The sequence below is a fragment of the Crocuta crocuta genome, unplaced genomic scaffold (genome assembly GCF_008692635.1).
Source record: "Crocuta crocuta isolate KB4526 unplaced genomic scaffold, BGI_CrCroc_1.0 scaffold85, whole genome shotgun sequence".
NCBI lineage: Eukaryota > Metazoa > Chordata > Mammalia > Carnivora > Hyaenidae > Crocuta > Crocuta crocuta.
This window is the reverse complement of record NW_027530620.1, coordinates 2424301-2496389: the sequence shown is the minus strand read 5'-3', so window position 1 is coordinate 2496389 and position 72089 is coordinate 2424301.

The following is a 72089-nucleotide window of genomic DNA, read 5'->3' as shown; positions in this document are numbered from 1 at the left end:
CACATAATATTGGATCTAGAAGTTGCTTAAAAACTGAAACTTCCATCTACCCTTCCCCAACTTATTTTTCTTCTTCCTATATATTCTAAGATTTTTTTTGAGGAGTAGTCCCAGTCTTTGTAACTTATATTTAACAATGAATCTTTTGGAAATAATTTACTTCAAAATATTTGTTTTCTTTCCTAGTCTATGAGTTAAATAAGGATATTCCAATCAGGATACCTTTTTTACAGGAATATAACAGAATTATTAGTAACCTGACTCATTACCATATGTATCAACTACAATCTTGGCCTGCCAAATACAATCATTTAAAGTTGTATCTTCAGGGGCACCCGGGTGGCTCAGTAAGTTAAGCGTCCTACTTCGGCTCATGTCATGATCTTATGGTTCATGAGTTCAAGCCCCATGTTAGGCTCTATGCGAACAGCTCAGAGGCTGGAGCCTACTTCAGATTCTGTGTCTCCCTCTCTCTCTGCCCTCCCCCACTCATGCTCTGCCTCTCTCTCTCTCTCAAAAATAAACATTAAAAAAATTTTTTAAAGTTGTATCTTCAAATAATAAATAAAAGGAAAAAGCAAAAGTGGTAGTTATGAGACAGAGAAAGTGAAAATATCAACAAATTGCTTTAAACATGAAAGAAAAACTTTTAAAAAATTCGTAAAAGTTGTCAGATGTACTATCTGATCTATTTTTTAAAAAATCAGAATAGATAGGTTTATGTCCTAGTATCTGATTTATACGTTCTCCTGGGAAAAATGAAATTATTGGCCTGGGTGCTCTCTAAGTAATTACTTTACAAAAAAAGGAACAGATTTGCAGGCCCAGGGCTGTCGTGGCAATATGCTATAATGATATGTATATACTGACTCTTAAAAGCAGGAGTATAGAAGAAGCTGGAATGCATTATCTGGAGGTATTCAGGAATTTTAAATGTTAAGCACTAAGATTTTAACTCTTTAGTCTGCCTTTGGAGGTTAGATCCTTATGCCCATTTTTGTAATCCACATTTGGTCCTCAGGAGATTTGAGAAAATGACACTGTGGCTCGGTCCTCCATTTGCAACAGCCTGTTGAGTACCTCACTATAGATGTCTCGGAAGCATCTCAAACTAACTCTGCATAGCACAGAACTCATCTCTATCGGGAAATCTCTTCCTCCCCGTTTTCTGTGCCCCCACTTTTACTAGAGGGATTACTATACTCTCAATTATCCAGGCACAAAGTCTTGGGCTTACTTTTTGATCTTCTTTTTCCCTCATATACCACACTCCTTTCTAAATAGTAAATCTTGTTCATACTACCTCCAAAGGGCAAGAGTAGGATTTCTAACAGACTGTCAGACTGAAAGTTAGGACCCAGCTCTGTCACTTAATAAGTATGACTTTTTCAAGTAGGCCTTAGTTTTTGTTTGTTTTTTAACTTTTTAAAATGTTTATTTAGCATAAGCAGGGAAGGGGCAGAGTGAGAGGGAGACACAGAATCTGAAGCAGGCTCCAGGCTCTGAGCTGTCAGCACAGATCCTGATTCAGGGCTTGAACTCACAAACCATGGGATCATGACCTGAGCCGAAGTCAGACGGTTAACAGACTAAGCCACCCAGGCATTCCTCTAGGCCTTAGTTTTGGAATTTATAAAATGGAAAGAATACCCCATTGATTGGTTACTCAGGTTTTCAATGATTCATTGAATACAAAGCACTTGACACTATGCTTTTTATAAATCTCAATAAAACCTACACGCCACTGATAATTGCTAGTGTTATATATACTTCTATTAATACTACCACCACCACCCTTCCTGTCCCCTCTTTCCAAATAGCCACTTCTCTCAGCCAGGACTTCAGAACCTCTTACCTAAGATCTTGTACTCTGCTCCATTCTGATCTCCCTACCTCAAAGCTGTTGCTCCACTGTATCCTTTTGCATATTGCTTTTACTCTTATCTTGCTGGTGTTTAGCTCTGACAGTGTCATCTGCCATTCAAAAAGCATGTGTGCCTTTCCACTCTCATGTCTCGTATTAGCTTGCAAGAGTTTCCCAAGGGTAGGAAAGGACATTCCACAGAAAACTGCACTACTTTGTACTGGGTACTGCCTCAGCAATGCCCTTTAAGAGATAGCTCAAATATTTGTGAAAATTCCAGGTCAAAAATCTCAGCCCCTTGAAAGAAGTAGAGACATGGGATGAAGTAGATAAATAAAATCATGCCCTTTCTGGTAGAAACAGTGTGTGTTTGTGTGTGTATTGGGGAATGGTAATAAGACTTTGCCCATTAAAAACAGCCTCTTGCTTTGGGGTACATTTTCTATCCATTGTTCCTATGAGATCCCATGAATGAAGACAAAGCAAACCGGTTAAACCTTAGGCAAGAGCCAAAAATGTCTTCAAACCTCACATATTCAGTCTAAATTACAAGGACAGGTTTCATAGGCCAAAGCCGTATGGTAATTAACAATTTGAATTTCACTGGGGTATTCTGGACTTGCTACACTTTTTCAGGTGTTTTTAGTGCCGGTAGCAACTGGTTGGGGATTCATGGTTTTGGAGTCCTAGTCAAGTGGCTTCCTGATTAATCACAAGAAACAAATCAGATCAACTGGAATTTTTAATGTAAGACCATCGGATTGGGTAGATGAAGATAAGCTTGATGGAAAGGGCAGACACATAAGCAAAGTTTAGGAAGGAAGGTGATGGTTTTGTATATATGGAATTCGATGAATTTTGTGTATCTTGTTAGAACTATGGGCTGGGCAGCAGGGATTTGGAAGAATGGAAGAGGTGAGGACTCTGAATTGTAGGTTTAATGTAAATGTAGTCAGCATAAAGGAGGCCTTTGAAAGGATGGGGGTAATGAAGTTCAGCCAAGGGAGAGTGTGAAGCGAGAAGAGAAGCCAGTTTGGAGCAAAATTCTGAGAAACTCAGTCTTTTAAGGATGGGCATTGCTTCTCTTTTCCTTTTATAATCTCTTTCCTTGTCCTAGAATTCCATCCCTAGGTACTTGCGTCTTTCTGTTGACTTGGCATACATCTTGAACTTCATGCAGTATTTTTTCCACAAAAGGTTGTAACTGTTTTATAAAAATTCTGTGAAACGCCTTTTTCCCTGTCTCTTTTGAGAAGCTGGTAAACCCCTATGTGGTAGGTTTGGAACAGGACATGAATTGAGCCATGATTCCCACACAGGTACAGTTTAAATGGGCCGTATCCACAGGCAACACAGTTAAAAATATGCAAATGGTGCCAGGTACAAAGAAGCACATCCTGTGAACACACAAACAGTGATTCATTGGTTTGCTGTACATGAAATGCAGTCACCAGGCAGCACTGCCATCTGCTCAGAGGTAACTTTTCCACAAACCCGCCCAAGACTGGAGAACAATGGGAATGGATGCAGTTGCTGAGCTGATTTTCCCTTAGACCAAAGATTCATTCTTAGGACGTGGAAGGGAGAGGCTGCCCTCCAGCCAATGGCTGGGGTTTGAGCTGGCCCCCTTACCCAGTTCTCAGGAAACCCCATGTGCCTGAAGGGACCTTGAAGATACGGGAGCCTTCATAACTGGGAAGAGGCAGCCTCTTTAGGAGGGGAAGTAAGTTCTGAGAATTACAAGTTAAGTACCTTCTGAGTAAGTTCAGTAAAGGGGAAACACAGATCATACTGGTAATAAATCAAGATTTCATTACAAACATCTCTCAAAAGGCCAGAATACCCATGTCACTGTGGCACTGTGCCCTAGAGCTATACTCTAAAATGTTTTACCATTTGGGAGTCTGAAAGAACCTGGTGCTAATTTTAAATGGATGAGATATTATGAAAAGCAGCCAAACACCAAATCCAAAGCAAGTGAACATTTACCTCTTCCTAATGGCACTGGATGGGGGCACAGAGGTAGGAGAGTGATGCAGTGGTATTTCACATACCTCTTGCCAAAAGCCACAGGCTTTTCTTTCTCATTTATTTTAAACCATCCTCTCCAAACTCACCGCATAGTTCAGATTGCCAAAGCCCTTAAGTTCTAGCGGTCTGCTTTCCTTTTCTCACACCCTTCTGAAGCATATTGTGATGTTTGATCTAATGCCAAAGATTGACCACTGGGGAAATTTGGAAATGGAGCTACTCAGTATTTTGTAACCAGAAGGGAAGGGAGGAATGTCTGATTTCAACAGTGTTGCCTACCCAGACGATTTCATCTGGTTGTTGTGGAAATCTCTGTATTCTCAGAGAAATGCATAAAGTGTAAAGGAAAAAGAATAAAGTGACATCCAAAACTCCAACCCATAATCCTATCATTCTGAAACAATCATTGTTGCCATTTAGTCATGCTTTCTTACAGTCATTGTAATTTTTATATCTAATGTAGTACAGATATACTGCCTATTTCCATTATTTATATACATTTCCCCAAATATTTAAAATGACAGTGCTAATTATTTGTATTTTATCCTTACAACAGTTAGATTTCTGTTTCTATTTTATAAATGACTTTATAGATGGGATCCAGAGAGGTTAGAAGACTAACAGTGTCACACAGATAATGGATAATCAGGCTGGATTATGGACCGAGGTTCCTTGGCTTCATATCTATGATTCTTTTACTATAAACATAGCTGCAAAATTTTGTTGCTGGAATTGTTCGGAAGGTTAAACAGCTTGAATTTCAACTGCTGTGTTAATGGATAATGTAGCTTAAACAGATTAGTATCCAGGGGTGTTTAGCTTCAGTAATAAATCTCTGGCTTCCTTGACCCCTGACAACATTGTTATAGATTAGTGTCACAAGCTTAATTTTTAATAATACTGATAGTTTATTGAAGTATAGTTGACAATGGTACATTAGTTTCAGGTATATTACATAGTGATTTGACAATTCTATGCATTATGCTGTGGTTCTCACAAGTGTAGCTACTGTCTGTCAACATACAATGCTATTATGATACCATTGACTATATTCTCTGTGCTGTACCTTTCACATTTTTTAACTTACTCATGCCATAACTGGAGCCTGTACCTCCTATTCCTCTTTATCTGCTTTTCCTGTCATTTACTCTCTCCCTTCTGGTGACCATTGATTATCTGTATTTGTGGGTCTGTTTCTGCTTTTCTTTGTTGATTTGTTTGGTTTCTTAAGATTGCACATGTAAGTGAAACCATATGGTACTTGTCTTTCACTGACTTACTACACTTCATATAATATTCTCTAGGCCCAACAATGTCACAAAGGGCAAGATCTCATTCCTTTTTATGGCTGAGTAATATTCCATTGTATATATAAATAGCACGTCTTCTTTATCCATTCATCTTTCAATAGACCCTTGGGTTCCTTCAATGTCTTGGCTATTGTAAATACTGCTGCAATAAACATAGGGGTGTATATATCTTTTCAAATTAGTGTTTTTATTTTCTTTGGGTAAATAACCAGTAATGGAATTGCTGGATCATTTGGTTGTTCTATTTTTAAGTTTTTGAGGGAACTCCTATTTTCCACAGTGGCTACACCAATTGACATCCCCATTGACAGTGCAACGGGGTACCCTTTTCTCCACATCTCCACCAACATCTATTTCTTGTCTTTTTTCATTCTAGCCATTTTGATAGGCATTAGGTGCTATTCATTGTGGTTTTGATTTGCAGTTCCCTGATCACTGGTGATGTTGTGAATCTTGTCATGTGTATGTCATCTTTGGAAAAATGTATACTCAAGTCTTCTGCCATTTTTAGTTGGATTGTTATTACTATTATTGGTACTGATTAGTATAAGTTATTTTATATAATTTGGATATTAACCCCTTATTGGATATATCATTTGCAAATATCTTCTCCCATTCAGCAGTTTGTATTTTTGTTCTGTTGATTGTTTTATTCACTATACAAGACCTCTTTATTTTGTTGTAGTCCCAACAGTTTATTTTTGCCTTTGTTTCCCTTGCCTGAGGAAACAGGTAGAAAAGATTTGCTAAAGCTGATGTGCCAGAGTCATTGGCTGTTTCTTCTAGGAATTTTATGTTTCAGGTCTCACATTTAGGTCTTGAAACCATTTTGACTTTATTTTTATATATGGGGTAAGAAACTGGTTCCGTTTAATTCTTTTGCATAGAGCTGTCTAGTTTCCTTTGCACCATTTATTGAAGGGACTGTCTTTCCTCTGTTGTATATTCTTACCTCCTTGGTTATAGAGTAATGAACCATGTAAGTATGGGTTTACCTCTCAGGTCTCTATTTGGTACCTTTGATTTATATGTCCATTTTTTGTGTAGCAGTACCATGCTGTTTTAATCACTACAGATTTGTAGCGTATCTTGAAATATGGGATTTGATACCTCCAGATTTGTTCTTCTCTCTCAAGATTGCTTTGGTTATCAGGATCTTTTTGTGGTTCCATATACATTTTAGGATTATTCAGGTCTTATGAAAATACTATTAGTATTTTGAAAGGGATTGCATTGAATCTATAGATTGTTTTGAGTAGCATGGACATGTTAACAGTATTCTTCTAATCCATGAGCATGGTATAGCCTTCCATTTGTTTACATTGTTTCCAATTTCTTTCATCAGAATTTTATAATTTTCAGAGCACTGGTCTTTTGCTTCCTTGGTTAAGTTTTTCCTAGATATTTTATTCTTTTGGTACCATAGTAAATGAGATTGTTTCCTTAATTCCTCTTTTTGCTATTTCATTAGCATATAGAAATGCAACAGATTTCTATATATTAGTTTTCTATTCTGCAACTTTACTATATTTATATAGTAATAGCTTTTGTTTTTGTTTTTGTTTTGGTGGTGTCTTCAGTGTTTCTCCATATAGTATAATGTTATCTGCAAATAGTGAGAGTTTTACTTCTTTACCAATTTGATAGCTCCATCAACATCATTGCAAATAGCAAGATTTCATTCTTTTTGATGGCTGAGTAATATTCCATGGTATATATACCACATCTTCTTTATCTGTTCATCAGTCGATGGACATTTGGGCTCTTTCTATAACTTGGCTATTGTTGATAATGCTGATATAAACATCAGGATGCATGTGCCCCTTCATATCAGTATTTTTACACCCCAAATAGCCAAAGCGATCTTGAGAGAAGGAAAAAAAAAAAAAAAGCAAAGCTGGAGGCATCAGAATTCCAGACTTCAAGCTATATTATAAAGATATAGTCATTAAGATAGTATGGTAGTAGCACAAAAACAGGCACATAGATTAGTGGAAAAGAATAGAAAACCCAGAAGTTGACCCACAACTATATGGTTAACTAATCTTTGACAACACAGAAAAGAATATTTTGTAGTTTTAGATGAAGTATTCTGTATGTAACTGTTAAGTCTGTATGGCCTAAAGTCATTCAAAGACATTATTGATTTTTTTTGTCTGAAGTATCTATCCATTGATATAAGTGGGTTGTTAAAATCCCCTGCTATTATTGTATTACTATCAATATCTCCTTTTGTACCTGTTAATATTGGTGTTATGTATTTAGGCGTTCCACTGTTGGATGCATAGATGTTTACAATAGTTATATCTTGCTGTTGGATTCATCTCTTATCATTATGTAATCCTCTTTGACTCTTGCTGCAGTCTTTGTTTTCAAGCCTATTTTGTCTGAGATAAGTATTGCTACTGCAGCATTTGTTTCCATTTGCATGGAGTATGTTCCTCTATCCTTTCACTTTTTCTAAATGTGCCTGTAGGTCTGAAGTAAGTCTCCTGTAGGCATCATATAGATGTGTCTTTTTTTAATCCATTTTTTCACCCTATGTCTTTCCATTAGAGCATTTAGACCATATATTTAAAGTAATTATTGATAGATATGTACTGATTGCCATTTTATTAATTGTCTTTAGGTTGTTTTGTAGTTCTGTTCTTTTGCTCTCTTTCCTTGTGATTGATAATTTTCTTTAGTGTTATGCTTGTTTTTCTTATTTTGTGTGTGTGTATATCTATCAAAGTTTTATGGCTTGTGGTTACCCTGAAGTTCATAAATAATATTCTAATTATATAGCAGTCTATAATAAATTGATAGTCACTTAAGCTCAAACATATTGTTAAAGAACTTAATTTTATTATGCCCCCACATTTTATGTATGTGTTGTCATATTTTTACATCTTTTTGAGTCCCCTTAACAAATTTTTAAAATATGGTTGATTTTATTACTTTTGTCTTTTAACCTTCATGCTAGCTTTATAAGTAATTGGTCTAGTACTTTTACTGCATATTTGCTTTTACTCATGGGATTTTTTTCTTCCATAATTTTTTAATGTCTTTTTTTTTTTCAACTTAAGCCCCTTGAACTCTTTCCATAATTTGGCTATTGTTGATAATGCTCCTATAAACATCAGGGTGCATGTATCCCTTCGAATCAGTAATTTTGTATGTTTTGGGCCAATACCTAGTAGTGCAATTGCTGGGTGTAGAGTAGTTCTATTTTTTACTTTTTGAGGAAACTCCAAACTGTTTTCCAGAGTGGCTGACCAGTTTGCATCCCCACAAACAGTATAAGAGGATTCTGCTTTTCCATATCCTCACCAACACCTGTTTTATCCTGTATTGCTAATTTTAGCCATGCTGACAGATGTGAGAAGATATCTCATTGTAGTTTTGATTTGTATTTCCCTGAGGAAGAGTGATGCTGAGCATCTTTTCATGTGTCTGTTAGCCATCTGGGTGTCTTCTTTGGAAAAATGTCTATTCATGTCTTCTGTCCATTTCTTAACTGGATTATTTGTTTTTGGGTGTTGGGTTCTATAAGTTCCTTTTGTATTTGGGAAACTAACCCTTTATCTGAAATGTCATTTACAAATATGTTCTACCACTCTGAAGGGTGCCTTTTAGTTTTGTTGACTGTTTCTTTCACTGTGCAGAAGATTTTTATCTTGATGAAGTCTCAATAGTTTATTTTTGCTTTGGTTTCCCTTGCCTCAGGAGGCATATCTATGTAAGAAGTTGCTATGGATAATGCCAGAGAGGTTACTGTCTATGTTCTCCTCTAGGATTTTGATAGTTTCCTGTCTCACATTTAGGTGTTTGATCCATTTTGAATTTACTTTTGTGTATAATGTAAGAAAGTGGTCCAGTTTCATTCTTCTGCATGTTGCTATGCAGTTTTCCCAACATCATTTGTTAAAAGACTATCTTTTATACACTGAATATTCTTTCTTGTTTTGTCAAAGATTATTTGATTATATAATTGTGGATTCACCATTCCATTCCATTCCATTATATATGGAATATTACTCTGCCATCAAAAAGAATGAAATCTTGCCATTTGCAATGACGTAGATGGAGCTAGAAAGTATTATTCTAAGTAGAATAAGTCAATCAGAGAAAGACAAGTACTGTATGATTTCACTCTTATGTGGGATACAGAAAAGAAAATAGTTGAACATAAGGGGGAGAGGCAAACTGGAAAACACGCTCTTTTTTATTTTTTATTTTAGAAAAAAAGAGTGAGAGTGCCAAGCTGGCAAGAGGGGCAGAGGTGGGGAGAGAGAATCTTAAGCTGAGCATGGAGCCCAATGTGGGGCTTGCTCCCATGACTCTGGGATCATGACCTGAGCTGAAATCAAGAGTTGGACACTCAACTAACTGAGCCACCCAGTCACCCCAGAAATCAGACTCTTAACTATAGACAACAAACAGGGTTACTGGAGAGGAGATGGGGAGGGGGCTCAGTGGTATGGATTATGGGTATTAAAGAGGGCACTTGTTGGGATGAGTACTGGGTGTTGTATATAAGTGATGAATCACTAAATTCTACACCTGAAACTAATATCACACTGTATGTTAACTAACTGGCATTTAAGCAAAAACTTGAAGAAGGAAGAGGAGAAGAAGAAAGGAAGGAAGAGAAGAAAGGAAGGGAAGGAAAGAAAAAGAAAGGAGAAAGAATAAAGGTAGGAAGGAAAGAAAGGAAAGGAAGAAGGAAGCCATCCCTTTAACATTTCTTTAAGTCTGGTTTAAAGGTGATGAACTCCTTTAACTTTTGTTTGATTGGGAAACCCTTCACCTCTCCTTCAATTCTGAATGATAACCTTGCCAGGTAGAATATCCTTGGCTGCAGGTTTTTTTGTTTTTTTTTTCTTTTAGTACTTTGACTATATCATGCCACTTCCTTCTAGCTTACAAAGTTTCTACTGGAAAGTCAGGTGATAGCTTTATGAGGTTCCCCTTATATGTAGTTAATTGCTTCTCTCTCACTACCTTTAAAATTCTTTATCTTTAATCTTTGTCATTTTAGTCATTGTGCCTTGGTGTGGACCTCTTTGGGTTCATCCTGTTTGTAACTTTCTATGCTGGTTAAACCTGCTTGTCTGTTTCCTCCCTCAGGTTAGGGAAGTTTTCAGCTATTATTTCTTCAAATAAGTTTTCTGCTTTTTTCTCTCTGTCTTCCCCTTATGGAATCCTTATAATGTGAATGTTTGTTTCCTTGATGTTACCCAAGAGATCCCTTAACCTATCCTCATTTTTTAAAATTCTTTTTTGCTCTTCAGCGTGGGTGGTTTCCATCAACTTGTCTTCCAGATTTCTGATCTGTTCTTTTGTATCCTCTAATATACTATTGATTCTCACTAGTGTATTTTTCATTTTGGTTATTGGATTCTTCAACTCTGTTCTTCGTTATATTTGCTCTTTGTTCTTGTTCTTTTTAGGTTTATACACTCTTCTCTCCAGGCTGGCAGACATCTTTATGACCATTATTGTGAACTCTTTTTTTTTTTTTTTAAAGATGTTTAAAAACATTGTTTTTAATGTTTGGTTTTATTTTTGAGAGAGAGAGAATAAGCAGGGAGGAGCAGAGAGAGAGGGAGACACAGAATCTGAAGTAGGCTCCAGGCTCTGAGCTGTCAGTACATAGCCTGATGCAGGACTTGAACTACAAACACTGAGATCATGACCTGNTTGTTTATTATCATTTCATTTAGGGGTTTTTTTAGTTTTTTTTTTTTTTTTAGTTTTTTTCTTCTTTCATTTGGAGCATATTACTCTATCTCCTCCTTTTACTTGACTTTCTGTGTTTGTTTCTATGAATTAGGCAAAAGAGCTACTCCTGATCTTGAAAGAATGGTCCTGTGTATGGTCATTCCCTCTGTAGACTGTATGTGCCTGGTGTGTTTGGCTGGCTGACAAGCTGTGGATGGCATAAGCTGAAAGTCAAATGGCACTCCATGCTAGGGCTTCCCTGGTTGAATGCTCAGAGCTGAAGTGGGCACTGACTGGGGTGGTCCCTGCTCTCTTCAACCAGAGGGTGTCCAGTAGGAAAGCTAAAGCTGAAGTGGTTGCAAGCCAGTGTACCCCAGGGCACTCTGTGCAGGGGTACCCTGGGTGGTGCAGCTGGAGCTAAGATACAGTATGGGCTGGGTGTCCCAGGGCACTCCATGCAGGGGGCACCCCAGAGGCGGCCAGGTGTAGACTGTGGGGCACTTCATACAGGGTTGCCCTGGTTGGGATGGCTTGAGCCGAACCACCTCAGCTGAGCTGGTAGGTCACAGAGCACTGTGCACCAGGTGTGTTCTAGCAAGTAATCTGGAGCCAGAGTTATAAGGGCTTGGTTATAACTATAAGTGTTGTAGGGTTTGGACAACATATATAGAAAAGGGATATCAAGGTACTTTACCTTATTGTTTTCCTTTCATTATAAATTCATACACTAGGTTAGAAATTGTCCCAACATCATTCATTAAAATTCTGTTCCGGAGAAAACAATCAGGTGTATAGTTTACTTAGCTATTTTCTTCTGTTGGCTATGTAAGTTTGAACATTTAACTGTAAATGAGATTGTATTGATTTAGAACAAAATATAGGAACTACTGGACGTTTATAATCAAATTTATTGATGTCAGTGAAAAGTCATAGAACATTCACTAGTTTAGCAGAATGTAAGAAAACAAATGCTCAGTTAACAGAATCCTTTGTTTTATATTGGTTTTGATTATTGTCCCTATCAGGGACAGTGGTTTAAAAAAATGAATTTGAAGTCCAACTGCCTTGAATTCTGATCTTGGTTCAGATGTTGATTCTTAATATATTGGTTATGTGAACTCAGGTTATTAAAGTTCTCCAAGCTTCTAGAATCCTGTTCTACAGGATGGAGTTATTAATGCTGGTTTGATAGAGGAGTTGTATTGATTGATGAAATAATAAATGTAATGGGGCTTATAGTTAGGAGTGGTGTACAAAACAGATAAGCAATACAAAACAGTATCACAGGTGCTAGGGTGAGATGAGAACAGGGACTTGTGGGAGTAAAAAAGAGAGGTACTACTATGTGGGATCAGGGATCAAATCAGGAAGGGCTACCTGATGGATAAGTAAGAGGTAGCCAGGAGTAATAATGGAGTTAAGTGTTTTCTAAAGGGACAAATGAAATCAAAAACATTTTTGTAAGAAGAGGAATTAGGAAAACAGGCATAGGGTTAGAGTGTAGAAATGGGTGATTTAGAGCATGGGTTGAAGTGAGCAGCACCACAGGATTTAATAATCTGTAGGGATCAAGGCTCAAGAAGAAGAAATTAATAGCCATCCATGACCTACTTGATGGAACCATTCTGATCTCTTTTGTGGCTTTTGTAGAAAAATAGAAGACATTTTTTACTTATATTCCTAAGATCTGAATACAACTACTTTTGTATTTTAAAGTATATTAGGAATATTTAAAACGTATATATAGTAGGGATACTTTTGTATACATTATTGTTCTTAGATTATGTGATTATTCTGTGTCTATTTAGTGTTTATTTAGTGTCTATTTTCACAACTTCATATTGTACTAGAAACATCTTTTCATATTCTTAACTCTTTGGAAACATTGTGCTTTTTCATTTTCATCACTGTGTTAATGGGAAAGAAGTTTTTACTTAGTCCCTTGGGGCACTGCCTTGCCATTTTCTCTGCCAGATCTCTCAGTATATCTATGCTGAGATGGTCTGTTCTGAAAACACTTGAACTCAGTTGCAGTGATAGTATTTCATCACTAATGTATTGCACACCTTTGCTTTTCTTCCCCCAACATCAGTTTTTTTTTTGTTGTTGTTGTTATTTTTGGCCCTGTGCACATGTGAAGCTCAGTAGCATTGGGGAGTGAGGACCTCTGAGGGCACCCTGAACAAAGGTTTACTATAGTCTGATGGCATGATACATGCACCCATGACTTTTGGATAAACAATTTAGGGTGACATATTGTATGCCTCTTAGGAGAATATGACAGAATTGATGTCCCATTGCCCTCAGTGGTAACCTCGATACTGCATTCATCTGGCTTTTCCTCTTGCCCTATCTCACCCTGTCTGGTTCTTCATTCTTTTCTCTTGAATCACTTTCCTGTGCATGAATTCTTATCAAGCTCTGCTTTGGGGAGAAAACACAAGATAGGGCAAACATTTTTAAGGATCATGATACGTGCATGTTGTACACTTGATCTCAGCCAAGAGGTCAAAAAGTGATATGTGCATGTTGTAAAATTGCTTTTTAAAAAGTGCAGCATTTCTCATAGCTTTATTCTAATGAAGTCTGATTTAGTAGCTTTCCCTAAGAGTTCAGCTTCTAAAATAAGATTATACTTTGGATAATGGCTGACAAATAACTGCCTGTTTTACTCCAGTCAAGCATCAACAGTAACTATTTGTCCTTTTCAAGTTGAGTTTCACCTCAGCTCTAAAAAAAAAAAAAAAAAAAAAGTAAAACAAGAAAAGTAATACATTCAGAGTCCCTGTTCTACCAGTAAACAATGGCTGCAAAGAATTGGTTACCATATGCCCAGAGTCTAATGCCTGGAGGAAACAAAGCATAGTGTCATTGCAAGCATAGGGTCCCCAAAACCTGACCTGCCATCTGCTATGAATTTTTGAATCTTAAATTCTACTCCTGGCTCTGCTTTAGTTCTGGAGGCCAAAATCCCACAGCAGACCCAATACAATTCCTGAGGCCCTGGGCCTTTCGCCTTTTACACGTGGCCCAGATGGTTTCAGGGACTACCTCTGAGCAGTATTCTGCTTCTGAGATTTCCAGCATTATTTATCCATACCTCTCTAATCGAGGATTTCCACTTACTCCTAACTCAGGATCCCTTCTTTTATTGACCTCAATTGGAATTGTAGTCCTCTATAGGAAATACATTGTTTCTGCAAGCTGGATGACTATTTAAAAAGAAGTTTAGAATATGCCAAACAGACAAAGATGGAATAGAGCTAGGAACTGGGTGAAAAATTAATTTGAGGAAATCCATGAGTGAAGATTCTTGGAACCCAGGCATGGAGATCCAAGATTTGGCATTTACTTTTTCACTTAGATGTCAGGCTTTCTTCACCAAAGCCCACTTAAGTTTGACTGCCACAAGCACACACCCCATTTTTCTAGGGGCATCTGAAATACCTGGATGTAAAATAGTTCCTGGAGTACAGAATCAAGCTATACATCGTATGCTTTGTGTTTTACTGAATAAAAAGCCATATTTAGCTCATACCCAGTGATCATTGTGATTGCCAAGATAATTCTTTTACCTTTCCATCATTTATTCATTTAAGAGACGCTCAGGAGAATATACAGAGGCCATGTTCTTTATAGAGTTGTCTCTCAGTTGATAACACTTTATTTAACTGCAGGCATGTGTCTTTGCTGGGATCTGACTACACTGAATTATTCATCATCAGAACTGTTTCTTTATCTAGAAATCCAACTCTTGCCTTATACATACTATATAATCTGCTTGTGCACTATACAGACAACAGTATTATTTATTCTTCCAAAGTTACCTGGAGTCCATAATACTCATCACAGCTTGCAAATATATTTACTTTTTCCTTGATTGCTTTCATCTAATCTTTTTCCAGCTTCCTTTCCTCCAGCAAGTAATGAACTGGAAAAAGAGACGGTTTCAGTTGTCATTCTGTACTGGGTAATCCCAAACCTGTGATGTTCTCTGCTGCCAGCGGCATTCTCTATCCCATTAGTTCATTTATTCAGCAAGTATTTACTGAATGTTTTGTCAAGCAACATTCAGCAACAAAGAAAAGAAATGTGGTCCTTATTCTTACAGAACTTAGGATCAAGCTAGATAGTTTTATGGCACCAGATAGAAGCTGGGAGAGGAATTTGGAACCAGCACTGAAATGTGGGAACCCAAGAGGCCCTGGGTGATTCAGTTGGTCAAGTGACCAACTCTTCATTTTGGCTCAGGTGATGATCTCACAGGTATGACACTGAGCCCTGAATAAGGATCATGCTGGGCATGAAGACTGCTTAAGATTTTCTCTATCTCTGTCCCTCAGTCCCTTTTCCTTCCCTCCTCCCTCTCTCTGTGTTCTCAAAAATAAATAAATAAAACCTGGGAACCCAATAAGGGCTTCTCATCCTAAACGTATGTACAAACTACCAAGGCATTGTTAAAGTCCCATGAGTTCCACACAGAATATGAGGGTTTCTAGTCATGTCACGAAAGAACAGGTTTTCCCCCCCCCATCTCTATGACCTTGAGTAATCACTTCATCACCTTGTATGTCATTTTGTCTCAAGTGTAAAATGAGTGGGGTAATAAATCTTATTTCATAAAATTATAAATATTAAATGATTAAATACATGTAAAACACTCAGAACAGTGAATGGCCCTGAAATTCTCAGAAATATTAGCTATTAATGTTATTATTGACACAGCAAGGAGCCTAGAGAGATCCATATTTTAAATTTGGGATTCAGGTATGCAGTTATGATTCATGAATTTTCTTGAGAGGCAGCAGGGTATTGGCTCTGTAGTGTAGCAGAGTACTGATGAGATAGGATGAGAACTTGAAAAGAAGCAGTTCAGGGGTATGGGGAAGTTAAGTGCTAGAAAGGTGTTATAAGAGAAAGGAAATCTATCCCAGAGATGTTAAGTAAAACTTAACAGAAGAAGTGACAGATGAATAGAATTTCAGAGAATAATGAGGATTTAGTCCTGAAGAGAGGGGGTTATGACTTCTAGGGAAAGGAGTATAAGCTGTTGGGAGAATAGCAAATAATTTATTCTAGCTGTGGTGTAGGGTATATTTTGGGTAATGGTGAAAAAAGATACTAAAGAGAAAAAGTCTCCATATGTAAAGCCTTCTATAAAAATGGTTAGGGGAGGCAACTAATAACACCAATCCCATAGCATGAGTGGAATAACCCAATGGAAGTTTAATTCTTGATAATTTAATAGTTTTATCTAGATATTCCATGTGTAGTTTTCTATTCAGTAATCCAGGGACCCAGGATCCCTCAATTTTGTTGATCCATCCTCTCAGGTACCTTAAGTTTGGTAGTCTTCTGCTGAATCCTTGAATCTGGGCTAAAGACACAGAGAAGACAGATTATCAAGAGTCAGTGGGAGGTTCTTATACCTAGGTCTGTAAGTTGTAGTTGTCACTTCAGGTGACATGCCAAAGGCCAGAACTCAGTCATGTGACCACATCTGATTGCATGGGAGATTGAGAGATAGAGCCATCCTATGTGTCCAGGAGGACAAGAAACAGGTTTTGATAAGCACATAACAGTCTCAGTCACAACAATGTATTTTTCAATATTAAAATGACAGGGAGATTGAAATCTTTGTTGAGTAGGCATGTGGGCTGTGGAGTTGGGCAGAACTAGTCCTGAATTTTGCTTTAGCCATTTAACAAACCTTAAGTAAATTACTCAGTTACTCTGACTTTCAGTTTTTCCATCTATAAAGTTGAAATAGCAATAGTACCCATCTCGTAAACTTATAGAGTAAAAATGACTTAATAGAAGTACCAGTTTATTGAATGTTTTCCATGTTCCATGCTCTAAAAAGGCTCTTAAGGATATATTATTTCACCTTCTCTAGTAAAAAACCCAGAGTCAAAAGCTTTAGGGGCTCAAAGATAGGGCAATAAAATATTTCTGAAAGAGTTATAGGAAGGAAGGATTTACAAAGGAACTACTCGATTCTTGTATATGAAGCCTGATTGTGAATGGCCAGACCTGCAGCAGCAAAACCACCCTCCAGGAAGAGTGAAAGGCATATACATATGTGTTAATTTATTCATTCACTCAGTAAATATTAATGGATCATCAACTATGTGTTAGGCATGGTTCTAGACACTAGAGATTTGTCAGTAAACAGTATAGATATATTTGCTAACAACATGGAACTTCTAATGAAGACCAAAATATAAGCAAATAAGTATATCAACTATTTATCAGTATTAAAAAAAAGAGGGAATGATTTGGATTTGTAGAAACTGATATGGACAAATGTCCATGACAGTTTTTGAAGGAAAAGCAAGGCACAGAATATGAATAATATGGTCTTATTTTAAAATACAGTCCTATATGAAGGGTATGAGCATGGAAAAAACACACATCAGCTTGTTAACATTAGTTATCTCAGGGTGCTGGAGTTGACCAAGGGAGAAGGGACAAAGTATTACATTTTAAAATATATTCTTAAGTAATTTTAACATTGGTAAAGTCAATCCCATCATTGAAAAACTATGTCTGTGATATGTGAGGCTATAGGTGATCCATCTCCCACAAATTATGTCATCTATAGTCTTATAAGAACAAGTAGCAAAAGATGTGGACACAGTAGGGTTAAAGGTTAGAGCCCTAGACCTGGATGTATCCTTAGCATCCAACCCATCAGCAGCTGTACTGACCTGAGTTGAACCACTTGGACTAATAGTATCAGATGTTTTGGAAGGTGAAGGTGAATGGCTAGGGCCACTGTGGTCCTCCTAATGCCCTCAGTAAATCGGTTGGCTCTGTTAAGGGCCTGAAATCGGTAACATGCAAGTCAGTTGTCACTTTGTGACTTAATTCAGACTTGGATCTCTGCCCTAAATTTCAGAAATGTTATGTGGCACATAAAAATACTAAAGGCTTCAAGTCCATTTAAAATAATATATAGAAAACATCTCAGGTTTGAGACTTAATTCATAACTCTAGCAGCTTTGAGAAATTAAAATTCACTTAAAAATTTTTTTAATGTTGATTCATTTTTGAGAGACAGAGACGGAGTTAAAACAGAGGTAGGGCAGAGAGAGAGGGAGACAGAGAATCCAAAGCAGGCTCGAGGCTCTGAACTGTCAGCATAAAGCCTGACATGGGGCTCAAACTGACCAGTGGTGAGATCACAACCTGAGCCAAAATTGGACACTTAACTGACTTAGCCACCCAGGCGCCCCATGCTTTAAAGGAAACATAATAGTATGGACCACAAAATGTAATTGTGAGGGTAAAGTGAAATTATGTAAGGGCCAAGTGAGCATAAACATTAGCACAAACTAATGACAGCTAACATTTATTGAGTACTTACCATATGCCAGGTAATACGCTAAGTGCTTTACATGAGCCAGGATTCTCTATTCAATGAGACACAAATTGGTTAAGTAGCTAGGATTCTAACTTACCTAGGTGGCCAGACTACACTATGCTTACCATCTCCTAGAAAATTAGCAAGACACCACATACCTAGTTCTTAATCTTTTTTATATTGTAGCTATTGTTATTGGAGCATCATTCCAAACTTCAACCTTCTGTTCTGCCTTGACTCCACAGATATTAATCTCTTTGAGGACTGTACTTGTTCCATCAGGCATCCCTACCCTTCAGCTAATACAGTGCACCCACTTACAGAGAGAGCAAGGCACGGTGCTATAGGCATTTTACAAGTGTTCTCTCTTAACCAGCATTGTAACCTTATAGAGCAGGATTGGTTTCTCCATTTCCTATGAACCATGTGGTTCAATCACATGATCAGAGTCACAAAGCCAATAATTATATCTCCTCCTAATCCCCATGAGCTTTCCATGTAGTCATACATGTCTTTGTTTAGAATCCTGTTCCTAGGATTAAATATACTGTGCCTGCATTTCCCAAACTCTGTGCTGAGGCACCCCAGGGTGCTGCAGTTAACTCAAGATAGTTTTTAAAATTTCAAGACAACTCAGAGATACTCGATGTTTTTCAGAGCCCATGAACTGCTAGCTGCAGATAGTTCAGCGTTTCAACATTAGATCACACTACATTCCTTTTGATGAAGTCACATCTTTGCAAAGCTAGGATTTTTATTAAAAACAAGCACCAGGTGTGAAGGAGGAAGAGTTATATGAAAACACTCTGTACTTTCTACTTATTTTTGCTGTGATCTTATAACTGCTGTTAAATATAAAGCCCATTAAAAACAATACAAAACTAAGCACCATCTGGGAATCAATGAGGCAGGAAGTGAGAGTTGTGATGGTCAGTATCATCCCAGAGTCTGAGAAGAAGTTACACGTTAGTAAGTAATTTTGGTTATTGAAAAATGAAATAAAATATTTTTCTTTCAATGTATATGTATCACTTTTTTTTGAGCAACCGCTGCATAGTTAGCACATGAATACTTATTAGGCTATTTGTGTCCCACTACTTAATAAACAGGATTGTGTTATTTCTCTTGGCTCTGAAACAAATACTGTGACAGAGAGAATACCATGAAACCAAAAACATTTGGGAGACTTTCTACTTTGCTCTTTTAAACCCTCTCAGGATTAAAAGTCTGTAATACACTTTTTAAAGTCTGTCCTCTTTGAACTTTGTATTTTGAATATTTACTGCTATTTTGAAAGCAAAAGCCATTAGTGTCATTCACCCTGGTAATGACACACAGTCTCTGATATATCTCTCCTTTAGCTCGTATGGACAATTCAGCACTTAATTTTGTATTTTGTACTTATGACTGGTTTTGTATTTTTCCTATTTCCTACCTTATCTATATTACACAGCCCTTAAAGACAGGGGTGTCTTATGCTCTGGTATGTTATGCGTGTACATTATGCATATATTTGTTCTAAGCATAGGGAAAATCAGATGGATATACATTGCACTGTTAATCATATTTAACTCCAGAAGAGTTATTTTATATAAATTGTAACTGGTCAGATTATGAGTGAGTTTATTTTTCTGCATTTTTAAACAGTTTCCAAATAGACAATTTTTAAAAGACATTTTGATTGATAAATAGAGGTTGCACAAAGCATCCTATTGCCTATTGCTGCTTCTGAAATAAAGATTTGAAATGGCTTCCTTAGAGTTGTTCTTGGAAATCAAGCCAAGTGTCATTTAGCAACTTGTGTATGCCAGGCACTGTGCTCCCTGCTATCACATATTGTTTTATTTACTACTTACATCTACCTCAGGAGGTAGTATGGTGTTTGTTTTACAAATAAGGAAATGGAGGTTCAGTTTGAACTCTTGGATTCTTGCCTAATGGCATTAAACTTTAATTTTTTAAACATTTATTTATTTTTGAGAGAGAGAGAGTGAGAGTGTGAGTAGGGGAGGGGCATAGAGAGAGGGAGACACAGAATCTGAAACAGGCTCCAGGCTCCAAGCTGTCAGCACAGAGCCTGACACAGGGCTCCAACCCACGAACCCTGAAATCATGAGCCGAAGTCGGATGCTTAATAGACTGAGCCACCCAAGCACCCCATAAGGGCATTAAATTTTTAAAACTCAAACTCAGTCCAGTCACAAAAAACACATATTGCATGTTTCCACTTATATATGATGTCCAGAATAGAGACAGGAAAGTAGGTTAGTGCTTGCTTGGGGCTGTGCGTACATTTTGGAGTGGAAGTGGCTTAGCAACGAGTAGTGTCTGCTAGTAGGTATGGGTTTCTTTGGGTTTCTTTAGTATATATTTGTGAATATACTAGAATTCAGTGAATCATGCACTATAAAAAGTTGACTTTTATGGTATGTGGACTATATTTTAATAAGCCATTTAAAAGGAAAAAAACACAAGTTTTCCATCATTTAAGCCTCAAGGACAATTTTAACAGTCTTTGGTGGACCTTCATGTTACAACTTGATCCAAAGAATTCAGAAGGATCCCAGAAAATGCTGAAAGCCAGTGAACTCTACCAGGAGGAAATATTTCTTGTAGGATTATCTCTTCTTCTTTGAAACGCATCATAGCACTTAGCAAACACATAATTAGAAATTGGACTGAGTGCAGTAAGGTCAGGCTTCCCACATTTAGCAGGGGCCCTAACACGATGCCTGCTCAATAAATATTTGCACAATTTAAGGTGTATCAGTGACATTCAGAGTAACAGATAGTCTGGGGGAAAAATAATACTTTCATAGAAAGAATGGCATGTCTTCCTGAGAAAGCTTGAATGAGGCACATTACCTGTTGGTGTTTTTAACCCAGTCTTTGGATTCCAGATAAGTTACTGGGAATCTTCTTTGTCATTACTGTTTAATTACCATGGAACCTCTAATCCAGGCCAGAAATTCCTTGCTGCCCACATTTCACTCTACTTCAGAATGCGTATCTAATGGCAACCAATTACTTTTCCTATTTTCTCACTTGGAATCTGTTTGGGGAGCTGGGGATCACTATCTAACAAAATCGGGAACATCTGCAACAAAGGGCAGCTGAGTGGGGAGAGTTAGCTGGCTAGACAGATTTCCTGCATGGTAAGGCTCTTTTCCTCTGCAGAGGTTGCTCTGGGACAGTTACATGTAAGGCCTCCTCTGATTTTTTGAATGTCTTTCTACCCTTTCCTACCCAATCTTTTTCTGAGGGGAAAAAATAGGAGTTTTGTGTTTAAAAGGTCAATTGACTTAAAGGAACCATTCCAGCCTTTTGAAAGTTTCTGTTTCAAACACATGAAAAATAGTTCCAAAGAAACGACCCCAACTCAGCTTTGCTTCCAGGTATGGCTTTGATTTTCATGTTGGCGTGCAACTAACACTATTTAATTGGTCTTCCAAGAAACCAGGCTCAGTGCCTGAATGCTAGTCTTTTTTTCACATTTGGCTATAACAGAGCTGAAAGATTAGAAATGATATTCCTTTTTGTACTTATTCTTAAGCTACATGGATACAAGTCCTCTGTCATATTTAGAGACACAAATTTTACTTGGAAAACACATCCAAGATGGAATGATGTTGGATAATTTTAAGAAAACAAGGTAAAGGAAATGATCCTTTAAATTTATTACATGATTTGTTTTGTATCCCCTCCGTTTTTTTTAAACAAAAGTCTATTCTGCGTTCTTTGGCTCAGTTGTTGCCTTGATATGTCTGCAATTTTCAGAAAAGCCTAGTTCAAGGGTGAAAATGATGGCTTTGTTTTGGGGAACTAATTTTGTTGTTGTCGAACAGCTTCTCCAGCTCTTTAGAGGAGACAACAAAAGTGCCATTATCTGGTTTAGGGAGATACTGATAAATTATTCATACCACTAATGATGACTCTGAATCTTCCTGGGGAATGCTGTGACTTATTTTTCTTCCTTGTAAAAGATAAAACCATTTTTTTGTAGACATTTCTGGCACACCTGCATGCTTGAGGCAATCAGGTGTGATGTATTCCTGACACACATCCCTTTCCCCTCATTCTCCAGGCTGTGGTTTTAAAATAGAAACCTCTGGATATTTGGCTTTCTTTTATATGATAGACACAATTTCTGAAATGAATTCACCAGGCTGAGGCAGGGGGGACTCCCCGATAAGCTACTTATGATTAAGGAGCTGACACCATGGATCACATTAATATCTAAATTACCAGTTGCAGGTGCACATGCCTTTGAAACTACAGAAATGTTAAGAGCTCAGGCAGTGTTAATAAGGAGACTAAGCTATTAAGGTGGAATGCAAATGAATAGTCTTCATTGAGAGCGTCCTCTGTGCTAAGTACTTGGTGTACATTATCTCATTTAATCCTTATTTTGCTAAAGAGGAAACTGAGTCTTAAATAGGTTAAGTAATTTTTTCAGTGTTACTAACTGGTAAAACTAAAAATTAAATCATGAATATTACTCCAAGAGCACCTGGCTGTTTCAGTTGGAAAAGCATGCAACTCTTGATCTCAGGACTGTGAGTTCAACCCCCCGTTGGGTGTAGAGATTACTTAAATAAATAAAACTTTAAAAAAATTACTCCAAAGCCCATGCTGTTGACCATACAGCTATTGCTCCTCCCCTGAGGAGTTTACATTTTAAACTCATGTCTTTTGATTATACTATTCATTCACTGTAAGAACATTAATTGAGGGTCCATCCCATGTCAGCTTCTTTGCCATGCAGTGTCTGGTATAAAGAGTCTATTTTCAAACAAAATGGAGGACATGCCATCTGACATAGAATTGGGGTGATGAGTTAGAATATAATGGAAAGGAATATTTGAATCAGGATGTTTTGGCATTGCTTCTGAAGAGGAAGAGGGGATAAAAGAGGAGGTGGGGGAACCAGCTACCAAGAAAAGAGAAGCTACTAAAATGGATAACAAGAAGCTACTAAAAGGATAACTGTCTGGGGTTTTTATTTCAAAGAAGAGTAGACAATGTCCAGGTGAGGTGGATGTTGTTAGTCTCCAACATCCTCATGTACAAAATAAACTCTTCCTTTGAACTCAAGATTGGCAACTAAAGAAGCTGGAGAACAGCAGATGCCAAAACTCTGCCAATGACCTCTGTTGCTGAAAATCTGGTGGTTGGTAAGCAAGGAGCCAAGGGAGGGACAGGCACAAGAATTCCTTCTCTACTTGGACATGTGTTGAGGGGACCAACCCAGGAATGAAGCAGGTTGAGTTGTGAACATAGGCCTTATTACCACCTCCCACTCAGTTATGCCAAGTGGTTAGAAATAGGAATATCTATTTGAGTTTGTGTATGATTATTCTGACAGGCAACTTTTTTTTTTAAGGAAAACTGTTGGCAAATTAACTTTGCATGAATGTGAATTGTTTCTTCCCTTTAGTAGTAGGAAATGTCACTTTGCTTCATTGTTAAGAACAACTCTGAGGTTCCAATTTTCAACTCTGACTCTTCCATGCCTTTTCTTGAGAGAGGAGGCCANTTTTTATTTCAAAGAAGAGTAGACAATGTCCAGGTGAGGTGGATGTTGTTAGTCTCCAACATCCTCATGTACAAAATAAACTCTTCCTTTGAACTCAAGATTGGCAACTAAAGAAGCTGGAGAACAGCAGATGCCAAAACTCTGCCAATGACCTCTGTTGCTGAAAATCTGGTGGTTGGTAAGCAAGGAGCCAAGGGAGGGACAGGCACAAGAATTCCTTCTCTACTTGGACATGTGTTGAGGGGACCAACCCAGGAATGAAGCAGGTTGAGTTGTGAACATAGGCCTTATTACCACCTCCCACTCAGTTATGCCAAGTGGTTAGAAATAGGAATATCTATTTGAGCTTGTGTATGATTATTCTGACAGGCAACTTCTTTTTTTTTTTTAAGGAAAACTGTTGGCAAATTAACTTTGCATGAATGTGAATTGTTTCTTCCCTTTAGTAGTAGGAAATGTCACTTTGCTTCATTGTTAAGAACAACTCTGAGGTTCCAATTTTCAACTCTGACTCTTCCATGCCTTTTCTTGAGAGAGGAGGCCACAGCTGCTGTTTACCGAGTACTCTTTCTTCCTAGCTTCACTCTCTGCTGCATAGCACTTTTTCAACAGGATTTACAAAATTAGAAGGGAACTGTTTCCCTCTCTTCCCCAGGAAGGCAGAGAAAGTGGAGATTTAAAAAAAATTAGAAGCCTTGGTCTGAAGATACACAAAAGACAGTAGGAGGGGAGGTAGATTTGCTTTAACTCAAAGGTAGACAAATTCAGCCTGAAGTCTTCCTCATGAAGGTAGGTTTCCTTAAGGAAATTAGTTCATCTCATTAGACTTTGATCACTAACTCTGTGATTATATCCTATGCAAAGTAACACATGTGTCAATTGAGACAGACCAGGTTATGCTGCAGTAAGAAAGAATCCTCAAATCTCAATGGATAAAACTAAATGTTTATTTCACACTCAGAGTATGTGACAAACATAGGTTGACAGCAGAGCTATACTCATCATAGTTTTGCTCAGGGATCCATCTTGACCTGTGCTTCCACAGTTAAAAGAGGAAAAGAAGATAAGGTGAATCAGTGACAGTGGATCTTAAAGCTTCTGCCTACCACAGGTCATTTCTGTTCCTACTGCACAAAGGAAGCTGCCTATACATTCAAGGGGGTGGTAAAGTGAAATCCTACCATGTACTTGGAAGGAGACCCAGAAGTATTTGATGAAAAGTTTAGAGAATATCACCATAGGTGAGCCTCATAATGCACCACCCTCTCCCAAAATATAAAACCCAGTATCAGCTATAAGATGAAGAAAGGGAAGATATGCATTGTTCCAGATCATCTATAAAAGGAGAAAACTGAAGTTTGGGAGGGAGGAGTGTGTCCAAAAAATTGATAAATTTATTTCATTTTTCATTAGTTTTAGAAAAGCACTAATGAAATCTTTGAATTATCAGGTTCTTATTTAGCTACAGTGTAGACCAGAACTGTATTAGAGTATATACTTGTATTTCATTTAATCCTGTGGAAATCTTTATGTGCTCTGTAAATTTTATAGAACTCCGTGTCACTTTGGACTCATGGATTCCTTTTTAATTCAGTTATTCATTTATAATGACCCAATTGTCTCAGATTTAACCAGGGGGAAATCATGTCAGGCTACTCCTATTTTTCTTTTCAGTCAACTTTATTGAAACATAATTTACAAACAGTAAAATGTATTCAGTTGAAGTAATCCCAAGGACAGTTAACCAAATTGAGGACATAATATTAGAATGTAATAACATGGGAGAATTTGCATGCCTAGAAACGTTGGTCATAGTAAATGAAAAAAAATATTACAACAGGTTTCATGTATTCAGTCAAAAAAATTTATGAAGAGCAGAAGGAAACTTTGAGATTTTCCAAAATTGTCTTGTAATTCTCATCTGTTCTTCTCTAGTGTCATCTTCTGCTTGATTTTCACTATACTCTAGCTATTTTGTATACTTTTCATACCTCTGGGTCTATGCACATACTACTCCTTCTGCTTGTGATGCTAATTTGCTTGTATTCCTGGGAAATTCCAACTCTTTCCTTTAAGTCACAGTTCAACCATCACCTTTTCTAGGAAGTTTTCCCTGAAACCCTTTCCTCGTGTGCTGCCTTCATTTATCTCCACAGGGAAATTATCAAGCTGTGTCATAATTCTTAGAAGGAGAGGCTGTTTTTTTGTCCTTATCTTTACTACCTTACAAATGGCCAGATTTTCAATGTGTGTTGAATAAATTTTAAGCTGATGTCATTATAGTATAGTATTCTTTTTTTTTTTTAAATCGCTGCTCTTATAGGCGATTTCTTTGCGCTTTTAGAAGCTATCCAAAGAAGTAATTATCCTTAGGTTTTTCTATCTTCATGGGTGTATGAAATACATTAGAGAATGACTTTCATGCCTCAAAAGACTACCGCTTTGTAAAACTGGGAGGAAGACCCTGTAGCTTAGTAAGCACCACACAAGTGGGCATATGCATGTGAAAGACATGAGCGTTTTCCATTCCTTTGAGCAAAAGACACAACTCTCTACCTTCTGTAGCTTTACAGAAGAGATCAAGGGTCCCACTATTCTTCATTTCTTTCATCCAGGCCTGACATCCTACATGCCTGCCTTCGTTGCTTTCAGAAATAATTAGGTGTTGAAAGCTCTGACTAGAAGGATTAGAGATATGAATAACAACTTGACAGATCAAATCAAATACATTCTGATTTGATTACATTACTAAGTCAATTATTATTTCTTGTCACATTAATTATGGCAAGAGTTATAAACTGTGTCTTCCAATAATTCCCTAACTAAATCATAATGGCCATATCGTTGTCGTGAATCTGTGCAACAGCAAGCATGCATATTTGTGCCAACGGTGGAAGAGGGAACGGGGGGAGGAAAGAACGTTTGAAGATTTTAAGTAATCTCCAAACCCATCATGGGACTTGAACTTACAACCCTGAGATCAAGAGTCACATGCTCCATTGACTGACTCAGCCAGGGTGCCTTGGGAGGAAAGAACATTTATATTAATTTATTTATTGAATATTAAGCACCTTCTCTGTGATAGGCACTGGGCTTAGGTGTAAATGTTGGGGATAGGGAAATAAAAATATTCAGCCCCTGCTACCCTCAGGGAGCTCATAGCTCTGAGGGTGAGGCAGCCTATAAATAGACAAATCCATTTTAAGATGTAGGAAGGAGGTAAAAGTCACAATGACAGAGTGGAAAGAGGCTTAACTCTGACGCTGTGTTCAGAAAAGTCTTCACAGAGGATTTTCTGCTTGGATTTACTGTTATCTTGCATCAATTCTACCCAGAAACTGGCTAGAAGATATTTTGCTAAACAAGATCATTGTTAGTAGAATAAATGACTCAGGAACATTCTGAACATCAAGGCCAGAGAATGATCACATTGTCACTCTGTCCCAACAATACACAATTTTTAAATTTTTCTTAATGTTTTATTTATTTCTAGGAGAGAGAGAGAGAGAGACAGCATGAGCAGGGGAGGGTCAGAGAGAGAGGGAGTGACAGACTCCTAAACAGGCTCCAGGCTCTGAGCTGGCAGTCAGCACAGAGCCCGATGCGGGGCTCGAACCCAGGAAAGTGACAGACTCCTAAACAGGCTCCAGGCTCTGGAGCTGGCAGTCAGCACAGAGCCCGATGCGGGGCTCGAACCCAGGAACCGCAAGATCATGACTTAAGCGAAAGTCGGACGCTTAACCGACTAAGCCACCCAGGCGCCCCACACAATTTTTAAATAAGATTAAGAGGTACTTAAAGTTGAATCAAAATATAAAGTTACTTTGATGTATGAACGTGTGCTCACATGTTAACCTGAGTCTGAAAATCCCTCCCATGAGCCAAGTACACGGCCAAGCACATCTTACTATCTTATCTCACTTACCTGTCACATGTTCCTCTTGGAGCACAGAATATTCTCCGTGACTTGGTTATAGGACATTGAGAATTAGAGGGGTTGACTAACTTGCCATGATCACACAGCTAGTGTATGACAGCACTGAGATTTAGACTTGGCTGTTGCTGAGTCAAAAGACATTCCATTGTGATTATGAAGCAACTTAAAATATAGACAGTATTATTTTCATGGTGGGTCAGATTAAGTAAGTGACTTGCTTGAGATCATAAAGCAATTTAGTGGTAGAGCTGGAATTTGCACTTAAACACACAAGCTGCCTCCAAGTGACTATTCTCTTATCAAACTGTGTATTAAGCCACAGTATGTGGTCCTGGGCATCCTGTAATCTACACATATATGATATAAAGTGAGTGATGCAGAGCAGACCCAATGCTTTTGAGAAAAATAAACCGTTCTACCTAGAAGTTTTATAAGAATTCAATACAATGTCAAATCCTAGACACTATCTTTTAGTTTCTTTTTCAGTGGGAAAAGAGAAAAGAAATCAATTGAGTACTCTATTAAGAACAACAATAATTACAAAGTTGCCATGCACCTAAACATATATTGTAAAGAATTACAAGCATTTTACATGTATTAACATGTTTATTCTTAATAATAACCCTAAAAATGGGTTCCCTTATGATTCTTATTCTACAAAAGTAGAAAATGAGGAGCAGAGAGCTTAAATCTCTAGCCCTAGGTCACCAAATGGAAGAGGTAATATTAGTCATCCTTCAAATGTTCATGCTTTACGAATATTTCCCACTTAACATTGGATGTAGTAATATGAAATGTTATTGCGATTTTCCAGGTGAGGAAACTGAGGCTCTGAGAAAAGGTGCCCAAGGGGTCACCTAGAGCAAGTGGCAAAGATGGGATTTTAACTCCATGACTGATTTGTTTTGGGTACTGACTGACTGTTAAACCAGAAGTATGTATTTAAAAACTACACTTGGATATCAACAAATCTTCATGAGATCCATATGGCATGGTGGAAGCATAAAGGTTGGCAATTCTTGAATCTATGAGTCATAGATTGAGTGAATCGATTTGTCATTTCACTATTGCCTCCAGTTCCTTTTAACTATTGACTGATGATTTCGACCAGAGGGGTTAATCTGTTAATTTATCCTTAAGCAAATCAAACTATGGGCTAACAGCCTCACATCCACCATCTAGTTAAAACTAGAATTTCTCATACTCCTTTTTAAAGGTAGCTGTAGTGTAAACACTACACTCTAGAACCTGTAAAGTAAAATCTTTGGTGCTAACTCTATGGGTTCCAATCTTGCTTTAGCTTATTTCAATCTGTGTGATCTTGGGCAAACTATTGACTCTTCTGGGATGTGCCTTTTCCTGGTGTCTATCATTATTAAAAGTGAAACTCCACATTTAGCCAGGCCTCAAATCCTGATGCCCCCAGACTACTCACATAATTGTTACTCACTGCCTAACACTTTTGGGCACCCTCCCAAATCTTGCCTTCTGTGTACCTAAATCATTGGCTGAGACACTGTCACATAGAATTTTCCATCTGATATCACGATGGGGCCACCTTCATGACTTTAAGAAGGTGCACAGATTCTTGATCTTTGTGGATGTCAAACAAGAGAAGACAAAGTCTGAGTTATCACACCTCAGTGACAATCATCCCCCTGAGTCTTGTTGAATCCACTCAAAGGAGAGTACCACCACAGTTCTTCCCTAACCTGGTTCACTTCCCTTTCTCAACACCTGCCTAAGATTCAAGTGTTATTTGCTATTAAATGTACATAAGTTACATATCACTTAAAGTATTTCTTTTTTTTTCTTTTACAAATAGTTTATTGTCAAGTTGGTTTCCATATAACACCCAGTGCTCATCCCCACAAGTGCCCTCCTCCATTCACTTAAAGTATTTCAATAACTAGCCAAAAACAGTCCAGAGGAAGGGTTCTAGTGTTCTATCCTTGAAACTCTCTCATCTGGTATTTTAGATGAAATTTTCTGTCTCAGGGTCAGATTCTGAAAGGCATGAGCCTAAGATCTCAGAAGATGTTTTAAGGTAAATTTACATAATGGATAAAGACAGCATATGGATGGAAACTAAGTTATAATTTTAAGATAATATTTTCTATGATTCTACTTATTGGGATTTTCTGGGAATACATCATTTAACTTATAAAGTATAAAACCTAAAGTTAGGGGATCAGTAAGAATGATGTGTCAAGATTCCAGCCAATTCTAAGACGAATTAGGAGACTGATAGTTTTACATTTTGTGGTTTTTTAATGACTGCTGTTGGCTCAACCTACCCCAGAATTCAAGATTATGCAGCAAATGCTCACTCACTTTTTAGCATTTACATAATTGGTCCCTAACAGAGTTTATTTTGCTTTAATTTTCCAGATTTTGTATACTAATTCAGTATTTTGCCAGAAGTTGAAGATCTTTCCAACAATCTGTACTCATGAGAGAGGCAGAGCTTCCTATATGTAGCGGCTGAAACAATTTGGTCCAAATGGTTGATGCCACAGGCAAAATATCCAAAGATTGTTCACTTGAAAATTACGACACTTTTTCAGGATTTTACATTGCATTATTTGTTTTATGGACTATTCAGTATGCATTGCACCAACACTAATTACTGCACTAATAAGTCAGTGTGTTACTAAGATGTTTTGCCATTATAATTATAGCCACATGTTGTTGTCCTTCCTCAAATAGTCCAGGCTTAATTGCATCATTTTTCAGGAGAATTTATGTGGTACAGCTTAATTCAAAATTAGTACATGAATAAATGAAGTGCAAACTATTTTCTGCACTGACTCACATGCAGGATAAATGTTGTAGAGAGGAAAGTAGCCAAGCTTTCATGTTCCCAGTTGTCTAGTAATTTCTGTGATGAACCTCCAGTGGTTATTTATGGAATGGAGGTCACAACTGCAGAGAAATCAGAGTGGATGCAGAAAGGATGTTGTCCAAGGTACTAGGAGCTTGGGTTCTAGACTCTGCCAGTCATTTTTCATATGGTTCTCAGGGGTTATTTTCTTCTTCTGAGGCTCCAATTTCTTTATCTGAAAATTTAGGACATTGTTCAAATGGCCTTGGGTTCTCTCTAGTTTTCTCCTCTAATGATGAGTTATTTCTACTAGTATCGTTTTGTCCTAAAAGTCTGCCTTCTCTTAAAAGGATTGCTATTCTTTCCCGTGCTAAAAATTAATGACGATGCCTATGGTGGAAATAACATAGGTCATTTGAATTCTACATTCTATACGCCATCCTTATTCTCAACATGAACCTGTATAATCTCTTCCTTACACTTTCTTCACTTTAGTTTTTTCCTTCGGTCTCTTCCCTTTTTCTTTTCTCCTTGCTAACAAAATTGACCTGTGCTTATGAATATACACATAGTGCTATCCTATGTACATGTTATGTACATACTATAGGTAGAATTATCTCCAACAATTCTGTAACTAAATGAATAATATATAAAGCATGTGTTCCCAAAGCCCCTAAAACCTCTTAATTTCTTATATCCATTAAGTCAAGCCAATGAATATATGTGATTAGTGGTAAGAGCATTTCAAGTGTTGATAAATGGGTCAACAACACTAGAAGTAGAAAAAAATAGGTTTGCTCAGGGTCTCCCAAAGTAAAATGTAAACTTCAAGAAAGGGAGAAGAAAGAAGCATGGGATGGTAGGTGTGGGGCATATCTGTAGAACTGAGCTTTATACTGGTTCTGGGAGAGCGGATTAAGTAATGCAATCTTGAATTCACAGTGAGGAGTTTGGGGGGGGGTCCCCACCAGGCCATAAGATACTATTGTGCAAATGATTTTTAATTTTTTAAATGTTTATTTTTGACAGAGCATGAGCAGGGGAGGGGTAGAGAGAGAGGGAGACACAGAATCCAAAACAGGTTCCAGGCTCTGAGCTGCCAGCACAGAGCCTGATGCAGGGTTCGAACGCACAAACCGTGAGATCATGACCTGAGCTGAAGTCGAACTCTTAATTGACTGAGCCACCCAGGCACTGCTTGTGCAAATAATTTTTATAAATCATGTCTTCCTCAAGGTATTTCTTCCATCAGTTAGAAGCTTGTGATAAATACCCAATTCTATAATGTATATGATGTAAGATAAGACATCCTTGTGCAGTACGCTTGAACAATTATAGGCGATACTGAGATATCTGTGGCTTGTGGAATTTTTTAACTCCCAGTGGTAGAATGGAGCAAGAGGGGATGGATTTATTCATCCTTTCTTTCAAAAATATATTCTAAGGGCCTCTTAAATGCCAAGTCAGGGTGTTAGGAACCAGAGATACAACAATAAAAGGCCACATTCCCTGACTCTGATAAACAGGGAGGCAAGATTAAGACAAATTATTTTGATTGGTCATAGATTTTTCCCCTAATCAGAAAGCTTAAGTAATGGCATACATGGTGAGTATCTGAAATTCTTGACTTCAAACAGTGGTTTTCAATCACCAGGGGTGATTTTGCCCTTCGGGAGACATTTGGCAATGTCTAGAAACATTTCTGGTTGTCACCACCGGGGAGGCGCAAGGGGTGGGATGAGATGTTCTATAGGCATCTAAAGAGTAGGTGTTAGGAAACTGTTAAATATCCTACAAGGCATAGAATATTCTGCACCAAACAGCAAACAGTTATTTGGCCCAAATGTCAAAAGTTCTAAGGTTGAGAAACCTTGCTCTAAGTAAACATTGTCCATTATGCTGCTATAAGACATTATGTAAGAGATAATAAAGCATGAAATAAAGCTCCAGCAATGGCACTACGTAGAAAACGTGAGAGAATGAGATCATTAAAAAAGATAGAAAATACTTAATTGATTGAAAAGGAGATGCAGTAAGGGAGAAGAGCCAAAAACAAGCCTAAGAATTGTACATTGGATGACAAGAGGAACAGTGATAACATTTCTACTAATATATTAGTTGTAGGAAAAGAAGTGATAGATTTTGTTTTTATATGTTGGGTTGATGATAGGGTTATCAGATGGACACATCCAGGAAGAGTCAGAGGTGGAAGTTGGGGGACAGTGCAGGCTACTGGGAACCTGAGGGTGTAGGGGGTTTGGGCAGTGGACTTGAAGATGTGCAGGTGAATTGCATCTTCCAACAGCCATTCTGCATAAAACAAACTCAATGAAAAGAAATGCCTCATAAGCTGTGGTTTTGGTGGCTGAAGAACTTGGAGAGTTCCCATCCCCCAGCCACCACCCCTCAAAGAACCACAACATATTATCCCTTTCTACGCACACATTTGCTTCCTTCCAGGCTAAATTCCTTTGAAGTTAATGGGTAAAATGGATGGGGAAGTGTGGGGAAGGAGTGGAATCTGTCCCACACTTCTTCAATTTCCATTAAATTACATGGTTCTTGGAAGATAAAAGGAAAGGTCTGGGGGCAAAACACATTTTGGGTTTCATTGAACTACATTTGAGTTTCCTGATCTGGGGCTTGGGCATTCCATCTATTCAACTAGACTGAGGTAAACCAATTCAGGGCTGAGACCAGTGGTGTACAATCTAGGGCCCACAAGACGAAGGTCAGGGATTATGTGAATCTCCTCTTTATCAGAGGAATGCAGTAAGTGTATTTTATAGGTGTTTCCATTTTTACAAAATTAGAAATTTACCATTGATGGGACAGGAATAGAAGTAAGCCCATCTGTCTGTCTTCCTCCTTCCCTCTTTGTTTTCCTTTTCTGTCCCTCAAAAAACGTTTGTTAAATAATGACCATAGACCATGTTTTTAGGCCTCAAGGATAGAAATTTGATGTTTTATAGTAATCAAAGAAATTTTGCGTTTCGTTATCTGCTCCTCACAACCATTCTCCATGAGGGAGTCTGGGTGTTATTATCCTCATTTTTCATACAGGAAACCTGGGCTCAGAACAGTTGTATGTTATAGTTATAGAGCTATTTCTGTATATACTCAGGACTAGAAGCCAGGTCTCTTGATTTACTGATCTGAGAGTAGCAGAGGGCACTTTGTGAAGTGACCAATAAGCTTTGAGATAATTTACTGTAAAGCTCAAGCATGTATGAAGAAGAGATGGTAGAAAAATGAAGTTTTGTGACTGGATTGTCCAGGTATGTGAGGTTTCTCTGGGCTTAGTTTCCTTGTCTGTAAAATGGGCATGCAAGATGAAATAAGTGGCTTTTAATGTTTTGGCTTTTTTTTTTAAAACAGCTAAAATGTATTTCTTTCTTTTCTTTCTTTCTTTCTTTCTTTCTTTCTTTCTTTTCTTTCTTTTCTTTCTTTTCTTTCTTTTCTTTCTTTTCTTTTCTTTCTTTCACAAATAGTTTATTGTCAAGTTGGTTTCTGTATAACACCCAGTGCTCATCCCCACAAGTGTCCCCCTCCATGCCCATCTCTCCCATCCCCCCCCCACCCATCAGTCCTCAGTTTATTCTCAGCTTTCAAGAGTCTCTCATAGTTTGCTTCTCTCCATTTCCCCCACCATTTCTCCCCTTCTTCTCTCCCATGGTCCTCCGTTAAGTTCCTCCTAACCCTCCTATACGTGCAAACATATGGTATTTGTCCTTCTCTGCCTTATTTCGCTCAGCATAACACCCTCAAGGTCCATCCATGTTGCTACACATGGCCAGATGTCATTCTTATTGCCATGTAGTATTCCATGGTATAGATAAACCACATCTTCTTGATCCATTCGTCCATTGATGGACACTTAGGCTCTTTCCATGTTTTAGCTATTGTTGAGAGTGCTGCTATGAACATTGGGGTACATGTGCCCCTATGCATCAGCACTCCTCTATCCCTTGGGTAAATTCCTAGCAGTGCTATTGCTGGGTCATAGAAGAGTTCTATTGTTAATTCCCTGAGGAACCTCCACACTGTTTTCCATAGGGGCTGCACCAGTTTATATTCCCACCAACAGTGTAGGAGGGTGCCCGTTTCTCCACATCCTCGCCAGCGTCTAGAGTTCTCTGATTTGCTCAACAGCTAAAATGTATTTTCAAATAAAACACTCTTTAGAACCTTGATACATAAAACAGATTAAAGTAGATCTGCTTTGATTGAAATAGCAGCAGAAACCCCAGAACAATCCTTGGTCCCTTGCTATATCACCCTCACTTTATCACCAGTGGCCAGTTAGGCACCTGCAAGTCTTAGAATTCTTCAGAACATAGTGTGAAATCCTCTGGGCTGCATCCTCCTGACCTAATATTCTGTTTCTAGTCATAATAATCTCTTGCCTAGTATTCACACTACTTTCAGATAGATCAGGTGAGGAAACTGAGGGCATGGAAGCTTAAGTTACTTTTCCAAGATTATTCAATTAACATAATGTGGTTCCAATGCTTAGGCTCCTTGTACTTCTTGGTGCTGCTTCCAATGAATCTGAAATGTCCTGCCTCTATGGAAAAGAATTCCTGTATGCTAGCTGTGGTGTGTGAAATCAAAGGCCTTAGGGAGTTGGTCAGCTTACCCTTCTTGCGCTATAAAGGTTGAGGTTCTCTGTGTTATCTCTGGATGTGCAGCATAGCATGGCAGCCTGTAGTATAATGTTATTTTAGTCACGATATATAAGTCACATGGAAAAAAAATATCTGAGCTCTTATCTCTGGCTTGAACCATATAGTTATGACAGAGTAGAGAAGGAGGGATGGGGGAAACTTCTTCACTCATTCATTCAACAATGTGCTATGTGCTAGGTACTATATTCTTTTTCAAAAAATATTTTTTAATATTTATTTTTGATAGAGCACAAGTGTGCAGGGGAGGGGCGGGGGGTGGGAGGAGAGAGAGAGAGAGAGACAGACAGACACAGAATTCAAAGTAGGATCCACGCTGACAGACAGGGAGCCGGATGCGGCTTGAACACACGAACTGTGAGATCATGACCCAAGCTGAAGTCGGATGCTTAACAAACTGAGCCATGCAGGTGCCCTGTTGGGTACTATATTCTAAATATTGGCAATAGGGAAGTAGGCACAAGAAATAGGGTCTTTACCCTTATGAAGGTTATAGCTCTGTGATAAAAATAAAGTATTAATCAAATTGATATTTGTGAAACAACAAACTTATAAGTGATAAGAAGGCAAGATACTGCTTCTGTTAGAAAATAGAGCAGCTAAATAAATTGGGGAGGTCAGAAAAAGCCTCCCAGAGGAGGTGGCATTTTTAAATGAGATATGGAGGAAGAGAGAAAATTAAATATTGAGAGAAAAAGTGGCACAGAGAGAGGGATCAGCAGAAGTATGGGGAAAGACAGAAGTCTGGCTAGGATGGTGTGAGATGGGCTGATGACTGGCTGTGTGAATGGTCTGGATTTTATCCTAAGTGTAGTGGGGAACCACCAAAGAGTTCTAAATAGGGGGTTACAGGATCATAGCAGAGTTTTAGAAATATCACTCTTGTTGCTGCATGGGGAATGGGTATAGGCCTAAAATATTCTGGATCCTTACTGTCTTAAAAATAATCCAAGCCACCAAGCTGACTTTTGAAAATAGTCAAATGGGATTTAATCTAAGAATTAATGAAAGCATGATGAAAGATAGTGTTTCAGTACTTGTATGTATATAATTGAAAAGAAAATTGACAAGATTTTATTTTTTTACTGTTTTCGTTTTTTTTATAGAGTGTTAGTAGGGGAGGCACAGAGGAGCAGAGAACAGCAGATCATAGCAGTCTCCATGCTGACAGCAGTGAGCTTGATGTAGGGCTCAAAGACACACATCCCAAGATCACAACCTGAAAAGTTGGACCCTCAACTGATTGAGCCACTCAGGTCCCCTGACCTGACTGATTGTTAGCTGTGTGATATCAGACTAATTATTTCACTTCTCTGTACCTTAGTTTCCTCATCTGCCAAAAGATATAACAATATCTATTTTGCAGAATGTTATAAAACCAATGTTTAAAAAGAGCAAGATATCTGACACTGAATATTAATTCAGTACATATTAGTGACTTATATACAGTTTTAAGTTTTATGTCCTGAGGTGGTAATTGTTTATAAATAAACTGAAGGGCAGCCTGACCCCCAGATGTCTAAATAAGAAAACTAAACAGATGATTAAAAATCACTTATTGAAATGAACAATGACAGTTGATACTACATAGGCTAACAGGTGCTTAATTGCCATTTCATGTCCAAGGAACATGTTCCCAGGAGCAGTGTGCCCAGCAGGTTTCTGAGGCTGTACAGGTGGAGTCTCTCCCTGAATACCTCATCTAGAAGTGCCAAGTGCATATTCTGGCAATCTGAGCCCAAAGGGCCCCAAAATTTTCAGCAAGATTTAGAGCCAGAGCCTCTTTTGCAAAAGCAACCAATTTAGCTTAGAGCTAGAAGCTGTGCTGATCCAGAAGAAAGACAGCCAATATTCATTTGGCATTTGGAACACATAGCCATCGGAAGCCAAAAGGTTATTGCCCCATCCACAAAGGGGTATAGCCTTTGTGGGGAGGGATCGTTGCCTCCTAACTGGCTCTTCTAGGAAAGATGATCATGGTACCCTACCAGGGTCCTCTTTATGAGGCCAATACACATCCGTTGGTGCCATGAGTACTGATTGCTAACAGCACAGAGCTATCTCCTTCCCTGGAGAAATGCCCTTCATGCCTATGTGTTAGGCTCCTTCTTACCCTGGGGGGAAGACTGCAGAAAAGGAATGGTTGACATGGGGCTGCAGAAGGATGGCCTCTTGCCTGATGATGGGGCTAACTCTGTGGTATAATTTAGGCTCCAGATCCTACTATAGGATCAGGATGAAGCTACTCTTCAGTTGCAAGCACGTCCTTAGCTTTTTCCCCTCTGCCTACCCTGGTCCTTATACCCCCTTTCTCCTGAAATACACCCTTCAATAAACCATTTGCACAAGAATATCCAGATCAGGCTGTTTTTAGGGAATCCAATCATTTAAAGCATTGAACTGTTTCTTGAAAACCTATCAAGAAATTATAGTTAAAACCAAGAGCTGCTGAGTCAAATCTGGATCCGAGCTCTGTCATGGACTGGCTTTGACTTCATAACTGTTTCTTCTGAGTAGAGAGAGTTAAAATTTCTCTGTAGGTAAAAATGAGACCAGCAGACCTACTTCAAACACTGTTGTAAGAGATAACATTTTGAAAACTGCTTCGCTTTCCATATTTTCATGTTTCCTTACACAATACAATTGCTCAGTAAATATTTGTTCAATAGACCCTTATCATCCACTTTATGCCACAAACTGTGTTAGAATTGGAGATAGAGACCAGCCTGAGGCAGATCAACAAAGGGTATAAGAGAGTGAGATGTGTCCTACAGTGGTGATGCTGAGGGAGGGTAACTAGGGGATAAGGGAATCATTGTTATGAGGAAACAATGTAAGCACTTGCATGTTTCTGCATGATCATATACTTTCTGAATAAAAATTATTAGGAAGCTGGGTTAGAGGATAACTGACTCATAACCCTAAAATAGTAAAATACTCCAGGGAGAGAAAGAGTCAGGAGTTTATCCTGCTGGAGATAGGTGTTTTAATTCTCAAAAGAAGATAAAACCAGGAGCTATTTCCAAAGTAGTGTAACCATCTTGGAAACTTTTCCAGAGAGAATTTGTTTATGTTAAGAAAGGTCTCTCTCCCTCTCTCAGAATGGGATCTAAGATAAGTTCCCGAATTTATCATTTTGGAAAACATTTTTATGCATGCTATGTGACATTTTTTTCCTCATCACTGCCTCTAGAGGTAGAAGGGGGTATAAGGAACCAATGTAGTTTGATCTTCATTGAGTAATAATAAGCTCGATCTTCAATCCACAAACCTAATGCTTGCTTTCAGAAAAATAAATAAATATGGATATTCAAAATTTATCATGGTATGTCACGAAGAATGAACTGGGGTTCACAAGACAGAAAAATATTCCAGACAGAGGAAGCAAAATGTGCTGAAAGATGGATACGTGAAAATAAAATTCAGTGATACTATAAGTATATAAGCATTTCATCTGCTTATTTAGAATCTGTGTTCATTCCCCATTGTGCACGGCCCATCTCCTTTTTGCTCTTATAAAGTAATAGTGTTTGGCGATTATTGGTGATATCTCAGTGGTATCCTATTTAGGGAAAGAAATATTAAGCAAATATTAACATTATGTCTTAAAGCAATATAAAGAATACAGTATTTTTTCTTAAGTGTCAAAAGCAATGTGAATTGAAATAGAGATGTTTGGCTTCCTCAGGGGGCATTAGAAACCAGCAAGGTGCCAACCTGTATACATGTATGGATTAGAGCAAGTTGATCCACATAGCCCCAATAGAGGGAGATTTCCATCTATAGAAACAAAGAAAATGATTCAGGGGTGAAAAATCAAGGAGCATGCAGAACACACGATTGAAGAGACTCCATTGATGTCTGGTGTCATTTTTCTCCATCTCAGCCCTAATTATAGCTGCCCAGGGCTGGGGGCTTCCCAGGGGATACTTCTGTGGTTAAGAGGCTTGAGGTATTTAATAACATAGTTGGAAAGCCTTCTTAAGTCCACTTTAAATGAAAAACATTAACTTAATGATATAAGAAGACAGGCTTTAACTCCTTGAATAATGTTATTTTTAGAACTATGGAAATACACATACAGAGTTATGATGTTGGTAGACACATTCATAGAAATGCCAGAAGAAAGTCTCTTACCTGCAGTAATAATAATAATGCCTTTCATCTAAGTAGTACTTTCAGTATAAAAATATTGCCACAAACATGGTCTCATTGGATTTTCTCACAGCCTTTGGAGGAAAGCAACCTGAGACCATGAGAAAAGTGGAGGTTTTAGAATGAGACAGATTGGGGTTCAAATCTAGGCTCTTCTATTGATGTATTATCTCAGCAAATTACCTAAGCTCTCTGGAACAAAACTTTCTTATTCACGACAATACGTAAATGAATAGTTTGTACCCAAGTCAGTTGGAAGATTAGATCACAAATGCAGAAATCAACTAAGATAGGCTAGCATAATAGATTACTAATAACTTTTTTTTTTTAGTAGTTTCAGGTAGATTATGTTAGCCTGTTTAATTTTTTCTGGAGAAAAAATGAAAACTTAAAAAGAGATAAGTGACAATATGAAGGTCACCCAAATAGAGAAAGAAGTTTAAAACCGAGCTTTAATTTCCTCAAGACAAATCTTTCCCATGACATGGTGCTGTGAAACAGTACTGGTAGTGTCTGTTTTTTGAACAGCACATTTAGGGGCAAAGAAATTGAGTTTGTAACATAAATCTGTAGAACGTTGATATAAAACATCCCATTCCTTCTCCACCAAAGATGTCTATATCCTAGTCTCCAGAACCTGTGACTATGTTACCTTAGATGAATGAATGAATTTTCCAGGATTTAAGTTCAAGATCTTGAGATGAAGTGTTATCCTTGATTATCTGGTGAGCCAGATACAATATTTATAAGAGGAAGGTTGATCAGAGAAGAGATAATATACTATGCTATTGGCTTTGAAGATGGAGGAAGTAAACACAAGCCAAGAATGTAGGCAGCCTCTACAAGTTGGAAGAAAGAAAGGCAAAAGATTTCCTACCTAAGTCTCCAGAAGGATCATAACCCTCCCTGATCCATTTTAGACTTCTGACCTTCAGAACTACAAAGTGATAAATTTGTGTTTTGTTTTTAATGTTTTATTTATTTCTGAGAGAGAGAGACAGAGAGAGAGAGAGAGAGAAACAGCGTGAGCAGGGGAGGGTCAGAGAGAGCGGGAGATACAGAATCTGAAACAGGCTCCAGGCTCAGAGCTAAGGGTCAGCACAGAGCCCGACATGGGACTCGAACCCATGAACTGCAAGATCATGACCTGAGCCAAAGTCAGTCGCTTAACTGACTGAGCCACCCAGGTGCTCCAAATTTGTGTTGTTTTTCAGCCACAAGGTTTGTGGTAATCTGTTACAGCAGCAAGAGGAAACTCACACAGACCCAATAGAAACTTCTAATCTGGGGAATTGTGGGGATAAGTGGACTTTCTGAGTTTAATGGGCACATATATTAGCAATGACAGTGTTTCAAAAGTAGATGTTTCATTCTGTTTCTTCCTGCTACTTTCTATTCCAGGAAAATGGCATTGCATGTAAGACTTTTCATTTCCCTCATCTGCAGCATGAAACAGTTATAATGGGTGCTAGATAACTTAATGATACAATGTTGTCTTTGGATTATCATATACTATATTTAAGAATATTATTATTTAAGTGATACTTCGAATTAGTTTACTGTTCAATATTAACAGTATAGCTGGTTTAGTTGTGGGTTAGGAGATAGTCTAAAGAGTCCTAGAGATAAACTTTCATCAGAGATATTTTAGTTGCTTCAAGAAATATTTGTCTTTGTTTTCTCTTCATTTTTTATTTAAATTCTAGTTAGTTAACATATAGTGTAATATTGATTCATCACTTAGACACAACAATTGCCCTTCTTAATACCTATCACCCACCCACCACCCACCTCCATCAACTTTCAGTTTGTTTTCTATTGTTGAGTCTCTTGTGGCTTGTTTCCTTCTCTCTTCTTTTTTCCCCCTTCCCATATGTTTATCTGTTTTGTTTCTTAAACTCCACATATGAGTGAAATTATGAAGTATTTGTCTTTCTATGCCTGACTTATTTTACTTAGCATAATATACTAAGTAAATGTCATTGGAAATAGCAAGACTTCATTGTTTTTTTTTTGGTGGCCGAGTAATATTCTACTGTGTGTGTGTGTGTGTACACATACACACACCACATTTTCTTTATCCATTTATCAATCCATGGGCATTTTGGGCTTTCTCCATAGTTTGGCTATTGTTGGTAATGCTGCTATAAACATTGAGGTAAATGTACCTCTTAAAATCTATTTTTATATCCTTTGGGTAAATACCTAGTAGTGCAATTTCTGCATCATAGGTAAGTTCTATTTTTAACTTTTGAAGAACCTCCATACTGTTCTCAAGTTTGGCTGTACCAGTTTGCATTCCCAACAACAGTGCAAGAGGGTTCCCCTTTCTCCACATCCACACCAACACCTGTTGTTTCTTGAGTTGTTAATTTTAGCCATTCTGACAGGTGTGAGGTGGTATCTCATTGTGGTTTTGATTTATATTTCCCTGATGATGAGTGATGTTGAGCATCTTTTCATGTATCTATTAACCATTTGGATGTCTTCTTTGGAAAAATGTCTATTCATGTCTCCTGTTCATTTCTTAACTGGATTATTTGCTTTTGAGGTGTTGAATTTTGTTAATTACTTATATATTTGGGGTACTAACCCTTTAATCAATCTGGCATTTGAAAATATCTTCTCCCATTCCACAGGCTACCTTTTACTTTTGTTGATTGTTTCCTTCCTTCACTGTACAGAAGCTTTTTTTTATCTTGAAGTACTAGTAGTTCATGTATGCTTTTGTTTCCCTTGCCTCTGGCAATATGTCTAGTAAGAAGTTGTTACAGCTAAGGTTAAAGGGGTTGCTTCCTGAGTTCTTCTCTAGGATTTGGATGGCTTCCTATTTCACATTTAGGTCTTTTCATCCATTTTGAATTTATTTTTGTGTATGGTATAAGAAAGTTGTCCAGTTTTATTCTTCTGCATGTTGCTGTCCAATTTTCCCAATATTTGTTGAAGAGAGAGTCTTTTTTCCATTGGATAGTTTTTCCTGCTAGGTTGAAGATTAGTTGACCATATAGTTGTGGGTCCATTGCTGGGTTTTCTACTGTCATGTTAATCGATGTGTGTGTTTTTATGCCAGTGCCATGCTGGTTTGATGACTATAGCTTTGTCATATAGCTTGAAGTCTGGAATTGTTATGCCCCCAACTTTGCTTTTCTTTTTCAGGATTGATTTTGGCTATCCAGGGTGTTTTGTATTTCCATACAGTTTTAGGATTGCTTGTTCTAGCTCTGTGAAAAATACTTCTGGTATTTTGATAGGGATTGCACTAAATGTGTAGATTGCATTGTGTAGTATAGACATCTTAACAATGCCTGTTCTTCCAATCCATGAGCATGGAATGCTTTTCCATTTCTTTGTGTCCTCTTCAATTTATTTCATATGTTTTCTATAGTTTTCAGCATACCGATCTTTTACCTCTTTGGTTAGGTTTGCTCCTATGTTTAGTGCAATTGTAAATGGGATCGATTCCTTGATTTCTTTCTCTGCTGCTTCATTATTGGTGTATAGAAATGGAACAGATTTCTGTACATTGATTTTATATAATTCATATATTAGTTCTAGCAATTTTTTGGTGGCATATCTTGGTTTTTCTGCATCATGTTATCTATAAATAGTAACATTTTCATGTCTTCCTTGCCAATTTGGATGCTTTTTAGTTTCTTGCTGTCTGATGGCTGAGGCTAAGATTTCCAGTACTAATTAAATAGTAATGGTGAGAGTGGACATCCCTGTCTTCTGACTGTAGAGGAAAAGCTCTCTGCTTTTCCCCATTGAGGATGATATTAGCTGTGGGTCTTTTGTACATGGTCCTTATGATGTTGAGGTGTTTGTTGAGAGTTTTTATCAAAAATGGATGCTGTATTTTGTCAAATGCTTTTTATCTGCATCTAATGACAGGATCATATGGCTCTTGTCCTTTCTTTTATTAATGTGGCGTATCATGTTGCTTGATTTGTGAATATTGATTGTACCACCCCTGCAGCCCAGGAATACATCCTACTTGATTGTGGTGAATAATTCTTTTAGTGTACTGTTGGATTGGTTGGCTAGTATCTTCTTGAGAATTTTTGCATCAGTGTTCATCAGGGATAGTAGCCTGTAATTCTACTTTTTAGTGCAGCCTTTATCTCATTTTAGAACCAAAGTGATGCTTCAAATGAATGAGTGTGGAAGTTTTCCTTCCATTTCTATTTTTTGAACAGTTTGAGAAGTATATGTATTAACTCTTCTTTCGATGTCTAGTAGAATTCCCCTGGGAAGCTGTCTGGCACCCACAAGGGTTTGAACTGTTGTGTTTTCTTTTTCACTTGCTTCCATGTACTTTTTTAAAAAATTTCTTCTTTAATTTCCAGGTTAACCCATTCATTCTTTTTTTTAATTTCAATTTTAATTTTTATTTTTTTTATCTGAAGGTGTTTTATTTTAAAATATTTGGACTTCCAGTTCCTTAATTTTTTTTTTTTTACAAATAGTTTATTGTCAAATTAGTTTCCACATAACACTCAGTGCTCATCCCCACAAGTGTCCTCCTCCATGCCCATCCCCCCTTTCCCCCCACATCCATCAGTCCTCAGTTTTTGTCAGCATTCAAGAGTCTCTCATGGTTTGCCTCTCTCCCTTTCCCCCACCATTTCCGCCCTTCTTCTCCCCCTTGTTCCTCCGTCAAGTTCCTCCTAATCCTCCTATACGTGCAAACATATGATATTTGTCCTTCTCTGCCTCACTTATTTCGCTCAGCATAACACCCTCAAGGTCCATCCATGTTGCTACACATGGCCAGATTTCATTGTTTCTCATTGCCATGTAGTATTCCATGGTATAGATAAACCACATCTTCTTGATCCATTCATCTGTGACCCAGCAATAGCACTGCTAGGAATTTACTCAAGGGATACAGAAATGCTGAGGCATAGGAGCACATGTACCCCAATGTTCATAGCAGCACTCTCCACAATAGCTAAAACATGGAAAAAGCCTAAGTGTCCATTAACCCATTCATTCTTTAGTTGGATGTTCTTTAACCTCCATGTATGTATGTATGTTTAGGGTCTTCCTAAATTTTTTTGTGGCTGATTTCAAATTTTATAATGTAGTCTGAAAATATGCATGATGTGACTTCAGTCTTTTCATACTTGTTGAGGACTTTGACCAAGTATGTGGTCTATTCTGGAAACTGTTACATGTGCACTAGAAAAGAATGTATATTCTGTTGCTTTCAGATGGAATGTTCTGAATAGATCTGTTAAGTCCATCTCTTCCATTATATCAAAGCCATTGTTTTCTTCTTGATTTTCTCCTTAGATGATCTGTCTATTGCTGAAAGTAGGATTTTAAAGCCTCCTACTATTATTGATGAATTTCTTTGTTATTAATTGATTTATATATTTGGGTGCTCTCAGGGTGGGGGCATTAATATTTATAATTATTAGATCTTCTTGATGGATAGACCCCTTAAGTATGATGTAATGCCCTTCTTCATCTCTTGTTACAGTCTTGGTTTAAAATCTGAAAAAGTATGACTACCCCAGCTTTATTTTGACATCCATTAGGCATGACAGATGGTTCTCCATCCTTTCACTTTCAATCTCCAGGTGATTTAGGTCTAGTCTCTTGTAGACAGCATATAGATAGGTCATGTCTTGTTATCCATGATATGTCTCACCCTATGTCTTTTTATTACATTCAGAGTAATTATTGATAGATACGAATTTAGTGCCTTTGTGTTACCAGTAAAGTTGGTGTTTCTGGTGATGTTGCCTATTCCTTTCTAGTCTTTATTGCTTTTGGTCCTTTTTTTCCCCACTCAAAGACTCCCCTTTAATATTTCTTTCAGGGCTGGTTTAGTGGTCATGAACTTCTTTGGTTTTTGTTTCAGACCCTCTTTACCTCTCCTTTCATTCTAAATGACAGACTTGCTGCATAAATTATTGGCTGAATTATTTTTTTCCTATTCTGCACATCGAATATATCATGCCACTCCCTTCTAACCCACCAAATTTCTGTGGACAGATCTTCTGTGAACTTGATCTTTCTTCCTTGTAGGTTAAAGACATTTTTTTCCCTTGCTGCTTTCAGGATTTCCCCCTATCTATGTAGGCTGTGAATTTGACTATGATATGTCTTGGTGATGGCCAACTTTTGTTGGATTTAATAGAAATTCTCTGTGATTCTTGGAATTCAGTGTCTGTTTCCTTCCCCAGATTAGTGAAGTTTTCAGTATAATTTGCTCAGATAAACCTTCTGCCCTTTTTTTCTCTCTTCATCTTATGGGACTCCTACAATATGAATGTTGTTATGTTTTAAGGAGTGACTCCATCCCCTGAGTCTACATTTGTGATCCAATACCTTTCTTTCCCTCTTCTTTTCAGCTTCATTGTTTTCCATAATTGTATGTTTTATATCACTGATTCATTCTTCTGATTCACCCATCTTCACTGTCATAGCATCCATTTGGGTTTGCATCTTGGCTATAGCATTTTTAATTTCAGCCTGACTAGATTTTCATTATCTTATGTTTGCAGTAAGGGATTTTTCTACTGTCTTCTATGGTTTTTTTCAAGCCCAGCTAGTATCCTTATAATTGTTTTAAATTCTTGTTCAGACTTATTACTTATATTTGTATTGATAAAATCCTTGGCTATCACTCCTCTTTTTTCTTTTGGGGTGAATTCCCCCATCTTGTCATATTGTCATGGTAAAAAAAAAAAAGGTAGATCATAGGTATGTTTTGGTATTCTTGTTAAAAATAACTAGATCCAAAAAAAAAGTAAAATAATTCTAAAAATTGAAAAAATAGCTTTTTCTGTATCTCAAGGGGTGAAAACAACAACAAAGAAATATAGATCCTATTTTTCCTGGAGCTGACACATTGTAGCTTTTATAAGGAGTTGATTTGGTGCCTCCAAGGGGTTTGTGGGGATCTTCTGAGGTGGTGGAGCCTGCTGCACTAATTCTCAGGAGGACTTGCTCAAGTGGAGATGCACCTACTGGGCACAGGTGGTCAGGGCTTGGTGTAAGCAGCTTCAGCCTCCACTTGGTGGTGGTGTTTTTCTCACTGAAGATTTTCAGTGCTGATGGACAAGGTGAAAATGGCATCTTCCCACTCTCTCATCCTGGGAGTGGGGAGCTCATGCCTGCCACTCTTCAGGAAGCTCTCACAAAAGAACAATTACCTCTTTTGTGCCCCTAGCTTCTGCCAGATCTCTGCCTTCATCCTGCCTGATCTGAGAGGTCCGCTTGTCAGCAAGCACTCCTGTGTTTTATCTCAGGCACACTGCTGGGTTTCAAAACTCCAAATTTCAGAGATCCATGTGGTGCAGACCAATGCCAATCTTCTGGGGAAAGGTCCCACTGTGTGGTGGCTGATGTTGGCTTGTCTAAGAAATTGGTTGTGTTACTGTGCGATGTTTCAGAGTTTATGGTAAAGGTAGAAGAAAGTCAGAACAAAGGCTCCCACTGCCCTCAAGCAGCATCCCCATTCCTATGTTAGTGGATGGGGCAGCTCAGTGGTGCCTGCTGGGTCTTTGGCCCCAGAGGGGCTGTGCCATCTCTCTCAAGTGCACTCCAAGCAGGGAACTGCTTCTCCTTGTGTGACCCAGGGGATCCTCAGTCCATGCTGCCTGATCCTGGGTTTCTGTCTTTTCCTTCCAGAGGACCCCTAAGCCAGCCAGGTGCAACCCTGGCGATGGCACATGCCTCTAAAACTTTAGACTCTGTCCACTGTTCATAAATGTTGCAGTATTCAGCCCTTCTCATTTTCCCAGTCAGCAGTTTTGGGGAAGGTTGTTCTTGTGAAATTCCCTGTGTGTGCTCTCACTCTTCCTCCTCCTCTTACCCTCTCTAGGCAATCAGGGCTCCCTCCCCATTATAACACCCTCAGCTCTTCTCTCCCCAGATCAATTCCCTGCAGTACCTACCTTCCACAATGTGGTGTTTTTGTTTGTTTTATTTTATCTCTAGTTGTGCATTTTTGCTCTCTCAGTCCTCAGATTGATTTCTTGGGTGTTCAAAATGATTTGATATTTATCTAGCTGTGTTTGAGGAACAAGGCAAGCTATTCCTCCCCTATCTTAAGTCCTTTCCTTTCAAAGAAATGTTTTAGGATATTTCTTCTTGATGCATCCATTGAGGTACCTAGACATGTATAACTCCAAGAGTGCTTATTTAGAATTAAAGAATCATAGGATTTCAATGTTGGAATGAACTTTAAAGGATGCCAGATGCAATCACTACATCTGTTAGGCATTCCAGGTAAAAGATTCATGGGGAGATAAGACTTCTCCTTTGCTTAGCATGTTTGAATATCTACTGCTCCTTCACTCACACTGGATTGTTTGAATCTCACCATAATTCTTTGAAATATATTGGGTCTGGGGTGCCTGAGCGGCTCAGCCGGTTAAGTGTCTGACTTCAGCTCAGGTCATGATCTTACCACTCATGGGTTCGAGCCCTGTGTTGAGCTCTGTGCTGACAGTTCAGAGCCTGGAGCCTGCTTCAGATTCTGTGTCTCTCCCTCTCTCTGCCTCTCTGCCACTTGCACTCTTTCTCTCTCTCAAAAATGAATAAAAATTTTTTAAAAAACCTTAAATATATTGGGTCCATATCAATGACTTCTTTTTAAAGATGTACATTCAGAGAAGATAAAGCTTCCTACAAAAAGTTACACAATTGGTTGAAGTCATTTCAGACCATTTCTGGGTAACTCCTTTCCTTTCAAGGCCTGGTTGAACTGTGTTTCATGGAAGCCTAGGGTCTTTAATAAGAGCTGGCTCTGTGGTTGGAGCTAGGGAATCAATGCTAAACAAATCACACATAGATCTTGGCATAATTGAATTCACAGTCCAGAGGAGAACACAGATAATTAAGCAAATACAATACCATGTGGTAGTTGCAGGTGACTGAACTCCTACATGACATGTGGAATAGCAGGTCAGGAAAGCCCTGACTCCTGCAATTTTGGCTTCAAGTCCAGGTTATGTTTCTTCCACTATGTCACCTCTTCTGGATGGTAATTACTTCACCAAATTATCCAGGACTGACCTATCTGTGAACCTCATTTTTTCTGTTTTTCCTTTCTTCCTGGAGTGTGTATGATGAAAGCAAAATTAATGGCAGAGGCAAGCACAACCAAGCCTAGCTTTGCCAAAATTCAGAATCCTTCCAAAGAATCCTAGTGAAGGTAATGGGGCTGAATATATTTAGAGATTTCTAGTAATAGTAAACTCCTGGAAATGAAAGTTTCTTGAAATAACCAAGTCCATAAGCTCAAAATCATTCCTCGTTTAGGTGAAGAGAAGGAGAAGGAGTAAAAAAAAAAATCTAACTTCTATCCTAATGAGTCACTACCTAATGTGAAATTGTACTATGTCAAGAGAAGTGAAAGTTTGAGCCAGAATAGTATTACTTTAATTGGGATTAGAAGAAAGCTATAGGGAAAGAAACATAATGTTTCTTGAGTATATTTCAAAATGTGGAAGAATATCTTACTTTCTTGTGCATGTGCGTGCGTGTGTGTGTGTGTGTGTGTGTGTGTGTATAAGAGAGAGAATATCAATCATTTTCCTTCAGTGTGGAAAATGTGCCTTGTTCCAGTGGCATGATTTTCCATATTGGGCTAGAAAAAGTTTTTTCAATAGATTCATTCTGAAGTTTTTTTTTCTTTTCTAGAATTACGACTTGAATTATAACTTCTCAGTCCCACTTCCCTAATCCAGTATTAATGTTACTTTCACTTGGAAGAAGCTGAATAGGAAAATATGCAGATTTTAGTTCCAGGTCAAAGTGCAGAGGAATAATTTTAGGGGAAGAGAAGAAGGAAAGTGAAAATACATTATAGATAGATGCTTTGAAATATATAAAATTGTTTGCTGAAATGATCATCTCTGATATTCCAATTACTGAACATATAGATTTTCTCTAATCAGGGCAGTGGTTTCATTTCTTTCTTTTTATTTGGGTGGAAATATAGATGACACACAATGTTACATTAGTTTCAGGTGTATAATATACTGATTCAACAATTCTGTACAATACTCCGTGCTCATCACAATAAGTGTAGTTACCATTTGTCACCATATAGCATATTAAATATTATTGACTATATAATCCATATTGCTGTACTTTTCATTTCTATGACTTATTTATTTTATAGTTGAAAGTTTGTATCTCCTGATTCCCTTCACCTATGTCAAACACTCTGTCACCCAACTTTCCCTTGTTAACCATCAGTTTCTTCTCCATATTTAAGAGTCTATTCAGGGCACCTGGGTGGCTCAGTCGGTTGAGCGTCCGACTTCGGCTCAGGTCATGATCTCATGGTTCATGGGTTCGAGCCCCATGTCGGGCTCTGTGTTGACAGCTAGCTCAGAGCCTGGAGCCTGTTTCAGATTCTGTGTCTCCCTCTCTCTCTGACCCTCCCCTGTTCACGCTGTCTCTCTCTCTCTCTCTCAGAAATAAATAAAACATTAAAAAAATTTAAAAAGCCTATTCATTGTTTTGTTTTTTTACTTTACCCATATAAGTGAAATCATATGGTATTTGTCTTTGACTTTTTTTTCTCTAAACATAATTCCCTTTAGGTCCATCCATATTGTCATAATTGGCAAGATCTCAATCTTTTTAATGGTTGCATAATATTCCATTGTGTATGTGTACAACATCTTTATCCATTCACTTACCAGTGGACACTTAGGTGGCTTCCGTATATTTGCTATTGTAAATAATGCTGCAGTAAACATAGGGGAGCATGCATCTTCTGAATTACTGTTTTGGTTTTCTTCAGGTAAATAGCCAGTAGTGGAATTACTAGATCATATTGTATTTCTATTTTTAACTTTTTTGCAAAAACTCCATGCTGTTACCCCCAGTGGTTGCACTAATTTACATTCCCACGAATAATAGGTTCCTTTTTTCTCCACATCCTCACCAATACTTGTTATTTCTTGACTTTTTGATACTAGCCATTTTGAATGCTATGAGGTAATAACTCATGATTTTGATTTGTATTTTCCTGATGATTAGTAATGTTAAGCATCTTTTCATATATCATTTGGTCATTGTCTTCTTTAGAAAAAAATGTTTGAGTTCTTTGCTCATTTCTTTTTTTTTTCATGTAGAAAACTTTTATTAGATGCATAATTGCATGTAGTGCTACACTATGTGCATTGAAAATAAAGTCTTAACTTTTTTTTCTTTCATAGTTTATTGTCAAGTTCATTTCCATATAGCACCCAGTGCTCATCCCAACAAGTGCCCTCCTCCATGTCCATCACCCTCATCAGCCCTCAGTTTGTTCTCAGTATTCAAGAGTCTCTCATGGTTTGCCTCCCTCCCTCTCCCCAACTATTTTTCCCCTTCTCCTCTCCCATGGTCCTCTGTTAAGTTTCTCCTGTTCCACTTATAAGTGAAAACATATGGTGTCTGTCCTTCTCTGTCTGACTTATTTCACTCAGCATAACACCCTTGAGTTCTATCCACATTGCTACAAATGGCCAGAATTCATTCTTTCTCATTGCATGTAGTCTTCCATTGTGTAGATAAACCACATCTTCTTGATCCATTCGTCAGTTGATGGACACTTAGGGTCTTTCCATGTTTTGGCTATTGTTGAAAGTGCTACTATGAACACTGGAGTCTTTGCTCATTTTATTTTTTAATTTTTTTTTTTAAATTTATTTCTTAGAGAGAGGGAGACAGTGTGAGCAGGGGAGGGTCAGAGAGGGAGACACAGAATCTGAAGTAGGCTCCAGGCTCTGAGCTATCAGCACAGAGCCTGACGCAGGGCTCGAACCCACGAATCACTAGATCATGACCTGAGCCGAAGTCGGACGCTTAACTGACTGAGCCACCCAGGTGCCCCTCTTTGCTCATTTTTTAATTGGATGTATTTGGCATAGAGTTGTATAAGTTTTTATGCATTTGGATATTAACCTTTAGCAGATATATCAGTTGCAAATATCTTCTCCTGTTCAATAGCTTGTCTTTTTGTTTCGTTGATGGTTTCCTTGGCTGTGTGAAAGATTTTTATTTTGGTGTAATCATGGTAGTTTACTTTTGCTTTTGTTTCCCTTGCTTGAGACCTATTCATAATATGTTGACATTGGTTAAGGCCACTGTCCAAATGGTTACTGCCTGTGTTTTCTTCGAGAAGTTTCATGTTTTCAGGTCTCACATATACATCTTAAATCAATTTGAGTTTATTTTTGTGTATGGTGTAAAAAAGTGGCCCAGTTTGATTCTTTTGCATATAGGCGCCCAGTTTCCCAACATTAATTTATGGGAAGAGACTTTTTCCCCCATATATATTCATGCCTTCCTTGTCATAAATTAACTGACCACATACGTGTGAGTTTATGTCTGAGCTCTGAATTCTATACTATTGATCTATTTGTCTATTTTGTGCTAGTGTTTGGTTCACTATAACTTTGTAGTATATTTTGAAATTTGGGAATGTGATAGCTCCAGCTTTGTTCTTTTTCGAGATTGCTTTGACTATTCTTTCTTTTGTGGATCCATACAAATTTTAGGATTATTCTAGTTCCATGAAAAAATGCCGTTGGTATTTTGATAGTGATTTCATTGAATCGGTAGATGGCTTTGAAGAGTACAGACATTATAACAATATTAATTCTGCCAATCTATGAGCATCACATATATATTTGTTTGTATCATCCTCAGTTTCTTTCATCAGTGTCTTAACAGAGTACAGGTCTTTCACCTCCTTGGTTAAATTTATACCTAGGTATTGTATTCTCTTTGCTTTAATTTTTTTCTTACATTTTTTTCCTGCGACTTCATTAATAGTGTATAGAAACAAAACATTTCTATATATTTTACAATCTGCAACTTTACTGAATTCACTTATTCTGATAGTTTTTTTGGTGAAGTCTTTAGAATTTTTTTTCATAGTATCCTTTCATCTGCAAATAGTGGTGGTTTTATTTCTTCCTTACCATTTTGCATGCCTTTTATTTCTTTTTTTCTTATCTGATTGCTGCTTCTAGGACTTCCACTACAATGTTGAATAAAAGTGGTGAGAGTAGATATTCTTATTTTGATTTTAGAGGAAAATTTTTCACTTTTTCACCTTTGAGTTTGATGTTAGCTGTGGGTTTGTTATTTATGACCTTTATTACATTGAGATATGTTCACTCTAAGCTCACTTTGTTCAGAGTTTTTATCATGAATGTGCATTTTGTTAAATACTTTCTCTGCATCTACTGAGATGGCTATATGCTTTTTATCCTTCCTCTTTTTGAAAATGTTTATTTTGAGAAAGAGAGCAGGGGAGGGGCTGAGAAAGAGGGAGAGAGAGAATCCCCAGCAGCCTTCATGCTATTAGCACACAGCCCAACTCAGGGCTCTATCTTGTGAACTGTGAGATCATAATCTGAGCTGAAATCAACAGTCAGACACTTAACCAACTGAGCCACCTAAGTGCACTGATCCTTTCCCTTGTTAATAGGATGTATCAAATTGTTTGATTTGTGAATATTGAGCCATACCATCATGCCTGGAATAAATCCCACCTGACTGTTTTGAACTTTAAATACGTAGTTAAATGTGGTTTTTTAATATTTTGTTGAGTGTTTTGCACCTATGTTTATCAGAAGTATTGGCCTATAGTTTTTCTTTTTTGTAGTGTCTTTATCTGATATTGGTATCAGAGTAGTGTTGGCTCATAGAATGAATTTGAGAATCTTGTTTTCTATTTTTTTTTAAATAGTTTGAAAAGAATAGATATCTACTCTTCTTTAAAGGCTTGGTAGGATTCACTTCACCCTGTTAAACCATTTTGTCTGGAATTTTTGTTTACTGGGAATTTGTTCATCAACTCAATTTTATACTAATAATCTGTTCAAATTTTGTTTTTGATTCAGTTTTGGAAGACTGTAGGTTTCTAGAAAATTATCCATGTCCTCTAGGTTGTTCCAGTTTTTGGCATATAGTTGTGTGTGTGTGTGTGTGTGTGTGTGTGTGTGTGTGTGTGTGTGTGTATTTTATAGTATTCTCTTGTAATTCTCACCATTTCTGTGGTGGTGTCATTCCTCCTTCATTTCTGTTTGTATTTGAGTTCTCTCTCTCTCTCTCTCTCTCTCTTTTGGATGAATCTGGTAAAGGTTTATCATTTTTGTTTATATTTTCAAAGAACCATCTTTTGGTTTCATTTATTTTTCTGTTTTATTTTTTAGTCTTTATTTATTCTCTAATCTATATTGTATCCTTCCTTCTACTAACTTTTTGCCTTTTTTTCTTTTCTAGTTCTTTTAGGTGTAAGATTATATTGGTTAAGATTTTCCTGTTTTTGTTTTGTTTTTTGATTTATCATTTTTTGAGGTAAAACTATAATGCTATAAACTTCCCTCTTAGAAGGGAAGACTGCTTTAGCTAGGTCCCAAAGATTTGAGATTGTTGTGTTTTCATTTTCATTTGTCTCTATGTACTTTTTGATTTCCTCTTTGATTTACTGACCCATTGGCTAAATAGTAGCATGCTGTTTAGCTTCCACATACTTGTTTTTTTCCCCAGTTTTTTTTTTTGTATAATTGATTTCTAGGTTCATTTTATTATTGTAGGAATAGACTTTTGATATGATTACAGTTCTTAAATGTGTTGAGATTTGTTTTGTGGCCTGATATAAAATTTATTATGGAGAATGTTCCATGTATATATAAACTATGTATATATAAAATATAATATAAATTATATATTATACATGTATATGGAATGTATATTCTGCAATTTTGGGGTGAAATGTTCTGTATATTAGGTTCATCAGTTTAATGTGTCATTCAAAGCCATTGTTTCTTTATTGATTTTCTGTCTGGTTGATCTATCTATTGACAAAAGTGGGATGTAAAGTCCACTACTATTATTGGGTTAATGACAAGTTCTTGCTTTATGGCTGGTAATGTTTTTTTTATGTAGTTAGATACTGCATTGTTGGTGCATATATGTTTACAATTGCTATGTCCTCCTGATGAATGATCCTTTTATCATTATGTAATTCCTTTCTTTGTCTCTTGCTACTATTTTTTCTTAAAAGTCTCTTTTGTCTTGAAAAGACAGTTTTCCAAAGTAGACATCCACATGGTCAACAGGCACATGAAAAGATGTTCAACATCACTTATCAGGGAAATGCAAATCAAAACCACAATGAGATACCACCTCACACCTGTTTGAATGGCTAAAGTTGGCACAAGAAAGAACAAATGTTGCTGATGTGAAGACAGGGGAACACTTCTGCACTGTTGGTGAATATGCCAAGTGGTGCAGCCACTCTGGAGCACAGTATGGAGGTTCCTCAAAAAACTGAAAACTAAACTACCCTATAATTTTACTACTAGGTATTTACTCAATGGATACAAAAATACAGATTCAAAGGGGCACATGTATCCCAATGTTTATAGCTGCATTATCAACAATAGCCAAACCATAGAGCCCAAATGTTCATCAGAGTAGTGAATAAAGAAGATATATGTATGTATGTGTATGTGTGTATATATATGTACACACACACACACACAGGAATATTAGTCATCAAAAAGCATGAAATCTTGCCATTTGCGATGACGTGGATGGAACTGGAATATATTATGCTAAGTGAAATAAGTTAATCAGAGAAAGACAAGTACCTCATGATTTCACTCATATGTGGAATTTAAGAAACAAAACAGATGAACATATGAGAAAGGGGGGAGGGTAAGAGGAGAGAAGGAAACAAACCACAAGAGGCTCTTAACTATGGAGAACAAACTGAGGGTTAATAGATGAAGGTGGGTGGGAGATGGGCTAGATGGGTGATGGATACTAAGGAGGGCACTTGTTGGGATGAGCACTGGGTGTTGTATGTAACTGATGAATCACTGAATTCTACTCCAGAAACCATTATTAAACTGTATGTTGGCAAACTAAAATTTAAATTAAAAAAATAAAATCTCTTGTTTGCTATAAGTATTGCTACTCTGGCTGGTTTTTAGTTGTCTCTGTTTGCTCCCATTTGCATGAGCTATCTTTTTCCATCCTTTTATCTTTAGTTTCTATGTAGGCAGAAAGTTAATCAGTTAATCTTCTGTAGGTGACATACAAATGGGACTTATCTTTTTCATCTTATCTTTTTATCTATGTCTTTTGATTGGAACATTTATTCCATGTATACTTAAAATAATTATTGGTAGGTATGTATATATTGCTATTTTGCTAATTATTTTTGTAGCTTTTTTGTGTTCCTTTTGTTGCCTTCACATGTATTTGATAGCTTTCTTTAGTGTTAGCCTTGGATTCTTTTCTTTTTACTTTTTGTGAATCTATTACAAGTTTTTGATATCTAGTTCCTATTGGGTTTAAAACCATTAAATTTTTACTCCCCTCTCCATGTTTTATGTACATGATGTTATATTTTACATGTTTAAAAAATGTAAGGTATTCCTTGAGTTATATTTGTAGATAAAATTGATTTTACTACTTTTGTGCTTTAATCTCCATACTGGCTTTATAAGTAATTAATCTCAAGCCTTTACTATATGCTTGCTGTGAAATTTTTTTCTCCCATAATTTTATTTCTAGTTATGGCTTCTTCTTTCCACTTAAAAATTCCCTTTAACGTTTGTTAAATTTAGTTTGGTGATAATACACTTAACTTCTGCTTGTCTGGGAAACAATGTCTCCTTCAATTATGAATGATAACCTTGACAGGTACAGTAATCTCTGTTGTATGTTTTTCCTTTCAGCACTTTGAATAGGTCATGTCACTCCCTCTTTCTGGCCTGCAAAGCTTCTTTTGAAAAACCAGCTGATAATTTTATGGGTCTTTCCTTGTATGTAACTATTTCCTTTTCTCTTGCTGCTTTTATGATTCTCTCTTTATTATTATTTTTACCATTTTAATTATGTGTTTTGTTGTGGACCTCCTTGAGTTTATGTTACTATGGGATTTTTCTGCTTCCTGGACCTAGATATATGTTTCCTTCCCCAGATTAGTGAAGTCTTCAGCTATTATTTTTTTCAAATAAGCTTTCTTCCCGCTTCCCTCTCTTTTCCTTTTGGAATCTCTATAATGTTAATGCTATTATACTTGGTGATATTACAGAGTTCCCTTAATCTGTTCTTATTTTTCATTCTTTTTTTTTTTTTTTTGCTTTCCATCACCTTGCCTTCTAGATCATAAATCCATTCTTCTCTAGTCTTTGCTGTTATTTCTAATGTATTTTTAAAATTTTAGTTATTCTTCAGCTCTGACTGGATCTTTTGTCAATTTTTTATCTCTTTGTTAAAGTTCTCAGTTCATCTAATCTTTTTGAAGTCTGATATTTTTATAACTATTACATTGAAATCTTTATCAGACATATTTCTTATTTCCACTTTATAGTTTCCAACTTAGCTTTTTATTCTTTTACTTGGGACATATTCTGTATTCTCTTTTTGTCCAATTCTCCATGTTTGTTTCTATGTATTAGGCAGGTCAGACATGTCTCCTCATCTTGGAAATAGTGGCTTTGTGCAGGAGAGGTTCTGCGGAGCCCTATAATGCATTCCTTCTGGTCTCTAAAACCAGGCTTTCCTGGGTTGTCTCCTCTGTGGTCTGTGAGTGATCTTCTGCTGTGGCTGAGCCATGATTGCCTTCAACCCAGTTAGCTGCAATGACCTGCTTTCAGCTATTGCCTGTTGTGGGCACACTGGATAGAGCTTGTTCCTTGTGCTATTGAGAGGCCTAGCTAAGGCAACAGTGGGCTCATGGGTGGGTAGGGCCAGCAGTCAGCCTTGCTGTCTGCAATTAGCCTCCCCTCCATGGCTGCAGGCACACCAAAGGGCAGGGCTTGCTCCTTTGTGTAGCCAACTGAGTGGCTAGGCTGCAGGAATTGTGGTTATGCTCACGTGTGGCATGTTCTCCTCTCCTCCCCATGGAAGCAGTCACTGGAGTGGTGTGGTCCCAGCCAGGCTGCCTGGTAGGTGTGATGGGATGAGACTTATTTTGGAGGGAGGCCTGCTGAGGTTGGCAGGCTGGGAGTAATGGGTCTACATGGGATAATATCAGGGTGGGGTATCTGGGGATAGCAAAGTAGATAGGGAGTGTTAGAAGTGGCTCCAACAAGTGTTCCCTGCCTAGGCTGGGAAGGGAAAGAAAACTGTGCCTGAAAAGAGGTTGCAAAGATTAAGTATCTGTAAGCACCTGTACTGTGTTTATGTTCGATACAGTTAGTAGACAGCATGATGCAGTGGGACAAACATGAACTTTGAAATCTGATAGATTAAAAAGAACTCAAGTCGACACACTTGGCATATGTGGGGCCTTATCAAATATACCAGGTGACAGTGTATCTTTTGCTCGTGTTTATGTAGGGATTTTATTAACTCTTGCCAAATGCCTGTCTTGATTCAATCGCTTTCTTGGCTTTTGTGAGAGACACCAAGAAGTAAAAGTCATGGAAGATATGGGCCTGCAGATGGAGGACTTAGTGATAAATTGTGGTATCAGTTGCTTTGCAGATGTTCTGACTGAATATGCCCAAGGAGCCCTCAAACTTTATCTGCAGGCACCTTTGTACATATTTTAGGAACTCTTTATCATGTTTTGTTCTCTTTTGGCATGGCTGCCAGTGTTCTCTCAGACCAAGGCCTGCATGAAATTTAACTCCATTTCTGGGGACTCAGTAGCTGTATTAACACGTGATATTCCAAAGGGACACCATTTTCTCCCCCCTTTTGAATACTTCTCTGGGAGATTGTTTGGGAAGACCCGGTCGGGACCGAGTCGTCGATTATCAATCACTCTTCTACCTTCTCATACACGTGAGGAGAGAGAGGTCCCAGAACAGGGACTGGTATCCACACAGCCCTCTGCTCCTGTGGCCGTGCACACACTCTCTCATTACCTCATCTTAGAAGAGAAAGAAACACTGCGGAGAGCTCATTTCTTCTGCCTTGAGCCAGTTACTGAAAATGGTAAAATGGGAGAGTGGCAGAGCCAGAAAAAGAAGCCGCCTTGACTCTGCCAAGCATGTGCTCCTGCTGCCAATTGCAACTCTGTGTGTGTAGACAGTCTGTGCAGCAGATTAGGACCCGCTTCAAGTACCGCATCTGCCTGGGGCTCTTTCCCAGTATAGTTTGCTGCTCTCCATCCCACCCTGAAGGATATCACCTCCCTGATTCCCTTCCAGGCCTCTGTGACAGCTTCCTGTCAAGTGACTCTCCCCCACAAGTCTTTTTTGACAAATCTCAGAGATGCAACAGCTGGTCACCCTTCAAGACTTGCACATGTCTCTGTTGCCACTTATGCAGATTTCTTTCTTCCTTATTGATTTTTTCCATTTCTTCTCTTCTGTTTTGTGGGTATCAGCTAACAGTTTACATTCTCTTGTATTGCTCAGTTCTCTCTATTTAAAGTCACTATCTTGTGGCAACTTCTGCACATATGGACCTTCCAATTATAAAGTTATAAGGAACAATAATAGATACTAACTTGTCTGTTTACATTCTGTTCTACTATTCAAAAAGTTTTTGCACAGCAGTTACATTATAACTTCTCTCTGAGGTAAGCGTCTGATACAGTGACTTACTTTTTTATTTTTTAATGAAAGAGTAAAGAGCTTCAAAACAATGATGTATACTTTTTAAAAAGCCAACCATCCATACACCCACCGTCAACTTACAAAATAGAACATTGTCAGCACCTTTGAGCCCCTGAGAACCAGCCCTCCATCTTAGTAATCCCTTACCTTCCCCCAATGTCACAGACATCTGGATCTTGGATTATCACTTCCTTACTTTCCTTTGTAGTTTTACCACATATATGTATCCTTAAATAGCATAACATTTCATTGTGCCTCCTTTGAAGATGGAATGTAAATGAAATTATACTGTTGGCATCTTCTAAAACTGTGCTTCTCAATATGATGGCCACACAGCTCTGGAGTACTTGAAAAGTGACTAGTTCAAATTGCCGTGTCCTGTGCCTATAAATGTACACCAAATATCAAGGATTTAGTAGAAAATATAATGCCATATAAATAATTTTTATATTGGCTTTAGGGTGAAATATATTAGGTTGGATGAAATATATTATTAAAATTTCATCTGTTTCTTTGTTTTTAATATGGCTACTAGAAATTTTAAAGTGAAATACGTGTCACATTTCTACTGGACAGAGCTACTCTAGAACTTATATTTCTGCTTAGTGTCATCTTTATGAGAGTCATTCATGATGGTGTTGGTAGCTGTATTCACAGCATGCTGGATGCCACTTTATTATGCTGTACTGTTATTAGTAGACATTTGATTTGTTCTCTTTTCCCCCCAGTTAGAAATAGTACTATTTGAATGGGAAAGAGTTTCTGTAGGGTGCTGCTAAGTCCTGGAGTTTGTACTGATTCCTAAAACTAGATAGTTGTACAATTTTATTCCTGCTAGCAGGGTAAGAGAATTCCCATTCTCCATAGCAGAGGTCAGCAAACTTTTTCTTTAAGAGGCTAGGTAGTAAATACTTTAAGCTTTAGCACCAAGTGATAAAATTGGGCAATGGTTCTCCATGAAAGACTAAAAATCTTTTTTACATTTTCATTTAAAAATGTAAAAACCATTCTTGGCTCATGAACTATAGAAAAGCAGGTGGTAGGTTAGATTTGGACCATGGACTGCAGTTTGCCAAATCTTGTGCTGCATCACTGTCCGCACTTGAATTTGCCAGATTTTAATTTTAGCCAATCTTATGGGTACAAAGTGATGTTTCGCTGTGGTTTTAATTTGAATGACCAAGCCTACTAATGGGGATGAGCATACTTTCACTGATTTATTGGTCATTCACATTTCTTTTGCTGTGAAATGCTGGTTTAATTCTCCTACCTTTTTTAATTTTTAATTGATCTGGTATCATTTAGAAGGAATGAAACTGCCCTTGCCTGAGAAGAGAGATGTTTGAGTGTTTTAAGATCACATAGCTGGGAAGGAACAGAACATGCACCCAGGCTCTTTCCTCTAGTTACAATGTCTTTTATGCTTTCACTAAAAACTCTGAAAGTATTATAATGATTTATGCTGGTATTTACTACTTTTGTTCCTCTGTCTCGGGTAAATGTCTTTTCTTAACCTTTAATAGATTTCATAGTGCCTGTTTGGAATAGGGTAGCAACTTTTTTATGATTGAGATTTGCTTTAAGACCTCACATTTCTTGGATTAGGTAGCTGATTTTTTCAGTGCTATTTTCACAGTGTGGGTCATATGTTTCCTCCTTCCTAATTATGAGAATCTAATCATACTTTGCCTGGTTGAAAAGCTTGACTTCCCAGGTTGTCCTGCTGCTTGTAATGGCCATGTGACATACATGGACGTCCATTAACTGGGCGTTCTGAGAAAATTATTATTCTGGTAAAAGGGGATAGATTCAGCTAGCACCAGCCTTTTGGTCTTCTGTCTATTTCTGCCTAGAACTTAGCTCCAGTGACCAACAATGCACCTTTCAAATCCTGGAAGGTAGAAAGATTCTGAGTTCTCAGTGACTTACGCCACAACTTGCACAAACCTTGGGCTACCTCAAGATGTCCTATTCCTGGAGAAAAGCAAAATCGTTTACCATTCAAATAAGTTACTGTACTCAGGTTTCTGCCAAAGCAACGAAAGCCAACTGTAATTGATGAAGGCAAAAATGCAGACTTACAGATGGTACGTCTCATGTTTTAATCACTTTTGGGGAATAATTTTTCAGGAAAAAAATGATAATTTACAGAGAATACCTACATAGGAAGTCATTTATAAATAGTTTAAAGAGTTATACATTGCAGGAAAACCTTTTCCTTTTCCTCAAATACATTTCATTCTGTAAAGATTGAGGTGCTAAGCTGTAATATAAAAAAAACCTTTTCATTATCTTCATTTGTCTATCAAATGGAATAAAGAAGACAGTAATAGGAGTGTCTTAGAATCTGAGATAAGGCACCAGATCACCATCTAAAAATCACAAAAGATTGTTAGTGTGGGATGGGAGAAAAAGCACAGGATTATGAGGTTGGCCAGACACCCACATTCAAATTTTGACATTGCCATTTACTGGCTGTTTGATCTTTGAGTTTCTGGTTTCTAATTAGTCATCTATATAAAGAAAGTTAATAAACACTGTCTTTTTTTTTTTAATATTTTTATTTATTTCTAGGAGAGAGAGAGAGAGAGACAGCGTGAGCAGGGGACGGTCAGAGAGAGAGGGAGACACAGACTCTGAAGTAGGCTCCAGGCTCTGAGCCGGCAGTCAGCACAGAGCCCGACGTGGGCCTCGAACCCAAGAACCGCGAGATCATGACCTAAGCGAAAGTCGGACGCTCAACCGACTAAGCCACCCAGGCGCCCCATTAAACACTGTCTTTAAAAAAGAACTGTTAAAAGGGCGAAATGCCTTTTCAACATCCAGCTCTTCCTCAGATAATTTTTCTTAGTGTGATTTTGGTAAAACAAACATATTAGTAAAGAATTTTTAGATGTAAGGCACTCTGAAACATGAAATGCAAATAGCTGTGGGGATCTTTGATAACTGAATGACTAGAATGAAAAAATTAGTATTCTTTAATCTTGTACTTGGAAGACTATTAAGCGACCCCACACCCACCTCATGCACATGCACATGCACACACATGCACACACACATGCACACACAAACAGAATTTAATTCATTAAGTCCTACTCATTCTCCTGGGCTCAGCATTGATCTCACTCCCTCAGGAGTGCCTTGCCTGACCACCCTCTTCACTTTGTGCTTACTCCTGGCTTGTCTTTTAACTTCTTGTATTATATTATCTGCTTCCTTTCTTACTGTGAGAAGGGTGCCTGGGTGGCTCAGTTGGTTAAGCGTCCAACTTCGGCTCAGGTCATGACCTCACGGTTTGTGGGTTTGAGCCCCGTGTCGGGCTCTGTGCTGACAGCTAGCTCAGAGCCTGGAGACTACTTCAGATTCTGTGTCTCCCTCTCTCTCTAATCCTCCCCTGCTCACGCTGTCTCTCTCTCTCTCAGAAGTAAAACATTAAAAAAAATTTTTAGACTGTGAGATACTTGAAGACAGGGAGTCTGTTTAACTCATCATTTTATCTTCAATATTGAGTAGTTTTCTGACATAATATGTTTGACAAGTTTTTCTTGAATGAATGAATGAAGCAGTGAGTGAATGAGTGGCTTCTACATGCCAGAGTCCATTGGTTTTTGTTTTAATTTTATTTAAATCCATGTATTTAGTTAATGTATAGTGCAATAATGGTTTCAGGAGTAGAAGTTAGTGATTCATTATTTACATATAACACCTAGTGCTCATCCCAACGAGTGCCCCCCTTAGTACTCATCACCCATTTAGCCCAACCTCCCACCCAACACCCCACTAGCAACCCTCAGTTTATTCTCTGTATTTAAGAGTCTCTTAAGGTTTGTCTCCTTCTCTGCTTTTATCTTCTTTTTCCTTCCCTTCCCCTATGGTCATCTGTTTTTTATCTTAAATTTCACATATGAGTGAAATCATATGATATTTATCTTTCTCTGACTTATTTTGCTTAGCATAATAGATTCTAGTTCCATCCATATTGTTGCAAATGGCAAGATACCATTCTTTTTAACCACCAAGTAATATAGGGTTAGGGATTAGGATAGGATTAGGGTTAGGATTATGAATAGAATATATAAATTACTTTACTCAGTATGTATATATATATACATATATGTATACATACGCATATACATACATATATACATATATGTATACATATACAAATTGAGTACAGTAACTTATATATTCTATCATTATATACACATATATAATGATATATGTATATATATCTCATGTCTTCTTTATCCATTCATCAGTGGACATTTGTGCACTTTCCATAAATTGATAATTGTTGATAACGCTACTATAAACATTGAGTTTTTATTTTTTGAAGAATCTCCATACTGTTTTCCAGAGTGGCTGCACCAGTTTGCATTCCCACCAGCAGTGCAAAAGGGTTCCCCTTTCCTCACATCTTTATGAACATCTGTTGTTTCTTGTGTTGTTAATTTTAGCCATTCTGACAGGTGTGAGGTGGTATCTCATCGTGGTTTTAATTTACATTTTCCTGATGACGAGTGATGTTGAACATCTTTTCATGTGTCTGTTAACCATCTGGATGTCTTCTTTGGAAAAGTGTCTGTTCATGTCTTTTGTCCATTTCTTTACCGAATTGTTTTTTGGGTATTGAGTTTGGGAAGTTCTTTATAGACTTTGGATACTAACCCTTTATCCAGTATGTCATTTGCAAATATCTTCTTCCATTCTATTGGTTTCTTTTTAATTTTGTTGATTATTTTCTTCACTGTGCAAAACCTTTCTATCTGGATTATGTCCCAATAGTTCATTTTGTTTCCCTTGCTTCCAGAGACATGTCTAAGAAGTTGCTACAGTCAAGGTCAAAGTGGTTGTTGTCTGTTTTCTCCTCTAGGATTTTGATGGTTTTCTGTCTTGCATTTAGCTCTTTCATCTATTTAGGGTCTATTTGTATGCAAGGCCAAAACAAGGAGATTGTCTCCAAGGAGTTCAAATACAGTCACTTGCAGTGTAAATTGACTCACTCAAGGAAAATCCTATAACTGAAGACAAATGGATTGCATGAAGCCAAGGAAAGCAGAGACCAAGAGTAACAAAGTGTCTGTGTCCCTGCATCCCTCCAGCACCTCTCATAAGAAGAGAAGCTCTTATACAAAGAAACCTAAAAAGGGATCCCAATCCTAGATTCTAGAATTGCAATGTCCCTGTGATTGAAAAGCAATATTTCCTGTGCAGTATATCTGAAGCATAAAATTAAGAATCCTTGGTAAATATATGCTCTTAAGGAAAGTCTGAGGAAGAAAAATATTTGATGGACTTAGTATTCTTCATGTCTAGAGAAATAAAAATGAACCTAGCACATTAATAAGAGGAAGGCCTAGGAGATCTCACATCTTTCAAAGTAAATTTCCTGTGGATTAAAGATCTAAGTGAAATTCAAAAATTCAAAACTGCAGGGGTGCCTGGGTGGCTCAATTGGTTAAGCATCTGACTTCGGCTCAGGTCATGATCTCACAGTTTGTGGGTTCAAGCCCCGAGTTGGGCTCTGTGCTGACAGCTAGCTCAGAGCCTGGAGCCTGCTTCAGATTCTGTATCTCTCTCTCTCTCTCTGACCCTCCCCTGCTTATGCTGTCTTTCTCTCTCAGAAATAAATAAAACATTAAAATTTTTTTAAATTTAAAAATGCAAAGAAAAATAGAGATGATTTCTAAAAATTTTACCAGGAGTGGAAGGCTTTCTAAGCTTAAAAATAGTTGAGACAGGAAAAACAGAATAATAGAAAAGAATAGTGAATCCAAAAAGTTCCCACATAAATATGAATTTTTAAAAATTTAATAAGAATGAGAATTCAGGACAATAACTAGAGTTTTAGAGGGAATATATATTTAAATCTCTACATTAATTATTTTAGTAAAATGAATTCTAGATAGATACATATATAATAAATACATACAAAAGCAAAAGTACTGGAAGATAAAATTGGTAACATTTTTATTTAGTAATCTTAGATAACTATGTTTAGACTGTGGAAGGCTATTCCATTTATGACATTCCAATTATTTAAAAAATGAGAGTTGAATCTGACTCCAAATACATAAAAAATAGTGCATAGAAAGACATATCACAAACAAAAGGCAATTACCAATTGAAATTTTTTTTCAACACTAAAACAAAATTTTATTTAGAACATACTTAACCAAAAAATCATTTTTTAAAAATAAAGGCCATGATTCTGTAGTTCCTATAGTTACAAAAAAATCTATTTGGCCTCTAAAATCTATGAGTAGATGTTACATCACACACATTATCAGAGAAATGCAAGCTAAAGTAAGATAACTTATTTTACCTTCTGAATTAACAAAGAGTGTAAAGCTTAGGAAAGCTAAAGAGTATGGAGATAGTCACTCCATAATGTAGCAGTAAACTTGGTATGATCATAGCGGAAGGCAATTTGGCAATCCTTATTAAATTTTAAAATGTATGTTTATCTTTTGACTCAGCAATTTTATTTTTGGAAATTTAAACTACAGACACAACAGATATGTTCATATATGGATAAAAGAGATATTTACAAGGATGTTTACTGTAATTTTGTATGAAATAGACTATGATAATAATAGAATAATAAAAATACCCATGAATAAAATAAGGATATAACCATATTATGATATGTTATACTGTTGTTAGAAATGAGATTTAAAAAATTAACAGACAACTGTATAATGCTTACTATATGCCATTTAATTTTCATAACAATTTTATAAATTAGGCACTATTATCCTCATTTTAGGGATTAGAAAATTGAGGTGTAGATAGCTTTTGCAAGCTTAGTATATTATTTAACCTATTACATGCTGAAACCAAAGTTTAATTCAGGCAACCTGACTCTGGATTCTGTGCTACTACCTGGAAAATATGCTGCCTGTGAAAATTATTATGTTCATTTATACTTTAAAAAAAAATAACATAAATGGGCACCTGAGTGACTCAGTTAAGCGTCTGACTTCGGCTCACGTCATGATCTCATGACTCATGAGTTTGAGCCCCACATGGGACTTTGTGCTGACAGCTCAGAGCCTGGAACCTGCTTCAGATTCTGTGTCCCTCTCTCACTCTGCCCCTCCCCAGCTCATGCTCACTCTTGCTGTCTCTCTCCCTTCCACCTACTAGAATAAATAAACATTTAAAAAAAATAAATAACGAGATGAAGAATATGGCGATCAGGAGCCCATTTGTACTAAGTACACACACACACACACACACACACACACACACACACACGTTTCTAAATCAATTGACATTTCTGGAAAGATACACAAGCAACTAAGAACAATAGCATCTCTAAGTATAATTTTGGTAACATCTGCATATATTACTATGGCAATATATTGGAAATAACCAAATTCTCTGAAAATATTTAGGTTACGATATTCTCCATTATAGTAGCCAGTAAAATTTTTGTTTAAGAGTTCATAATAGTGTGGGAATATACTTATATTAACAGAAAAATAGCATAATATATTCATGACCATATGATATTGAAAAATTGTATAAAATCATTACAGTAATGAATGCACAAAAATGTTAGCAGTAGTGATTTGTGGGTTGTCCAATTAAGGGTTTTCCATCTTCCTACTCCTTATATATTTCTGAATGTCCTGTATATATTACATTTATAGTAGAATACTTTTTATTTTATGAAAATAATGCCAGCAACACTGGGAAAATCAGACTTACAAAGCTGAGGCTTAGCCTTGGGACTATAGTGACCTCAGTAAGATCTACTTAAAGATGGTGACAAGAAACACCTCCTCACAAGGTTTTGGGTTGAAGAAAAAAAATCTGTGTACAAGGAACTATGGCTATGCTCTAAAACCTCTAGTCAAAATCCATTAAAGAGAGAAAGGAATCCCAACGTTAACAGAAAACATCACAGAATTCACACTTAATTGAGATAATATGTATTGGTCTAGACCGGTGTAGAAGATCATCAGAACAAATGAAATCCCACCCAAAATCAGGTTGCAGAACATTCACCATGGTCCTTTTCTAACGTTCTAGGGTAGGTTCTGGCATTAATTGTGCTTCTTTGTTAATTATTGGAGAAGCATATGGCTGTTTTGTTAAAGCCACATATATACACGTCTGCTCAAATAAATTAATGTTCCCATCTCAACTGGATGATTTGGCAGGAATAATACACTCGCCAGCCAATGTGTAGAGTGACCCACATGACTCCCTCACTGAAGGATATAAAGTGGAGCATTGTATAATATACTAATAAGCAGATGGAGGCAATACATTTTTAAGTATTTTCATAGTACCATCTATTGGCCTTTACCTAGCATCCTGTGTATCATGCATGTGTTAAAATTAGAAAATGCAGGAGAGATCTGGAAAATGGTATGCAAATTGGGAAGGTGCATGGGATACATTTTTCAAATTAACAAAATAAGAGAACTGACATCTCAATACTTAATTTAAAAAAAAGAAGAGAGACTTTGCTTTCAAGGTGAGCTTTGCCTGCACACATATGAACACATTTATGCCTACAATTTTCTAGTACACAGATTACCTGGAAAGTTTGAAAAACCTTCTAGGTCTGTATTATTGAAAAGTAAACAGAAACATTTTATAGTAAGACTGTTTTAATCCTGTTGGATACTACTCTAATTCCTTCTACATGTTATTCCCAGACTAAGTAACTTAAAGCATCCTTGCTCAAGGGAGTATGGAGGTATTCTGTAGTGATAGTATTTTCAGGTTATCTATTCTCTTGTATTGCTAGAAACTGAAATGCACTCTTCACCATTCTACACATAGAGCACTAACAATAATTAAGTATAATTAATATGTATAGTTTATGATCTGAGTGCTGCAGTTATATTTTATTTTTTTTAATGTTTTATTTATTTCTAAGAGAGACAGCGTGAGCAGGGGAGGGTCAGAGAGAGAAGGAGACACAGAATCAGAAGCAGGCTCCAGGCTCTGAGCTGGCTGTCAGCACAGAGCCCAACACGGGGCTCGAACACAGAACTGAGAGATCATGACCTAAGCTGAAGTCATACACTTAACTGACTGAGCCACCCAGGTGCCCCTGAAGTTATATTTTAGAAAAAGCAGATGTTTTGGTGCCAAGCCTCAGCTACTATAGCCCACTACATAGTAGCACAATAGTTAAGAGAATGGGCTTTCAGTAAATTCTAACTTTGCAGGCAAATTCTCACACTCTTCCTAACAGGTTGCGTGATTTTGTGTTGTCACTTTATTCTCTGAGCCTATTTCCTCATTGGCAAAAAAATTATCCCAGGGAATAATTACCAAGGTTAAATAGTAAAATATGAAAGCATTGTTAAAGTGCCTGGCACATAATAATTCAGAGACATGTTAAAAGGCCTGGTGGGGACCAGAGCACATTTGAAGAATAGAGATCGTGAGGGACATACAACCCTGGAAAGTTAGTGATCATGTCAGGACTCTCAACTGTAAGGATTCGACTATCCATAAACTTGGTTAAGAATTTTGAACTTGATCCTAATGGTATGAGGATCTATACGTTAATATAGAGGTACATTCCGATAAAGGCTTTTTGCAGGGAATTTCAAAAGGTATTTAGTGTGTGATAACACTTTCTTAGGCATTATTGAGTTCAAGAAAATCATTCAGCCAGGGAATGTCCATGTTGTCTGAAATTCAAATCTGCCAAAACTTCCAGTTCTACATCTTATTAACCATTTTGGACAATTCTCAGCAAGTTTGGAGTCACACTAAAACCAGTTTTTATTTTGTTTTAAATAAAACTCCTCTTTGTCTCTCTCCTTTCAATCGGCTCACTTCTAATCTTCATGGCTATGTGCCATTTCACGTCATCCCTGCAATGAAACCAAATGTCTGCCATGGTCTTGGGTTGTGGATGGTAATGTGGTTTTAAAATGTACTATGCACCTATCTCTGTCAACATCATTTTGCTTGGGATAACTGTTTGGGACTGGGGCCTTGCATTCAAGACCTTAAAATTTTTTAGACGTTCTTCTGGTGCCTAAATAAGCTTTTGTACCTAATTGATGCTTTAGAGTCCAAAAGGTAAGGCTCATGGGAAACTTAGGGTCATAATGATTCAACATCAAAGCTTGAGAAACTGCAGCTGCTGAGAAACAGTGACTGATTGAGGCTCAAAAGAAAAATTAATTTAGGAAAGGAAACATTTGGACTTGAATTTGTTTGAACTTTAATTAAAATGGTGATTTAATTTTTGGAATTTCCTTTCACCCTGTAAATTTAATAACTGATCCATTTTGTCCAAATTGGAGGACTTTTTGTATTGCAGGCACTGTATTAATTGATGAATTTTTTTTACTGCTATCGTTTGGACTTCTTATATAACTTCTGGTGCACTCTATTGGGACAGTGTGCTTCTGCAATAATTCAAAATGGGACTGAGAACAGGGAATAAATTTCCAGCCTGGGATGCAATGTGGTTTTTAATCAATGGAGTTGGCATACTATGCTGATCCATGTCCATGCTCCTTCTGCCTGGAAGGTTCCCGCATAGGCTACACTGGCTGCGGCACACAGACAATCAGGTGAATGTTACCACTTAGAGAACAACCACAAGAGTGAGCTTTGCTTCTGGGGATAAAAGCTAAGTTACCCACCACTGTCCCAGGAGCAGAGGTTGCTCTTGGTGGCAGAACCACACTATGAGCAAAGGTGCCCTCTGCCTCCAAGGGAGACAGTCCATTGGGCATTGACTTGGGCTGGAATGTTACAATCAATGAGGTGAGGAAACAAAAACGCAGCACTGAAAGGAAACAATATTTTTCTTTCTCCTTTTTCCTGCTTCAGCCCATAAAATGGGAATTCCTTCCCTCTCATAAATATTGGAAAGTTGTCTTTGCCTTTCTTCCTCTCACCCTTACTTTGTCCTAAGATTCAAACCATTTTCTCAATTACAGCTTTATCTACAAGAATAATGGCATTCTGATTGTTAGAAAGTAATGCATGTACAAAGAATATACAATTTAAAAATTAAACTCAATTCTGCCCCCAAATGCCAGACAAACACCTTTTAGAACATTTACACATATATAAAAGTGCTTTCTACATAGAAGACCAACACTCCTTGTACCGGCAATGTAGGAGAGTCCTTGATCCTCAAGCCCTCATCAAATATCATCTAGTTAGGATGATAATAGGAAGCTGTTAGTTCTAAGACAGGGGTTGATTTATGAGATATTACATAAACTAGAAATTATTTAGTACTTGTGAAATAAGTTGAGATGCTATTACCACTCTTACTCTAACAATGAGAAAACCAGATTCAAGGAGGTGAAGTGACTTACTCAAGGCTCATGTGACTGGTAAATGACTAGAACCCATGGCCTTTAAAGTCAAACATTTTTTTAGCTCTATCACACTGCTTTTGCGATGCATGTACTTTCCCCTTAAATTATGGTATAATCTTGGAGTCATAAGAGATAGGGTTCTGATGTTATATTTCAGGTTTGGTAAATCTGGCTCCATGTGCTTCATTTAGGTCTAACTTGAGACAAAGCTGAGCAATAAATTATGTTTGAAGCTATTTGCTGGTTTACATAATTCATCAAGTACAGGGGTCTTTTATCACAACCTTTTCAGCATATCATTAAAGGGCTTGGATATTTATGAGAAGCTGTTACTTCTTTTAAGAGAAGAGTTGCTTTTCAAGATCAGCAGCTTACAGCATTTTAGGTGCATGTCTCCTCATCTAAATGGTTTATGCTAGAGCACCTGTTGGTGGTGGAGCAGGAAACAGTTGGCAGTGAACTACAAGTGTAAGAATTTGAAGGTAACTAGGTCTTATTACCGTATGCCTGTATAAAAATATCATTTCCCTACTGTGGATGGAGGAACAGAAGCCTTGTGTCTGCAAAGATATGAACATTTGTTTGGGAAATTTATGTTGATATATAACAGCATATGGTCTTTTTCATCATGGATTTACGTACAGGAGGCAAGCTTCATGTTCACAGTTAGAAGCATTAAAGATGGAGCCTCATGACTGACCTAGTGTATGGCTGTCTTGTCATCTGTGATAAGAATCACAGTGCTTGGCGTGCGCGCGTGCACGCGCGCGCGCACACACACACACGCACACACACTAATTCCTTTCCCAAAGAGGAAAGGCCAACACTCCTGGTAAAGAAATTGATCTTTAAATTATCAAAGGGACACTGGAACCACATACACATACAGAATTCAGCAAGGACCACATCTNAGCCTGGTGCCCCCCTCCCCCCAAATACATGCAAGTTAGGAGGAGCAAAAATATGTAACTAGTCTTGCTAATGACTAGAAAACACTCCTTATGCTTGTTTTTTTTTCATTTTTCATTAAAAAGATTTTAAGTATACATGACAATATTACATTAGTTTCAGGTATCCAGCATGGTGATTTGACAACCTGTATGTACGCTTTACTCATCATAACTTTAGCTACCATAAGTCACCATCTACTGTATTATAATACCATTGGCTATATTCTCTATGCTGTATCATTCTTTTCTGTAACTTATTCATTTCATAACTGGAAGCCTTGACTTCTCATTCCCCTTCAAACATTTCCCACCCATTCCCTTCCCATTCCCCCCATTCCTCCTCTCCTCTGGCAACCATCAGTTCTCTGTATTTATGAGTCTGTTTCTACTTTTCTCTGTTTGTTCATTTGTTTTACTTGTTTTAGAATCTAAGATTGTTTTAGATTCCAAATATAGGTGAAATAACATGGTATTTGTCTTTCTCTGATTTATTTCACTTAGTACAACACACTCTAGGTCTAACTATGTTGTCATAAATGGAGAGATCGCCTCCTTTTTATGGCTGTGTAATATTCCATTGTGTGAGTGTATCATCCCTTCTTTATTCATCAATTGATGGGCATTTCCATTGATGGCTTCCATAATTTGGCTATTGTAAATAATGCTGCAATAAACACAAAGATGTATATACCTTTTTGAGTTAGTGTTTTTATTTGGGAATATACACAGTGCTACAATTACTGGATCATATAGTATTTGTATTATTAATTTTTGGGGAATCCTATATCATTTTCCACAATGATTGTCTCAAGTTACATTCCCATGTGCATGAGGATTCCTTT